Source organism: Euphorbia lathyris, chromosome 5 (assembly GCF_963576675.1).
Source record: "Euphorbia lathyris chromosome 5, ddEupLath1.1, whole genome shotgun sequence".
In the NCBI taxonomy this organism is placed as follows: Eukaryota; Viridiplantae; Streptophyta; class Magnoliopsida; order Malpighiales; family Euphorbiaceae; genus Euphorbia; species Euphorbia lathyris.
In genome coordinates, this window is record NC_088914.1 from 63,275,083 (window position 1) to 63,347,171 (window position 72,089).

At 35.2% G+C, this 72,089-nt stretch overlaps 2 protein-coding genes, 1 non-coding gene and 1 pseudogene across 7 annotated transcripts; 3 read left to right on the forward strand and 1 right to left on the reverse strand.

Annotated features, from left to right (window-relative positions):
* Positions 1–5,316: 5,316 nt before the first annotated feature.
* Positions 5,317–5,398, reverse strand: TRNAS-GCU (transfer RNA serine (anticodon GCU)). Its single transcript has one exon. It is a non-coding gene; the product is annotated as a tRNA-Ser (tRNA).
* Positions 5,399–19,988: 14,590 nt separating this feature from the next.
* LOC136229337 (ubiquitin carboxyl-terminal hydrolase 17-like) lies at positions 19,989–27,071 on the forward strand. 2 transcript variants are annotated; one of them, XM_066018051.1, is made up of 11 exons: positions 19,989–20,480; positions 22,637–23,348; positions 23,433–23,518; positions 24,029–24,114; positions 24,214–24,376; positions 24,480–24,594; positions 24,725–24,882; positions 25,370–25,454; positions 25,565–25,777; positions 26,175–26,236; positions 26,313–27,071. In XM_066018051.1, the coding sequence occupies exons 1-11, from the start codon at positions 20,218–20,220 to the stop codon at positions 26,701–26,703; spliced, it is 2,334 nt and encodes a 777-aa protein (XP_065874123.1). In that variant the 5' UTR covers positions 19,989–20,217; the 3' UTR covers positions 26,704–27,071. The 2 variants fall into 2 exon arrangements, with proteins under 2 accessions (XP_065874123.1, XP_065874124.1); XM_066018052.1 differs by lacking the exon at positions 19,989–20,480 and adding an exon at positions 21,197–21,313.
* Positions 27,072–27,795: 724 nt separating this feature from the next.
* Positions 27,796–32,280, forward strand: LOC136229951 (uncharacterized). Of its 4 annotated transcripts, none has more exons than XM_066018813.1 (8): positions 27,796–28,095; positions 28,192–28,233; positions 28,318–28,433; positions 28,517–28,622; positions 28,722–28,775; positions 29,288–29,547; positions 29,652–29,686; positions 32,050–32,280. In XM_066018813.1, exons 1-6 carry the CDS (start codon positions 27,856–27,858, stop codon positions 29,444–29,446), a joined length of 717 nt encoding a protein of 238 aa, XP_065874885.1. In that variant the 5' UTR covers positions 27,796–27,855; the 3' UTR covers positions 29,447–29,547; positions 29,652–29,686; positions 32,050–32,280. The 4 variants fall into 4 exon arrangements, with proteins under 4 accessions (XP_065874885.1, XP_065874887.1, XP_065874888.1 ...); XM_066018815.1 differs by lacking the exon at positions 32,050–32,280 and adding an exon at positions 30,970–32,043; XM_066018816.1 differs by lacking the exon at positions 29,652–29,686.
* A 29,759-nt stretch (positions 32,281–62,039) lies between these two features.
* On the forward strand, positions 62,040–63,340 carry LOC136229845 (uncharacterized; annotated as a pseudogene).
* Positions 63,341–72,089: the final 8,749 nt, after the last annotated feature.

The following is a 72,089-nucleotide window of genomic DNA, read 5'->3' on the forward strand; positions in this document are numbered from 1 at the left end:
CAAGGATGCAAACTGAATTGACAAAGGTTGTAAGAATGTGTACCTCGATAGCCTAGGGGATCGGGCTATATATAGCTGGGAAGTTGTAACCTTCAGGTAACTAGAAAGTCTCCATTAATGCTTCATTAATGGCGGTTATGAGTTATCCTTAACCTGGCGGTTTTAGCTAATTAATAACTCATTAATGATCTTTTATGGCCGAGTCGACGGCCAGCCGTTATAGAGACGAATGGAGAGATTCGCCTTATAGGTCCGCCAGCGGATCTCATGGAGCTGATCCGTGGAGATCCGCCAGCCAGCTTCCCCTTGGGGATCACTACGTGGCGTACTTTGAGGTGAATATCCCTTTTGGTCCTCAGGATAATATCTCAATGTTATCATTGCGTTTTTAAGTGTGAGGAGGGATAGGGTAGATACCCCTCTATCTTTCAATTTAAATTCTATCTTTCTTTTTGTTTTTGTTTTCTTTTCTTTTGCGACGTCCTTGGAATAGACGTCATTTTAATAACGCGGAGGGCCGTGCAACCCCGCACTCATCGTTTGTTTTGCACTAACAAAAACAAAAATAAATAAAAATCAAATAAACAACAAAATAATTAAACTAATTTATTGATCCCTAAAATTCTTCCGACACACTACTCCCCTCGGAAATCAATTAAATGTTCCGTTATTTGTCATTAAATAAAAAGACGTCGACACAAAGGATCGGTTTTAATAAGAAATTTTAGTCTTAATTTTGAAGTTTTAGAATTTATGCAAAGCCTAGATTCGTACCAAACAAAAGCATTGAGTCCTAACCCACATGTCATCTCCATAATGAAACTTGAAAAGGCAATAAAAACGGGATGTTTGAGAATTTAGCGAAGACTCGATAGTACACAATTTAAAGCCGAATTTTTGTGAGGTATTTTTGAGCCTAAAAGAGTTCGTACGAGAACTCTATTTCTTTCACATCTTTTCGAGAGCTTTGACTTCTCTCGACTCATAGAGTTTGCACCTAATGCCGGGATTAGTACACTTATTTTGGTTTAAATGGCAATAGATGATGAAACGAACTCACTTAGTCTAATTCTTTTCTAAAATTATTTTTCTCGTTTTCATTAACCTCTAGGAAACCCCCTCGAGCCTATTAACCGACTTTTTGTTGTTAATACCCTTTTTAACATTTAACCCTTTTTTCTCTTGTTTAAATACCAACAAGATCAAATCGCACCAAAATTACCCGAAATAAGCCAAAGGCCTTGACAAATAAGCACCAAAAGCTTTCGAAATCGTTTTTGTGCCGTTCTCAAACGAAAAAGAAAAATACAATAAAGAGCAAAAAGGCATTCTCAAGCTCTACCCGAGCAATTTCGAGTTATATCTTATGAACTCGCCAAGGCCAAAATAAAAATACGGTGCGATCATCAAAATGGTATTTAAACGCGAGTTTCTAAAAATTAACCACTAAAAATCCACCCACATTACAACCCCCTCCGGGTTTATTTTTAATATTACCGAGACCATAACATATGAGGAAAAACCCGGATGAAAATACAAACTTAAAGTGACTTCGAGTAAGTGCAAAGAAGAGTGCTAAAACACCGACCCACCAAAATTTGAGCGAAAGAGTGAAATCCCTTGGTGAGGTACTATCGGGTTCTCAAAAGATAATCGACCCCCATTAATATTGCCTATTAACTTTGATCATGGAGATTTCAAACAAGTTTTGGTCACTCGTTTGTTTGCGTAGGTACTTACCGAAAACTTTGCATAAAACTTTAACTTTGAAACCACACACTTGGTAAAACCAACCGACGGTTTGTTTCTTAATAATCTCAATCCCTTGTCTTTCGATTTCTTTTACTTGAGGACAAGTAAAACTTTAAAGTCCGAGGAGGTTTGATAGGGGTATTTTACCCCTATCTTTTAGCGTGATTTACGGGTTAATTTTGGATGAAATAAATAAGTTTAATTACAAAAATAGAGTGTTTTAATAAAATAACAAAATAAAAATAAATTCCGTACTTTCGGTTAATTTTCCTTATGTTTGATTAATATTAGAAAATAAAACGTCAAGCTAACTCGGCTCTCGAGAATTGTATTTCAGGTACGAGCAAGGAGTGGAAATCTACCAAAATACGCGGGGCGTATCACTCCTCACGTGGGGCGTGGAACACTTAGTCAGAAATAATTGCCTTATCCGCAGACTCCACGTGGGATCCAACCACTGATACGCGGGGCGTACCCCAATCTACGCGGGGCGTAGATGCAATGATGAGCCCAATCATAAACGTCAGACTGCATTGTCTCCTAAGTCAACCATCGGTACGTGAGGCGTGTTTTAGGATACGCAAGGCGTAAATGGTGTATTTCAAGCAATAAAACGCCAGGAGCTCAAACACGCGCGACGTATATCACTATACGCGGGGCGTGGTCGAGACAACAAGACCCGAATTAAGTCCACATGCAGGAAATTATTGAAGGAATGGGTCATTATGATCATGTTGCTCCATGCTTTGCTCCATGCTTGTAGGAATGGGAAATATGCACAAAATCATGTTGCTCCATGCTTTGCTCCATGCTTGTACTTTGTAAAATTACAAATCTACCCTAGCTTGATGTGTATAAATAGGAGTGACTAGCACTCATTTCACACACCTCTTTGTATAGACAAGTTTCATATTTTGAAGTTCTTGCTATTTTAGTTTTAGATTTAGATTTTATATAGCAATTCTCTATCACCTTGAGAGCTTGTTCATTGATTCCGGCATTCCGTCGAAGTTCCGTTCCACCTCCGTTCACCAAGCTCGAAAGTTCCACCTCCAAGTCCTAAGAGACGGCCTTAAGTCCGGTTAGCTAGTTCCGAGGGTGAATTCTTCCCTTTTCACTTGCTAATTAGCTTGTACTCTTCCTATGTACTAGGCTTGGTTGTATTTCATATTTACATTCTCCATATTTATAACTTATGATTCATAATCTCTTTCTTTATATTTGTGTTGATGTTTGCTACTTGTTTTGATATTCGTAATTGATTATTGTGTAGGAAGAACGCGATTTCCGACGCCATTCGGGCTATCTTTAGGGATTCATATAGGTGTTGCCTTACCGGAAGTGACGCTCCGGAAACCGTAGGAATTGACAAACCACGGAACTTATGGGCCCTAATTTCTGGTCCCAAGCATTAGACACGCATTGACTAGGAACCACGTAGTCTAAGTACTTCACAGGTCGGTCACACTACACGTAGTCGTCATTGCAAGAGTAAATCATCAACCGTTTATATATTGAGAGTCATTGTTTGTCATATTTATAACTTATCGCCTTCCATATCATTTCGTAGAGTTTTGTTATATAAATTTGTCTCACCCGTAGTTAGGAGTAGTTTGTAGTTGGTTACCACATCAACCCCAAAGTATTCACCGCTTAGATAACGTATAAAACCGAGTCGTTTAATACTTGCAGTTATAAATCCCGTGGATTCGATACCCGGTCTTAACCGGATTATTACTTGATACGACGGGGTACACTTGCCTCTAAGTAGTCGTAGTGTCTAGTGGAGTTAGAACATTTAAAAGATCACATCCATATTCATAGCACATTCACCGCAATACACATTTAGTCGTCATTAGAAAAGCTCTACACTAGACGCCACGTCCATCAGTAATCAGGCTACTGACTGGATGGCGAACTTCGCAGGGTCATTTCCTTTAGGTCATCACGAGTGTGATGTGCCTCCTGTAGGTCTCCATGCTATTCTTTGTGAGGATCGGCTTAGCCGACACTCACATAGAATAGGTCGCTAATTAGTTTTCTTTTTCCTTGTTTTGTTTAAAAAAAATAAAAAAAAATCATCAAATATTTAATATTCAAATTTCTCATTTCTTTTCATTTTATATAGTATGGATTTATTAACTTTTAAGAGATTAAAAAATAGAAATTAATAAATACGTGGCGGATAACAGTACCTTGGCCATATCCCCTACCCATCCAATACTTGTTGGAGGTATTTTTTTTTAAACCTCATCCCCGTCCTGGTTTGAATAGCCTCTATTAAAGTCGGTGATATTGGTACCTTCGAAACCCATTACCATCTGTAGTAATAACATAATCAAGTGTCCCAGTTTATATCTGAGTGTAGAGGCGACTATAATATTAGAAGTCGTACTCCAATTTTTTCACAATCTAAATTTAATAAACATAAAATTTAATTAATTCTTAATCAAGAAAAACCAAAAAATCTCAAATTTTGAGACAATACGAAGCAATTAACAACTATATTATTTGTGAGATAAGGTACAAATTTTAGCTCTATGGTTATTGGGGAAGAACAAATTAGCCTTCATGTATAAAATATTGCAATCTTAAACCTAATTTTTACTAGACGGTTCATTGTTGCCAACCCTCATTAATGAAAGATGAGTTTTTTTTACTGCAATTTCATATTCTGACTAACCTCCAACCTCTACTCTAGCATTCTGACAACTTAATAAGGCTTGAAATTGCAAATATTTTGTTAATGAAAAAAATCATATTCCATTAATGAGGTTAAACTACACTGTTTGGTAAATATTATACTTAAAATTGTATTATTTTATACGTAAAAGTTAAATTCGACGTCCCTCAGTAACCATATGGCTAGATTTGTAATTTATTCCTATTACTATTAAGAGAGAAATTGTGAAATAAATTTTGACGGATAACGGTACCCTGGCTATATTCTCATTCTCGTCCGATACCCCGTTGGGAGTAATTTTTTTAAATCATCAACGTCACAAATTCTTTTGTACAAGGTTGAATAGTCCCCATCAATTCGGGTGATACTTGGTACCCTTAAAACCCGTTACCATCCCTAGTAGTCCTGATCAAGCCTCTGTATTTGATATACGAGTGCAAAAGCGGTTGCAGCATTTTAGAGATTCTAGATAGCTATCGTACCAATTTTGTTTATAAATCTAAATTTAGTAAATATAAAATTTAATTAATTTTTAATTTTATAAAAAAATCAAATAAAGAATTTTTTTGGGACAATTCGAAGAAAACTAATTAGTTAGCTACTATATTTGTGAAATAAGGTATAAATGTTAGCTCTATGGTTATTAGAGAATAATAACCAAAAAATGATTAGGATTTAATGTATCGAAATAAAAAAATTAAAGGTTCAATGAATCAAAAAATAAAAGATTGAGGACCTAATGATACTTTTTGTCAAAAGAAAATGAAAACCGACGGTCTAGATAAAATAATGAAAACCGTGTAACACAACCAATTGAGAATAAACAATTTACAGTTAAAGATTTGAGAATAAAACAAGAACTGAAAATTAAAATTTTAATTCGTCGCCTGAGAGATTCGAACTCTCGCGGGGAAACCCCATGTACTTAGCAGGCACACGCCTTAACCACTCGGCCAAAGCGACGTTATTGATGATATTGGATTTAAAATTCTAATATAGTCAGATAAATACAATAATTTTTACTGTAAATGCGTCAATTAAAATATAACATTTACCCTTAAAAAAATTATAACATGACATTTGATTTTGATTTGATATACATCTTTTCAAATAGGATATGGTCCTTATTATCCCTAAGGATATTCATAAAATTTTAATTTTACCTTTATTATATCAAATAATTCTATTTATTTTTAGGGAATTTTTTTTATATTTTTCAAGAAATTATGTCCACCAATTCTTTTTCTATATTTATGTAAGAGAGATAAACTAATCTCTTCTATTATGAGAATAAAATTAACCAATAGTTTTTTATGAGAGAAATTACACCATTGGATAAGTTTATTTTGTCAAAGTTCATCACCATCCAATGGTGGAAAAAACAAAATAAAATTTATTTTGTTAAAAACAAAGTAAGCATAACCTTATATATTATAGAATATTCGAAAAGTATATAATTTTTTTTTTGTGTTTATATTTGTTTTCGATCGGTACTCTTGTAATTTAAAAATTTACAAACTGGTAACTTGAGGTTAATTCCGTTAAAAATCAAAAGTTAAAGGGAAAAAAGTTAATTTTATCCTTATATTTATTTATTTTATAAATTAACCCCCTTATTATCTAATTATTATAATCAAACCCTAAAATAAAAAATAAAAATCAATTATATCATTTTCTCATCTCTCGTTTTTATTTTTCTTCTTTTTTTCTTTTCTTTTCTCTTTGTTAATTTTTTTCACTCTAAAATCAATTGAACAAACAAACGTCGTATTTAAATATAGAATTAAATATAGAAATGAAAAGGGAATGGTTGATGTTAGGAATTATTTCGTACTCATTCCTCGTTGATTCGAAGTGTAATAAACCTTCTTCTGCAGCTCCTACACTAGAGCATGCTGCAAAAACGGCCATGAAAGTGTTTTCATCATGCGGTAATTCCGATTTCTTCATTTCCTCAAACAACAATAGCCCCTCGTCACCTTGCCAATTCTCTGCGTACCCACTTATAATCAAATGTCAAGAACTCATGTTTCTCTCAGGCATTTTATCAAACAGCCTGCGTGCATCTCTCATACTCTTACATTTCCCAAACATTTCAATCAATTTGTTGTTAATTTCAGTATCAGCAGCAAAATTCAACTGTCTCAAGAATTCATGAGTCCTTTTACCCACATCCAGCGACTTCAAACTGCCACAGGAATCCAATAGAGCAACAAAGACATCAGAATTAGCTCGAGCACCCTGACCTATACAATTCAAAACTTCTTCGACTTTACCCTCTTTGCACAAGCTCTTCAAGTCAACATTTGGGGGGATAATTGCGGAGCTTCCCTGTAATGGGCCTCTGTCATTTTGATTGTCATTATTCTTAAAGTTCCGATCTTTTGATGGGATTTTCTTTATCTGGCAGCGATAATCAATCAGATTGAATAAATATTTATAGTTAGGTTAATTAACAAAACTGTTTTGATTAATTAGTTCTAAAAGATAAATAAGTTTTAATTAATTGTTAATTAAAATAAATTGTGCACATGTTACTAATAATTTTGGTTGATAATCATTATAACAAAATCTATTAGTTTTATGGTTAAATGAATAAAATCAGTTTTATTTATTGTAAAAGATAAAACGGAAAATCTATGATAGTTTTTACTATTTTCTGAATGGTTGGTGAATTATGGGACCTGGATGTCGAGCACCTGCAAAGGTGTTTCAATTTGGTTGAGTATAAAGAAGAAGATGGAGGGTTTTTGAGGGAGTGAGAGATATAAAGGGGTTCCATTGTTGATTAGTCATTAAAGATGCAAAATGGGAAGATGATATCATTGCGAGAGAAAGAAAGAAAAAAAAAAGAAATTAATGAGAGAGAAAAAGATTAAGTATTTGATTTTTACTATTTATTTTGAGGTTTGTTTGTGATAATTAAATAATAAGAGGGATTAATTTATAAAATAAATAAATATAAGTATAAAATTAACTCTTTTTCCTTTGACTTTTGCTTTTTTTTAACACCATTAGTTAATTTGGCACGTGTTTGCTAACAGAATGAATCTCAAGATACTAGTTTGTAAATTTTAAACTACAAGGGTGCCGATAAAAAACAGATATAACTACAAGGTTTATTTTTGTACTTTTCTCTTCATAAAATTATTCAAAATTTCCAAGTAGTAGTAGTGAAACATATACCAACTCCTAAATTAAGAATAACCATTCTATAAAAAATGAATAACCAAAATAAGTTATTTCGATATAAGTGAATTCACTCCTAAATTTTCAAGTTTTTATTCAGTGTCCTGTAGTTTTTTTGTTGTAGATTTTGCAAATAAAGTCTATATAATTTATTTGATTACTCGATACGGGGCTTATGTAGATTCTTTCCTTGTGTTTGGGGCAAACATTCCATTCACTTTACTTGTTCTTATTGCTCATTATCACCATAATCTCCAAAACATAGGAGCGCATGTTGGTGGAGAACTCTTTAATATCTAAATCAATAATCTTTGTGAGGAGAAAGTATGAGTAAAAGCAAGAAAGTAAAAAAAGATTGAAAAGTAAAGATATTCATATATTGAAGCTAATAACATTTCTACTGCAACTAATTTAGTTATGACTTTGCATGATGGAGTTATCACCAACCATTAGAGTACAAGTTACTCTTTTTGGTTTGTTACCAATAAGAGTCACAAACTCATGTCAGGCTACTATAAAGCCAAAAACCAAGGCAAACAAAGAGAACGAGCTCCACCATATAGAGAGAGAGCTCCGCCAAGATAAATAGAGAGGGCGAGCCAAAAACTCACGTATGGTAACAAACTCATGTTACTCTTTTGTGGGGCCAACTTTCGTATAAGTTTTGTTTTTAACCCTTAACAATTGTAAAAGTATATTTCAGTCTAATTTTTTTTAATAAAAGAATATTAAAGTAACATAGGATTCTAATGAGTTGTTATATTTAGGTGTGATTTGGATCCACATGGCAACAAAAGTTGCAATCGCCCACTATTGTTGCTCTAAGAGTCTTATTTATAGTGGAATGTTCATTATTCTTGGTCTCAAAATAGGGTTTTCATCATTTCCCTCTAAAAAATACATTGTCACATCAATATAAAAAAAACTCTCAAACAATGGCCAACCTGATAATCAATCTGAAAACTTACAACTTGATCCAAATATAAGGATCTGACCCCTTTACGTCAAGAACCAGCTTGATCCTTTAGGCTAAATTCACTATCTCAACCTAGAAGATAACATCCGGGTGTTGTCATCTTTCTATTAAAGTTTTCTGCATACATGTTATCGCCGTAATTTATAACATTTTTCATACTTAATTATTATTTATTTCGTATAATTTAACAAGTTTCAATGATGGTTTTCGTATACTTTCATTATTTTATGCATCTAAGTCATTTTTGTGTGTTTTTAGGTATTTTCATAAGGTTTCATCACAAATAACCAAAGTCGAGGCTTAAGACGAGGATTCAAAAGTGAAATGAAGCCATAAATGAAATTTATTCACTTTAGTATTTGGACCTCGTCGAGGTGCATCCCAACCTCATCGAGGTGGGAATAAAGTGAAGTTATTCGCTTTAGTCCCTGCATCTCATCGAGGTGTAAAAGCACCTCATCGAGGTGGGTGCTGTAGGAGGAAAGTCCTTTGTTCACATTGATGGCAAATTTGACACATTTTCGTATTTTAATCGTAACTTCCTCATACAGACTCAGATTGAAGAGATTCAAAATGCTGTGGAAAGCTAAGAGATATATGAAAAAATTACTAATGATAATCATTTTCGAATTCAAAGTGTAACATGCTCAAAATATTATCACAAGTTGATGTATTTGTTGAAGCCTAAGATTGCTTTCCCACCTTCACATATTTTCAACTCTTAAGTTGTCAAAGTTTGGTACCACCCTCTTTAAAACTTAATTTGGAAGATTAGGGTGTTGGGGGGACATAAGAAGACTTGGTTTTTGGGAGCATATGTGACTTTTTACTATAAAAGGAGACATTGAGAGCTATTTGAAGACACACCAAGCTTAGGCTTAATTCTTCCCCCTTTTAATGTTAGTTTGTTGATTCTTCTCTTCAAGAATTACTTGTATTTGTCAAGCAATCGCTTCATGTCATAAAAAATAAATGATCATTAACTTTGTGTTTATATGGAAGATGATCGATTTAAAGAATATCTAACGAGTCTCGAATCGAGAAATCGAAAAAATTATAAAAAAATAAACAATTTAATAAAAAAAATGAAAGATAATGGTGGGTTAATCCTAAAAAAGGAGCTATTTATATAAATTATTACATATAGAAGTATGAGGGTGAGCCTTGGCGCAACGGTAAAACGTTGTTGTTGTGTGACCGAGGTACAACCTTATAGTGGGACACCGGGCTGCCCTTTTTTTTTATTACATATAGATGTATAGTTAAAAGATTATTCTCCACAAAGGGTTGTTTTTAACCATAGTTAAAAATAATTATTAGAAACATAATACAATTATTTTTATATATAAATTTTTTTATTATGATGTATATATTTTTTATAAATAATTATTAACTTTTGTCTAATAAAAATTTACTTTTTTTTAAAAGTTAAAATTAGTTTTTATTTTATTTTAATAAATTATTATGAATTGTGATATTATATATATATATATATGTATATATATATATATATATATTATAGAATTATTATTATTATTTTTTATGATTTTGTTAAAAAAATTTGAATTTTTTTATTCTATTAGGATTTTTATATTTCTTGTGGTTTAAATTTTTAATTTTTATTAAATAAATTGTATTTGTAGTTACTAGTTTTTTTAAGTTTTTTTTGATGAATTTTTTAAGTTATTTTTAAGTTATTTTTACTAGTTAAATAAATATATTCTTATATTAATTTTCTAACCTATGTGATGTACTTTTACTAACTAAATAAAATATTCTAATATATTTTTTATGTAACACATACGATACATGTAGGTATTATGGTTGATATTATCGGCTTATTTTTTGGAATTATTCCTCTCGTCTAATTATCCTAATGGATAAAGGTCTGAAATTGATATCATCCATTTATTTTTTTTGAATTAATCATTGCATCCAATCATCCAAAATTAAATCTTTGGCCAAAAATTAAATTTTTGAACACGAAAAAATAAAAATAAAACTTTAATGTACAAAATAAAACTACATATTTTTCTTCAAAAAATAATAAAAAAAATAAAACTACATAATATACAATAGTGGTGAAAGTGTTTTTATTCAACATCGGTAAAAAAAAAAATGAAAATGAAAAGTTACAGAAAAACGCATAAAGTGTGGAGCCTTATATATGAGATAATTTGCAAGTCAAACTTTTTTATTTCTTGAAATTGTTTCCTAATAGCCACAATAATTTTTTTTGACAGAATGTCTATAATGCACAAACCACAGAATCGTGTTTGCAAGTTTTTAAACCACAGTACTGTGTTTACATACGGTTAAACCTCAGCCTTTTATATATTTTTCTGTAACAATAATATAGTTGCTAACCATTTCATTCTCTGCGAAATTTCCTAAAAGTTTGATCTTAATTTGGTTTTTCTTACTTCGGTTAAAAATTAATTCAGTTAATAAAAAAAACTAGAATGTAAAAGTGATATAGAGCCTCTAAAATACTGGAGCCATCCTTGCTTGCGGATAATGTCAATTCCATACCCTCGTCCTTTAGGGTAATTGAACGGGATGGGGAATTCAAAAAATAAACGGATAATGTCAATTTCATAACCTTACCCGTTAGAGTAATTAGACGAAATGAGTAATTAAAAAAATAGACGGGTAATGTCAATTACATACTGTAGGTACCCTATTTGTTACATACAAGACAAAAACATAAAATGCATAATATATACTAGAAAATTAATATAAAAATATTTTCATATTTAAATTATTTTTATATATAAAAGAAAATTGTATATAATATTTAGGTTAATATCTTTCGAGTCCCTTCAAGTTGTCCCAATACTGCAACTGAACTCCCGAACTTAGACTTGTGACAACTAACCCCCTCAACTTGCTTATTTGGAACAAATAACCTCTCAACTTGCTTAATTTGAACAAATAACTCCTCAAACTGCTTATTTAGAACAAATAACTCCTAAACAAAAAAAAGCATTCAACATAATATTACATCAGAAATAAAAGATTTCAAAATATCAGTTGCTACATTCAACTAATCTACTGATACATTAACTAAAGGGCAAAAAAAAAAACACTCCCGAAATAACCTATTTAAGGGGTTATTTGTTTCAAATAATCAAGTTGAGGGGGTTAGTTATCACAAGTCTAAGTTCGGGGTTAGTTGCAGTATTGAACAACTTGAGGAGGCTTTGGAAGGTATTAAACCTAATATTTATTTATATTCATTATTATCTCCACTGTTTAAAAAGGGAGGAGGGTTGGGGTTAAACACCTAAATGGTGTTAATTGGAGAAATAATTCTCAATCTAAGAAAGATTAAAAATTATTTCTCTATAAGGAGTTGTTTTTAATCCTTAGTTAAAAAACAGTCTCATTATGGTGCGTTGTTCACCGTAATGAGATTTTTTTTTTTGCTTTTACGTGGGCAAACTTATTGTAGGAATCCCTACTTGGCAGTGGAATTGTGAAGTCACTCCAACTGATATTTTTGTAGGAATCCCTACTTAAGCATTTTATATTTTTGTCTTGTATGTAACAAATAGGGTACCTACAGTATGCAATTTATATTACCCGTTTATTTTTTTAATACTCATTTTGTCCAATTACTCTAACAGGTAAGATTATGAAATTGACATTACACGTTAATTTTTTGAATTACTCATTCCGTTCAATTACCCTGAAGGATGAAAGTATGAAATTGATATTATCCACAAGCAGGGATGGCTCTAGTATTTTAGAGGCCCTATCCCACTTTTATATTATATTTTTTTATAAATTAAATTAATTTTTTTCCTGAACCAATAAAAACCAAATAAAGATCAAACTCCAAGGAAAATTCGTAGAGAATAAAATAATTAGCAACTATATTATTGTTAGAGTAAAATACATAAAAGATTGAGGTTTAACCGTTTTATAAATACAGTGCTATGGTTTAAAAACTTGCAAACACTATTTTGTGGTTTATGCAGTTTTAGATATTATCTAAAAAAAAGATATTATTGTGGCTATTAGGAAACAATTTGAAGAAATAAAAAAGTTTAACTTGCAAATTGCTCCACATATAAGGCTTTCATTGGAGTCGGTTTTGTATGCAGATACTTTATGCATTTTTTTGTAACCCTTTCATTTTCATCTTTTTACGGACATTAAAAAAACGCTTTCACCACTACTATATATTATGTAGTTTTTTTTAAAAGTAGTTTTGTTTTGTACATCAAAGTTTTATTTTTTTTGTTCAAAATTTTATATTTTGGCCAAAGATTTAATTTTTGGTAATTCAACGTTGATTAATTCAAATTAATGACAATTTCAAACATTTATCTATTAGGATAATTGTACGAAATGAATAATTCAAAAAAAATAAATCGGTAATATCAACCACAATACCTATAGGTAACCTATACAAGAAAAAAATATTAAAATATATAACATAGGCTATAATATATTTGTTTATCTAGTAAAACTAAACATAATATATTTAATAAAATTAAAAATATGAACCACAATAAATATAAAAATCTTAATAGAATAAAAAATTCAAATTTTTAATAAAATCATAAAAAATAAAAATAAAAATTCTATAATATATTTAACCGCAATTCGTAATAATTTATCAAAATAAAAAACTAATTTTTAATATTTAAAATAAAATTTTAATAAATATTTATGATAAAAAAATATTAATTAATTTAATATAATAAATGTTTTATGTATTAAAAATAATTGTGTTATTTTTTTTAATGATTATTTTTAACTATGGTTAAAAACAACATCTTATGGGGAATACCTTTTTTAAGTATACCTTTTTATATAATAATTTATACAAAGAGCTCCTTTTTAGGATTAATAGAGTTGCAACCGGCTTCATACGAAGAAACTGCCAACATTGGATTCATGCAACAAGTTTACTCAGTACGACGTTTACAACGCTATAATGAGGTATAAGAAAAAAATAATTCTCGTTATGATGGATAAAGCACCGTAATGGAACTGCTTTTTTTTTGTAGGAGAGGAAAGAAAAAAACACAAAACCAAAGCCGCCTAACCCGGAATCAGCCTGGGAAAGCTGACTCCCACCATGTCATCCAGGATAAGAGACGAAAGAAAATCCCGAGGAGAAGAAAAGGTTGAGAGACCCAACATCCTGGCATGACCTTTAGCCGCGAGACGGTCCGCTATCCGATTTTGCTCCCTATAAATATGGCCGAAGCTAAAGGAATCAAAGGAAGAACAAATCCTTCTAATCCCTTTGATTAAATTTTGGCCTTTCAAGCAAATAGCATTATTCTCCGAGATCATTCTGATAGCTTCTAGGTTATCAGATTCCACAAGAATATTCTTCACCCCCATATTTTTAGCTAGCCGAAGGCCAGAAAAAATCTCCCAAAGTTCCGCCGAAAAGGAAGAACCCATGCCCAAATTCTGAGAAAACCCAGAAACCCATCCACCACCATCATTTCTTAGAACCCCTCCAGCAGCAATTTTCCCGTCCTTAAGACAAGAGCCATCAGTGTTTAACTTTACCACGCCTTTATTAGGCCTACACCAGCCTAAGAGATGAACAACTTTCCTCTGAATAGACCTAGCTAAGGAATCCTCTTTGAAGCTATCAAACAAAGTGCAAATCTTTTTAGAAAAGAAGTCAAAAACATTAGGAATAACAACCGTATCTCCTCCAAAAATCTCCTCATTCCTCCATTTCCAAATCTGATGGCAGACAACCACAAATAAGAGAACACCATGTTTTAGATCAGCCAATAGCTTCCCATTAACCCCATCCACAAACCAGTCCAGATTAGAATAGGATAAAAAAAGTAGACAACAACTTAATAGGGAGAACTTTTTCCCACACCTCTTTACTCTTCGCACAGTCTCTGAGAGCATGGCACAAGGTTTCTTCCTGTCCTCTGCATCTACTACAAGCTCCAGAATCCACCAGATGCCTCCTTTTCCTATCAGAATTAGTAAGCAACCCATTTTTAACACCTAGCCACAGGAAGCTCCTAATCCGGTAAGGCACATTTAAGGCCCAAATTGACTTCCACAACTCCGGGTGCGAAGTTTCCAAACCTTGACTGAAAGCCTCAAAAGCAGATTTACAAGAAAAAGCCCCTTTGTTCGTCAAAGACCAACAGTAACTATCCCTGTCTTCCTCCTTGCTACTAATCTTAACTCCTCTAATTTTCAAGAGCGACTCCAGACTGAGGTAAGAATCAAATTTTGACCAAATCCAATCACCCTCAGAATCCACCACATCCGCAATCCTCCAGTTCTGAATGTCTAAAGGCGGTAAAGATACACAAACCTCTAATAAAGGCTTTTTCCCAATCCAGATATCATTCCAGAAGCTAATAGAATTTCCATTACCCACATTCCAACCAATCCCAGAGAAGAACTCTGAAAATACAGCACTAAGGCCTTTCCAAAGAAAAGAACAATTAGCAACTCTCTCCTTAGGACCCCCAAAAACCTTATCCTTCCTATATTTACCGCATAATAATTCAACCCAAAGAGCTGACGGAAGTTGCCACATTCTCTACAAAAGTTTCATTAACAACACTTTATTATTATCTCTGGCTTTCCTGATCCCCAGACCCCCCCATATTCTTAGGTTGACAAACCTCATCCCAAGGCACAAGGTGAATCTTCCTTCCCTCCTCAGCTTTCCCCCCATAGGAAATGACGATTGATTTTGTCAAGATCTTTGAGAACAGGCTCAGGCAGACGACAAGCCTGCATAATATGATTAGGAACCGCACAATTGACCGACTGAATCAAAGTAAGGCGGCCCGCTAGAGAGAGAGTTTTAGCTTTCCAAATGGCACACTTCTTATTGGTTTTATCCAACGTTTCCTTAAAGGAAGCTTTCGAAACTCTCTCACTGTGGAGGGGAATCCCCAGGTACTTACCTAGAGAATTAGTCAGAGGAATACTAGATAAATCACTCAACCTTTTGCAGGCTCTCTGGTTCATATTTTTAGAACACATCATCCTGGACTTATGGATATTAAGCTTCTGACTAGAGACAGAGCAGAAACAGTTAAGGATATCCATAATCACTCTAATCTGCTCCTCATTTCCTTCCACAAAGATCAACACATCATCTGCGAAGAACAAGTGAGTAATCTGGGGACAGAATTTATTGATGGTCACCGGATGGAACTTCCCATTGCCAACAGCTTCTTGGATAAGGTGGGTCAGTTTTTCCATTGCAATAACAAATAAGAAGGGACTCATAGGGTCCCCTTGACGGATACCCCGGGAAGGAGTAAACTCCTCCGATATATCCCCATTAATAAAAACTTGAAAGACAGGAGAAGAGATGCAAACCTCAATTAAACTCCTCCAATTATCAGGAATCTCTGCTCTCTTCAGACTATCAAGAAGGAAACTCCAGTTTATGCGATCATAAGCTTTTTCCAGATCTAACTTCAGAGCCACAATACCCTTCTTCCCCTTTTTGATTTTCATGGAGTGGATCATCTCCTGGGCTATGACCACATTATCCATCATTTGTCTACCCGGAACAAAACTTCCCTGATTCTGGCTGATTATCTCAGGAAGAATACAACAAAGTCTATTGGCCACAACTTTAGTAATAGTTTTATAAAGCACATTACAAAGACTAAAAGGCCTCATTTGTAAGAAAGAAGACGGCTTCTCCACTTTAGGAATCAGAACTAGAAGAGTTCTGTTCACCAGCCTAATATCCTTGGAACCATAAAAAAACTCCTTTAATAAAACTATAAATGCCTTCCTTAACAACCTCCCAGTGCTTATGATAAAAACCCGCAGGCAGACCATCAACCCCAGGAGCTTTAGTAGCCCCAATGCTAAAGATAGCTTGATCAATCTCTTTCAGGGTGATATGATTAAAAGCTTCCTGGATTATATCCTCTCCCAAAATGGGATAAGTAGAAGCAGACTAAGCTTTGTCCAGATCCACAAGGTCCTCCTTAAATAACTCTTTATAGAAATTAAGGGCCAAGTGACGAATATCCTCATCCTCATAAACCCACTCTCCATTTGAGTCTTTAATAGCATCAATCCTATTGTTTTGTCTTCTGATAACAGTAGAGAGATGAAAATACTTGGTATTTCGATCTCCATCTTTAATCCAGGCTTTCCTAGATTTCTGAAACCAAAGTAACTCTTCTTGTCTAAGCACAGCTTCCAACTCCTTCTGAAGAGTTCTAAGAAGACCATCCAAGCTATGATCAAATCTAACCTCCAAAATACGATGAATACCCCCAATTCTCCTCAGTAATTTATTCTTCCTCCTAATAATATGGCCAAAGACGTTCTTATTCCACCCTAGAACATTCTTTCTAAAACCCTCAGCAGCTTGTAAGACATTAGAGTGAGGCTTCCAATTCTCTTAAACAAAGTTTTTAAACTCAAGATGAGATTCCCACGCCACCTGATACCTAAATGGTCTATCCCCTCTAGGCCGATGGCCTCTCACAAGCCTGACTAAGATAGGACAGTGATCCGAGTGTCGGAAGGGGAGATTTAACACAGACACTGCTTTTTAATTAAAGGTTAAAACAACAATTTATAGAGAAATGCTGTAAATTTTAATCATTCTTCCAATTAACATCGTTTAGGTGTTTAACCCGATCAGGGGCGGAGCTAAAGGGGGCAGGGAGGGTCAACCAACCCTCCGACCCTACTGGAAAACCCCAGGGGTGGAGTTTTCCACCCTAGCTCCGCTAGGGACCGCCCTCCAACCATGGCGGTTGAAGAAGAAGACCTATAAGTCTTCTTCTTCGTTCAAATGAAACAGATGGAATGACATTTTAGCCATTTCCATTTGTTTTTTTTAAATAAAACCTGTCCAAAACGACGCCTTTTGGACATGTTCCATTTTAAAAAAGAAACAGACAGAAAGAGTTAAAATGCTATTTCATTCCATCTTGGCCTTTTCTTTCTCTTTTTATCTCTTGTGGCTCAAAGTATAGAGAAAGAAGAGAAGAAGAGACCAAATTGTTATTTTACTTCTAAAAAGGGGAAAATTCTCTAAATTACTATTCAATCATTTTTTTTCACTCCACTTCTAATTTCCAACTTTCAAGTAAGTATTTTGTTTCTAGATTTAGTTTTATGATTTATATAGAGATTGTTAAATTGAAGATTTTTTTTGTATGATTTCTAGTTTATAATTTTATTTGGAGATTATTAATATGTTGTTTTTACTTAGAAATTCTTTAGTAATTCTAATTAATTTAGGATTTTTAATTTAAGGTTTATCTAAAGTTTTGAATTTAGGATATAATTTGGTATTTCTAGTTTACTTTACTTTAACTTATGATTTATTTATTATGTTTGACATTTCTAATTTACTTTAATTTCAGTTATTTGTTTTTATTTTATTTAGGAGGTAGATGTATAATTTTTTTTGAAACGGATATACAATTAGTATAGAATAACGAACAAAATGTGTGTGTTGTATAATGCTGTTTAAAATTGATCCAACTTGATAATGTTAGAGGTAAAATTGCTCTTGTCTGCCAACGTTAGGATTAAAATTTCATCATTTTAAACGTTAGAGGTAAAATTACTCTTGGATGTAAACGTTAGAGTATTTTTACACGAACCCGATAATGGTCTCATAATGTTTTTTGTTTTTTCAATAAACTATAACAAAGTAATGATGATTATAAATACGTAAAGGGAAAATTACAAAACTAGGTCAAATGGGAAGGCCATTTACATATTTAACTCATTTACTCAACCTATTACATATCTAGATTCATTTTGTGTGACTTTCCAAAAATACCCCTGACCTTCCCACTTCCCCCCTATCTCCGCGAATCACCGCTCCCCCCTATCTCCTTGGTTATGCGAAAAGTTGCTCCTGCATTAATGATTTCAAGACTTTTGATCTTCCTTTCTTCCTTTAAATTGCACGAAATCTGCACCATTTCGTCAAAATCACAATGAATTTCTCATTTTTCTCTTTTCATCTCTTGATTCTGCAACTTCCGAACCCTAGAAAATGAAGCCATGGTTTTTCATCTTCATGTTCGTTGCTTGGTTTCTTTCTTCTTGTTACCATCAAAGAAATGGTTTTTCTACGTTATTTCCTTCGTTCTTCCCATGTTATCATATTGTTATTGTCGCTTTTGGGGGTGAAAGGGGCGAAAAATGTAAGTATCTGTTTTTTTTCTGCGTTTTATCATGAATTCACTTCGCAATCGATGGTTTCGCTAAGCTTTGCGAAGAGAATGAGCCTGGAAAGTGATGATCTACTTCGTGTATTGATGATTTCGCGACGTTCTGCGAAGAGAAAGAGTCTGAAACGTATGGATCTACCTCGCGAATTTATTAGTTTGCGAAGTCTGCGAATAGATCCTTACGTTTCAGACCTCGCAGACTTCGCGAAAAAATCGTTATGCGACGTAGATAGTCACATTTCAGACCTCGCAGACTTCGCGAAAAAATCATTATGCGAAGTAAAATCACCTCTTCCCCTGCACATTTACAATCGCATGCTTCGCTAATTTTCATTTCGCGAATCCAAAATCGTCGTTTTTCATAACTAACACGGTTAATTTTTTCTATAGATGGTTGAATACGTAACATCCCTTTCTGGAAGGCGGCGTACTGAGCTGCAGGGAAGATGATTTTCCTTCCTGTATAGGGATGAACTTCCCCAAGATTGACACATTCACTCCTGAAATGATTCGTTAGAAGAGGTTGTGTCAATCTCGGGGTGCACCATGGGACACGTCCATCCCATGGTGCCAATCTTGTTAGTAGATTTTGATAATGTTATGATTTGAATGTCGTTATTGTGGCAATCTTGTTGTAAATTTTGATAATGTTAGTAGAGTTCATTGTGGCAATCTTGTTGTAAATTTTGATAATGTTATGATTTGAATGTCGTTATTGTGGCAATCTTGTTGTAAATTTTGATAATGTTATGATTTTAATGTTAGAATCCGTTGTTGTTTGCCCTTTTTTGTTATATACCACTTCGCGAATTAGCTTCAAAACATATCCAGGCTTCGCATATGCGAACTAAATTCATCAAGCAAACCCAAACATTTACTTCGCAGACTTCGCATAGTATGGAATATGCGAAGTCAGACGGGATGGGGCGAGCCGCGCGTAAATATTGGAGGTATTTTTGGAAAGTCACACAAAATGAATCTAGATATGTAATAGGTTGAGTAAATGGGTTAAATATATAAATGGGCCTCCCATTTAACCTAGTTTTGTAATTTTCCCATACGTAAATGGTAGTAATAACTATTATTGGATGGGGCGTCTTGTCTTGTCTTATTCCTTAAACGACAGAATAGTTGTCGTTTCTGCTATCAGCCAAAACTGCTAACTCTAATCTAATTGCTACCGAAGTTAACGAAAGCTTTCATCTCTCAATCTGCGTAATCCATACTCTCATCTTCAAATGCTCCAATCATTCTTTCACAATCATCACACAGTTTAAAATTCCCATTTCATCCGGTCACCTGAAACTCTACGCGCCGCCTCCGCTACCACCGCCATCCTCGGCCGTTCGAATTCATGTATAACAAATTCACAATTTTAGGGTTTCTCTGCTCTGGTCTTATGCTTGGCACTGGATAGTGGATAGTAAATGCTAATTTTCGGAATTCTTGGGTTACAGACCCTTCTCCTTTTTGTTTCCGTTTTTGTCCTTTGTTTACACCATAAGTGGCGCAATGCGGTGGAAAGGAAGGAGGAGATTAAGAGGCTTGTTGATATGGTATCTAAGGAATCTGCTATGGTCGAGTTCGAGGCTGTTTATGAATATACTTCCTGTTCTAGAGCTCACCAGTGCGCTGTGTGCTTCCGCCCCACCACCACCCGTTGCTCACAATGCAAAGCGGTCCATTACTGGTGTGATTTTGCTATTTTAACTTTGATGATTCTTCTCATTACTGGTGTTTATTATTTTAATTTTTTAAAAGTCAGAATTGTTATTGCAACTAATATAATACATGGAGATATTTTTTCTTTTTTCTTCTAGCTTGTTGTTGTTGGGTGTGTGATTATTTTTTCTCTTTCCATTGGTTATACTTGTTTATTTGCCAATGAAGCTCCTTGCTTTTAGCCTTTTTTGTTTGATTGAGGCAATACAAAAGGCTAAAAGATAGTACAGGTGCTGAAATGAACGAAGCATTACTTATTTCTAATTAGCAAGTGGAAGGGCATATGTCTTATTGATAACTAGTGTATTGGGTTTTATAGATTTCTGCAGAATGGTAATATTATTGTTAGTTGTCATGGAGGTGGTTTGCAGTCATGTTCTTTTGAAACTGATTTCTGAATTTGGATAACCTGTATTTGTGAATGAATTTAATAAAATTTCTGAGATAACTCGCATGCTTTGTAATAATGTTAAAATAATTGACGTGGAATGTGACTGTGACGATGTGAAATTTACCTTCATTAGTTGTCTGATTGGTAAAAAAGTTTTACCTTCTCAATCACAGTCCATGTCTAAATCTAAGATTCTATATTACCTTAAAATCTGGTAAATCCATGTGCTTAATCCTGCAGGAGTTGCCAGTACCATTGGATAGATGAAGGCAGCCTGCAGCTGAATTAGATTTTGAGATGGGTTAAAGATTGTCCATTGTTCTTCGCATTATTGGATTCTTTTTTACAAATGTAATCCTGTAGAGATACAATGCCTTCATGAGCAACAGAAGATTGAGGATTTAGATGAGGTTTACTTGTAGATCACAATATATTGATGCAAACCAATTTTCAAGTAAAAACAAACTAATAAATCAGGCCAAAATTTCCAATATTAGCATAAAGTAGATGGAACTAAATGATGATTAACCATTTTCTACTACCTTATTACCCTGAGAGATGGAGCTGGTAGGAGATAGTGATAACAATTTTCTTCTGAAACTTCTAATTGGAATTGCTAAATTCTACAGTGTTACCCCTGAATGGGAAATTAGTTGGGCTATGCCAGAATCCCCATGGATCCTCGATATAGTGATAACAGACAATTGAACTAAATATAATGTAGGACAATTACATCTGCAAAAATGAAGCAACGGTGCCTTGAGATAAGTCTGCGCAAATGCTTTATGAATGAGCTGCAAACTTGTTTCAAATAATGAGCGCATGAGTGTTTGGGAAGCCAAAGTACCTTTCGTACTTTAACACTTCAATGTCATCTGCATTTGCCTTTCTGTTAATGTTTTCTGCCAAAATAGAAACTATCAAAATATACTTATACACAAGATTTTTTCGGAATGCATATTTGTTGACTACTAGAATGTGTGGGCTATCCATTTGAGGCCATAATATTTGCAAAAGTAGTTTGGAAATTCTCCAGTCCGTGTCGTGTTTGAAGTTTGATAAATTTTGATTATAGATTCAGATTTCTTGTTTTTTTCTTCTTTTTCCTTTTATGAAGATCACTCTATATGTGTTTCTCATCAAAGCTTTAAACATGTGAGAATAAATTATAAATGTCAACAACTGTTTTTACATGATGTTCTCATTACTATGTTTTCTATTTTTGGCGGCCGATGGGAGGGTAAGAGTGGTGTTTATTCACTGGTGCAAGCAAGGAAGGTACAAGGCATATGATGTTTGTTTGTTTTTTCTTTTTTGTCTTTTGCTTTATTTCTCTAAGCATCCACCTGATATCTTTTGATGAGTCCTTTGAAAACATTACTCTGGTAAGCATGATTACCTTAGCTACCTGATTCAGTTATTCCTATTTAAGGTGGAGGATGCACCATGTTAGCCTTATATTAGTCATGTGTAACTTCAAGTAATGAAAACTACAATACAACTTATGTTGGAGATAAGTGTCTTTCAGAAAATACAGTTGCATTTTTTTTTTCTCACTGAGGCTTGTTGTGGGACCCCTCCCCGGACCCTCGCTCAGCGGGGACGCGTAATGCGACCGGGCCGCCCTTTTTTTTTTTTTTTACTGAGGCTTGTTGTATTTGCATTTGAATGTACATGAAAGAAGTCACATGTTTTTACCTGTTATATTGACCATTAAGTTTGTCTCGTTGCAGTTCTGGAAAGTGTCAAATAATTCATTGGAGGCAAGGTCACAAGGATGAATGTGGACTCCTTACTACTGGCATGCATTTAAAGCGGGGAAGCGATTTTTCTGAAAGATCTTCAGAAAAGCAATCCGAACCAAATTTTGCTAATGAGTCAATAGCTCATGGTTCTCCCAATAAAGAACTTGGTTGCAGTAGTACAGGCAGATCAGAAAGACCCTCTGAAAATATTGCTTCTGATTTGCTCACTACTCGGGCTGGTTTGGAGGAAATGAAAGAATTTAAAGTGCCTCCTTCCAAGTCTACCAAGTCGGTCACTAGTGTAAATGTAGTTTCTCCTGGCACCAAATTAAGCAAGACAAGAACTAGTTGCACCAATGAAGTGGTTGATTGCCATTCTCATCTTCCAAATGGAAATTTGGCTTCTGGTGATGTCATGTCAGCAAGATTGAGCCATAAGAAGTCTATTAGAAGAGTTGCGTCATCAGAAATGCTAGTTACAGATGCTTCTAAACGTCGGAATTCAACGTCCTCAAGTAGTTCAAGGTTGGAGTCTGTAACTGCTGATAAGGAAGATGATTCAAGGCTACTTAAGGGTAAAGAAGCCAGATCCTCTTCCTTTAATGCTTCTGCTCATTCACAAGATCATTCCAATGACTTGAAAAATTCTGTGTGGAGGAAAGTTCAGCATTTGAGATCGAAGCAATCTCGCAATGATGAGGTTAGTATATATATGTGATTTGTCTGAAATTATTCAATTCAATGTGTTTATAGCATCATCAATAATTGTGATTATTTTTGGCAGACAATCTTTTCATATGAGCTGTTCGTGAAACTTTACTCTTGTGATGAAGAGCTGAGACCATTTGGGCTAAAAAATTGTGGGAATAGGTAAGAAGTTTTAATTTAGAGCTTGTGCTGCGCTGTGTTTAAACTGCAAGTCTTTTGCATTTAAAGTGCAAGCTAAAGCTATTTATTAGACTTGTTTGTGGATTTTCTACCAAAAAAGAAAAAAGTAAGGGTTTGTGCTGTGTTTAACTGTGAGGCTTTTGCATTTGAAGTGCAAGCTAAAGCTATTTATTAAACTAGTATGTGGATTTTCTAGCAAAAAAAGAAAAAAAAAAGAAAAAGAAAAAGAATAAAAACTGGTTTGTGGGTTTTCTACCAAACAAAAAGTCATGTGGGGCTTTTGTATTCTTTTTGTTACTTTGAGCCTTAAGTTAAAGCAAGTCATTGCTTCAGTTTGGTGAACCTTGATGCTATCATTTTCAAATTTGTTTTTAGGATATTAGAAGGATTCTTTACCTGGTTTGATTTTATTGGATAACAATGTGTGTGTATGCTATTGATTGACATATGTAGTTTGTTCTTTGAAGGTAACATAATTTGAAATTTGTGCAGTTGTTATGCTAACACAGTGCTCCAGTGCCTGGCATTTACTCGGCCTCTCACTTCCTATTTTGTTCGAGGGCTCCATTCAAATGCATGCAAGTTTCCTTTCTTTTCTCCTTTGAGAATTCGTGATTTTTTTGTTGGGTATTGTGAGCATCAAAGTTCCCTCACTGAATGGCATTTGCCTTTACCAGGTCAAAAGCGGGATTGGTGTTTCATTTGTGAATTTGAATTTTTGATCCTAAAGGCAAGGGAAGGGCAGTCCTCTTTGTCACCAATTAGGATTTTGTCCAAAATACAGAACATCGGAAGTCATCTTGGTAATTTTAGAGAAGAAGATGCTCATGAGTTCTTGAGGTGAAGAGATCATAGTTTTGCTTTCCCATGGATTATTTGGATATTGAAATTACTATTTTCTGAAATCTGCATGAGTATGATCATGTTAGTTCTGACATAGCAGGTATGCAGTTGATACGATGCAGTCTGTATGCCTTGGGGAAGCTAGAGCTCAGGGCCCATGTGGAGAAGATACAACCCTAGTAGGGCTGACGTTCGGGGGTTACCTTCGATCTAAGGTTGTTTATGTCTATGAGTGTACTCCAATTCTCTCATTCTGTTTTAACTGATAACCTATCCATTCAAAAGAAACCTGTCCTCTGTATCCTTCATTTGCAATATAATAGTAATTCATGATTGGATTCTCAGATAACATGCATGAGGTGCCTCGGAAAATCTGAGAGATTTGAACGGATAATGGATTTAACTGTTGAGATAGGTGGCAACATTGAAACTCTTGAAGAAGCTCTTGCACAATTCACCGCTGATGAAACGTTAGATGGAGAGAATGAGTACTGTTGCAGCAGGTTGGTTCATTAGCATGCTTCATAGTTAAAGTTATGGAAGTGTATCTAGTCAATTGCTTCACCTGCCCCTTTCTGGGGTCCATCTAGTTAGCTTGTTCCTTCCTGTCCTCTCCTCTACTGCAGACTCTTCTTGCTACCCTGAAAGTAAAAGGCCAAAGGCAGTTAAAAAAATCAACAAGAAGCATTTGGTTAGATATACAAAAAAAACCACACGTGATACATAATAGTTGATCTTTTTGTGAAAACCAAAAATTAATTCCTTCTTCTCATGTGAAGCAAATCTTTAAATGTGTCCACAATTTTTTTTTCTGTTGCTTCTACATTTGCTCAAAAGGAAAGCTGTAGAATGTACTTCGCAAATAAAAAATCAATCAAGCCCAATGGAACCTCAGTTTTCACCTGTTTCCTGTTTTACATGCATGCACATATTGAGTTCTTAGAATCTTATTGTTCTTTCTTTAGAGCAAATTTGTTGTTTTCCAAACAGATGCAAGTCTTATGTGAAAGCTAAAAAGAAGCTGACAGTATTAGAGGCACCCAATATCCTTACAATTGTATTAAAGCGATTCCAGGTAAGTCTTTGACTTTAATTTTGTGTATGAGAAACAAGTTATTAATTAATAAGGAGCAACTTAAACTCTATCTGATTTTAAAAATATTATGTTCTACAATTTATCTGCAGTCTCGTAATTTTGGCAAGCTAAATAAGTCAGTTCGGTTTCCAGAGATCCTCAACATGGCACCTTATATGTGTGGAAGAAGTGATAGATCTGCTCAGTATGGTCTTTATGCTGTGGTTGTTCACAGGAATAGGATGAATGATGCTTCTGCAGGTCATTATGTTTGTTACATAAAGACTTCTCGTGGCCAATGGTTTGGGATCAATGACAGCGTAGTATGTGACTCCTTGCTATCTTGCATGCATAAATTGCTATCAGAATTGGTGCCTTCTCGTTTGGTCTTCTTTTTTAACTTCTTGCTTATAAGCTCCTCTCCTTTACCCAATTGTGATAAACCAATACTGCACACATGACACATCAAAAGGAAAAGAGCAGTTGCATCCAAATTCTTCATTAGCTTTAGGTTTAGAGTTAGAAGCAATTTTAATCTTGTATTTCGTTTATTGATACTGTAATGAGATGAAGATAATTTGTTCAAGTAAAGTTTTTGCTTGCACACGGTAACTATGATCAATACAATGTTGAGGAATGCATTAGCCAGGCTAATGAGTTTCACTATCTTTTACTTGGAATATTGGATTTGTTTCTGATTGCTGTTCGATTTCCTGGTAGGTAATGCCCGTAGAGTTGGAGAGAGTCCTATTGGAAGAGGCGTACATGCTGCTTTATGCAAGGTAAACTGCCTTTCCGTATCTGTTTAATGCTATATTCTAACTTCTGTGTTTGCTTAGATTTTGGTTCTTATTTTAGGAATTGTCCAAGAGCCCCTACTGTCCCCGGGAGCAGTGAAGAAACTCATGGTGCAAAACCCAAGAGAAGAAGCTTGGAAGCTGTCCCTTCCAGCCTTAATACTTCAAAGGCAAGATCTAATATTCAGTCTTCAAGTAACGATCCTCCGAAGACACAACAGAAGAATGGCAAATACCCATATTGGATCACTCCAAACGATTGGAGGAGCAACAAGCTGCAAGATACTGATGATTGGAGACGCCATCTTGTGGATTCATCAAGTGAGAGTTCATCTCTATTTAGCTGGTCTGATGCAAGTTCTTGCAGCACTGCCAGCACCAAGGACTCGGTGAAGAGCGAAGACTTTTCAGATTTCTTATTTGGAGAAGCAGGAGCTAGTTGGTATAAGTAATTCTGGGATTTCAGAAGATGCTATAGCACCTACCTTGTATAGGAATTGGGATGCAGACTTGTATAAGAGAAAGGATACCCGGCCGAGATAGGATTTCGGATTCGATTGGAAAAAAACCCCTGGATTCTTTGTGTAGTGATACAAGAGCTGACCCCCTCAATTTTGGTAGCAGAGCAGAGCAGCAGCAGTAGGAAAACTGACATAGTGTAGAGTGTAGATCCATCCATCCATCCCTTGAGAAAATGGTGGTAGAATGCAAGAGAAGTGAGGTCAAAGTCAAGGTGGGATCTCATCTCATCAACTCAAACGTTTTATTGAGGTTTGGGTTGACATTGATTTTATAAAATCATATTTTATTTAATCGTCAATTCTTTTTTTACTTTGTAGTTTTTCTTCCTGTTGTCTTCAGGTGTGTTTGTTCCTTGTATCACTGTAAAAATCTAATCGGAAATCTGATAAATAAATTTACTCCAAAAATTAAATTAGTCACTTCTCTTATTCATGTATAGTATAGGGTAATGTTTTTAAGAATTGCTGTCAACGTCCAATTAAGTTAAACTATCAGAAATCATTTCACTCAAGCTAGCCTTAAGCCTTTAGTAAAAGAAAATATTAATTACTATAATATGGTTTTAGATACTATTAGATCTGATTGAAATTAAAAAAATCTAATTAAGGGTTAAAATGATTTCTAGAGTTAGCCGGCAGGATCAATCCAACTCAGTAAATTTTGACAAATTAACCAAATTTTAAATATTAAAGCTGATTATGTTTAAATTAATTTATCAAAATTTGTGAAAATAAAGAACTCCATTGATACTTAAAATTAAATTTAAGTTAAATTTATTTATTTATTTTTGTTTGAAAATAAGTTAAATTTATTCTAGTCGTGAACTTTAGTTCTTTTACTTTTATCGAATAACTTTTTCATTTCCTCATCAAGAATCCATTGATACCTAAAATTAAATTTAAGTTAAATTTGTTTTAGTCACGAACTTTATTTTCTCGAATAATTTATTAATTTATTCGGCAAGAAGTGGAAGACATTAGAGAGGAATGCCATACGACGTCGTATATTAATCGTAAGAATTCTCTTTGCAAGACTACACGACCAAAGACCTCTGAAATCCTGAAAGAACCGAATCGAATCAAATGCCTGTGCCAATAGCACACTGCCAAAAGCTAACCCATCATCTCCCTTTCTTGGTGGCCGCTATTTCCTCTATCAACAACAGAGCCATGGTCTCCGGCAGCAGCAGTAGCCGCAACGCCGGTGCCTACACCACTATCAAGGAGAGAGTAACTTTTGAGAAAGAAATCAAAAAGAGCAAATTCATAGCCATTGCTGGCCCTATCTCTGACGAACAATCCGCTTTCTCCTTCCTTTCTCAGGTATTTCATTCACATAATTCATTCGTGAATCTTGACCACGGCTGCCTTCAACTATTGCAAAGGAGACCTAAGCGTTTCATTCGCTTGATTCTCTAGGTTAAGGAATCCCGTGCCACTCATAATTGCTGGGCCTATAAGGTATTTTTCAGTTCTTACGTTTTCTTTTGCTTTAGCTTCAACAAGGATGTAATTAACCTTTTCTGGACCTAATTTGTCCTATAGGTTGGAGATCAGTTTCGTTCTAATGATGATGGGGAACCATCGGGTACAGCTGGTAAACCAATACTATCTGCTATTGAATCTTCTGGGATAGATAGAGTGATGGTTGTGGTGATAAGGTAAGTTCTTTATTTATTGATTTGTCATTAATTATATTCCTTTGGTTTATTTTCTTTTATTGGCAATGGAATGAATTTCATAGGTACTTTGGAGGTATCAAGTTAGGTACTGGAGGATTGGTCAGGGCTTATGGAGGAGTTGCATCAGAATGCTTGAGAAATGCTCCAACTTGTCTTATAAAATCCAAGGTACTTGGATCTTTTCTTGGGTGTTTCATGTGTAATTGGGAAAAATTTACTCATTATTAACATCTATGGGTGGAAATAATCTTGTATTGGATTTTGAAGATCCCAATGGGAGTGGAGGTTCCCTTTGATCTTATTGGAGTTCTACATCATCAGGTGAGGATCATGTACTTCTAGTGATTTTTCTTTTCTTGCTTTATTTGTACACAGAGTTCTTCCATGGTTAGGTTATCTAATGGTTGAATCAGCACCTCCCAATGATAGTTCTATTCCTCCAGTAACTTAATGTGTTTCGGCATTTAATCTCTTGGTCCCTACATGGTGCTTGGCTCTGTTTCTTGCTGCTCTTAATAATCTTGCTGAACCTTAGTGATCAAATATGAAATTTGAGGTTTATTGGAAGGAGGGAATTAGGGATTTACATGACTTTGTGAATTCTGCAATCAAATTTTTTATAATAATTTCTCACTCTTATGGATTTATTGTCAAATTACTTCCTCATACATGTGGAAGTAAAATAGTCTGTTAATTCCTCAAACACCTATTCTTTTGACACTCGATTTAGTCTTTCTTCTGGTGTTTTAGTAGTGTACCTTAGTATTTTTGGCTTAGCAACTTTGATGTTTCAGTCATTTACAGTGTTCTTTTCTTGTGCTTGGCTGATTCAGCTACAATCTTTCCAAGCCGAGAACATTAAGCAGGATTATGAGACTGGTAAAGATGGCATTGTGATGGTTTCTTTTCAAGTTGATTATGACCAGGCTGAAGAATTGGAGGATGCTATCAGATCAAACTGTAGTCGAGAGCTTGTATTTTATAAGCGGTGAGACGGATTCAGATATTATTCCTACACATGTTCAATAATTCGGAGAAGGATGGTCACATCATGCATCGAATATATCTTCCTCAAAAACTATGAGGAAATCATGTAAGTTCAACTTGATGTGCATCTTGTTCCAGGCATTAGTTTTGTACAATTAGTGGTGATAATTCTTGAACTAAACCTAATTATGCTTTTACCACCTCTGTTAGGTGGTAGGTGGTAGGTGGTAGAGACATCACTAGAGGTGAGTAAAGAACTATGTCGTTAATGGATTTTAATTATACACAAATTAAAGGTAAATATAATATTACGTCTTTTAATGAGTTTGATGAAATTTGTTATGAATTGGGGGCTCCCGCTAATATTAGTGTTATGCACTTAACGCATTGGGCGCGAGGGGGGCGTGTTAAACACCCCACATTGCTAAATGAGGAAGCTATATGACTCCTTAAATATGTGAGTTAATCCTCACCATTTGAGGTACCTTTTGGTATCAGAGCAAAAAGTTTTTACTCTCTCACCTCTATTAAAGATTTGCTATCTTTAGTGGATGTATCTTGTAATTTTATCTCTCTACACTATTATAATGATACATTCCTCTATGCAACCTTTTTCTTTTTCTTTTCTTCCACATATCACGCATATTGAAAACAAGCATCTTGAAAACTGGTACATTGGAAATTGATTTTTCCTTTATCTACACTCCTGAGAACACAACAATTAATTTTAAATCAGAGAAACTGATTTTTATTCGATCTCTACATGATGATTTCTTTTTTCTTCTCTGAAAATTACAAACGGTGTTCCTGTTCTTATTTCTAAAATTTCGATTGGCAGTTTTTCTCTCTTCTGTTCGTTTTTCCATTCGATCGACTTACCTGTCATGGTTTCATCGATCCTGATTTCATTGATTTTGAGGTAGACGAGCTCTTGTCGGATTCCTCACCGTTGCCGTCTGAAATCGCACAGTCGCTTGCACCTGCGTTGGAGTTACAATTAACTGAGCTTTCTTTTCAGCACCGATCTCCTACTCCACAACGTTTGTCTTCCTCTTCACATCCTCAACCTCCTTTGTCGGAGAAACTTCATTCTTATGGTTCTGAAAGGCACCTTTCTAGTGGTCATGTTAAAACCACAAATATATCATCTATTCTCAAGGAGAAAGATAAAACTTTTTTTCCCGGCGAGTCCTCTAAACTTAAATCAGTTCGACATCCCTTACATGCGTCTTTTGTGCAAGGCGATTATTCTCAATCTCTTCAGCTTACTACGACTGCTAATCTAGGGATTTGCCTTGTTACGACTCCTTTAACTGGTACAAACTATATTACCTGGAGTAGAGCAATGCTGCTTGCACTCTCCATTAAAGAGAAAGTTAACTTTGTTCTCAATAATAATTTTACTCTTGCTAGAAACTCACCTGAGTACCCACAATGGAAAATAACAGATTTTATGGTTATTTTGTGGATTTTTAATTCAATTTTCTTGATACTTGGTGGATGGTTTTGTGTTGACATCTTGTGCTAGAGCTCTTTGGAAGGAGCTTGAACAACGATATGGAGGTTCTAACAGACCTCTCATTTATCAATTGAAACGCGAAATCAATGATTTTCTCCAGGGAAGTCTTTCTGTTGCAATTTATTTTACTAAGCTGGAATGGTTGTGGGATGAATTAGCATATATGTGCCATCTTTCTATCTGTATCTATGAAGCTTCTCAAATGTGTGTTTGTCTTTCTGCTAAGAAAGCAAGACTCTGGTAATGCTGACCTTTTAGTTCAGTTTCTCATGGGTCTTCGGGATGAGTATTCACATGTGAGATATCAGATTCTCCTTTTGGATCCATTGCCTAACATCCACAAATCATAATCTATGATTCAAAATGTTGAAAAACAGAAAGAGGTATATTATGATGTTTCTCAGTTAGAGATTGCTGCTCATACTTCTAGTAACAAGTTTGCTGTGATTCCATCCTCAACTTCAAACTTCATGGTTACGCGGAGTGGTTTTAGGATTTTAAGAAAAGGAAAGCTAAATCCTCCAAACCAAAGGCTAATTGTGTTTCTTATTCTACTGATATACCTATGGATTTTTCAGAATTAGAAGTTTATGAGAATAAGGAAAACAATAATTCTGCAAATCTTTCTATGCCTCTTGGTTTTGCACAACTTGTTCAAAATGAAGTTCAAAAGGTTATAAAAAGCAAAGGGAAAATGACATATGGTGATGATGGTCCTTCTTCACCCCTACGCATTTTTCCTCTCATTCTACTTTTAATGCAATCACTAATACTAGCTCTTTTACTTCATCAGCGTTTATCTCTGATTTTCCTCTTTGGAATGTTGATACGAGAGCTACTTCCCACATGAGTAAACGTCCTACTCGATTTACTTAGTACAAATCTGTTAATTCCAATAACTTGGTACATTTGCCTAACGGCTCTAAAAGTGTTATTGAACATGTTGGTTCAGTTAATATTGGACCTAATTTTACACTACTGAATGTGCTTCACATTCCTACTTTTACACATAATTTGTTATCTGTTGGCATATTAATACATGATTTTAAATTGGTGATTAAGTTTCTCTCTATTGTTTGCTTATTTCAGGACCCACTTACTAATCGCTTTCTTGTGGTTGGTTTTTTCAATGGAGGGCTTTACTATCTCACATCACATTCCTTTACTCATACTATTTTAGATCAATTTTCTAGCAATATTACAGCTAATGTTGTAACTCAGTCACCTATTGCCAATTTATGGCACCAACGTTTAGGACATGCTTCAGTTTCAAAATTACAACATATTTCTACTATATCAGATACTTTGTCTTGTTCTGTATGCCCTTTGGCAACAACATTGTATTTCATTTTCTCGTATCCATATTTCTATTACTGATTCATTTGAGCTGTTACATATTGATCTATGATGACCATATAAATTGGCTTCTCTCACTAGTGCGAAATATATTCTTACTATTGTTGATAATTTTGCACGTGCCACGTGGACAATTTTAATTGGTACTAAAGATCAAGTTTCTTTTGCTATTAAGGGGGCGTTTGGTTCGGGGTCTTTAGGAATGGGAATGGGAATGTGAGGGTTTCATTCCCTTTGTTCTTGTTTGTTTAACAAAAAAAATTCATTCCCTTTATCCATTTTAGATTATAGGATTACCCCACTTTAGGTTAACCCATTATCCCAAATCTTGTAGGGAATTGGATTCCCTTTCCCAATTTTTTTGTTCTTTTTATTTTATCGAACCACAAATCTCTAAAATTTATGAAATTCTAGGATTTCTGAATTTCTGAAATTTCTGGAATTTCAGAATTTTAAAAATTTTAAAATTTTCGAAATTCCAGAATTTCTGGATTCTGGAATTCTAGAATTTCTGGATTCTAGAATTTCTGAAATTCTAGAATTTTCAAAATTCCAGAATTTTTGAACTTCCAAAATTTCTAGAATTTCAGAATATCTGGAATTTCAGCATTTCTAAAATTCAAGAATTTTTGAAATTCCAGAAATTCTAGATTCTGGAATTTCAGAATTTCCGGATTTTGGAATTTTAAAAATTCCAGAATTTCAAAAAATTTAAATTCAAGTTCCAAAATTTCGAGAATTTAATAATTTTTGAAGTTCAAGAATTTTTTAAAATTCTAGAAATCTGAAAGTTCAAAAATTTAAGAGGTTTGAAATTGCATTCTCTTTCCTAAACATAACCAAACACATAGGGGAATAAATGCTTATTCTTTTCCTTTCCTTTGGTTTCCCTTTCTTCATTCCTTTTCCCTTACCTCATGTGAACCAAACGTCCCTTAAGTCTTTTGTCTTCTTAATTGAAAATCAAACAAATGCGCACTAATCATGTCACCTAATTTCTTAATCAAACTTGTTTCGAATTTTTTTTAATTCAAAAGGCATTTTCCATCAAAAATCGTGCGTTTAAACGCCTTAATAAAATGACATTGTTGAACGAAAACATAAACATTTGTTTGAAATTACTCTGGCACTTTTTTCCATGCTTCTTTACCTAAGCAATTTTGGGGCGAGACCCTGTTGACAGCCACATATCTCGTAAAACTGTCTTAACTACTCCTTTGTTAAAATGACAATCACCATAAGGAAAATTACATAATAAGATTCCAGATTATAATTTCGTAAAAGTTTTTGGATGTCAATGTTATTTTTGCAATTTTGGGGCAAGCCCTTAATTCATCCCACAACCGTTTCAACTTAGTAAAAATAAATTGCAACAGAAAGACTTCCCTAGTGAAAATTATTGATTTCGGGTTTCAGTTGATAAATGAGAGGTCCGTTAGAACCTCCAAATCGATGTTCAAGCTCCTTCCAAAGAGTTCTAGCATAAGATGTAAACACAAAACCATCCACCAAGTCTTGAGAAATTGAATTAAAAATCCACAAAATAACCATCGAATCTGCTCTTTTCCATTGTGGATACTCAGGTGAGTTTCTAGCAGGAGTAAAATTATCATTGAGAACAAAGTTAAGTTTCTCTTTAGTGGATAGTGCAAGCATCATTGCTCTACTCCAGGTAATATAGTTTGTACCAGTTAACGGAGCTGTAACAAGACAAATCCCTGGATTATCAGCCGTAGTAAGCCGAGGAGATTGAGAATAATTGTCTAGTACAAAAGACGCATGTAAGGGATGTCGAACTGATTTAAGTTTAGAGGACTCACCAAGAAAAGAAGTTTTATCTTTCTCCTTGAGAACATATGATATATTTGCGGTTTTAACATGATCACCAGAAAGGTGCCTCTCAGAACCATCAGAATGAAGGTTCTCCGACAAAGGAGGTTGAGGATGTGAAGAGGAAGACCGACGTTGTGGAGTAGGAGATCAGTGAGGAAAAGAGAGCTCAGTTAATCGTAACTCCGGTGCAGGTGCGGGCGACTGTGCGATTTCAGACGGCAATGGTGAGGAATCTGCCGATCGAAATTTCAGAAATAAAAACAGGAAAACCGTCTGTAACTTTTAGGGAAGAAAAAAGAAATCGCCAATCGCGATCACAGAGAAACAAAAAAAAGCCATTGATCGAGACACAGAAAACGGAGAAGATGAACCGTGCGTTATCAGATACACAAAAAATGGAGAAGATGAACCGTCCGTTTGAATTTAGAGAATGAATAGAAATCAGTTTCTATGATTTGAAATTAATTGATGTGTTCCCAACGTGTAGATAAATGAAAAATCAGTTTCCAATGCACCAGTTTTCAAGATTCTTGGTTTCAATAAGCGTGATATATGGATGAAAAGGAAAAGGTTGTATAGAGGAATGTAGGGTAAATTACGTACGTGTATATAACATTTACCCCAAATCACATTTTAGTGTACAACCAATTTTTTTGTCACACTAAACCATATGAACTTCGGATGACCTCCCACTAAAGTGTAAAGCAATGTTATCAGAACCGGACCAGACATCAAATTGGATTTATAATTGGGTCACGGGTCACTTGGTCGGATCGGATGGCTCGGACCGGATGACATAATAAATAAAAAATATATATTAATTTTATATAATTAATTTAAAATTATAAATATAAATAAATATTGATTTAGTTAAACTATATTTAATTATAAATATAAACTTACAATAAATGTGCTTTCAAAAAAACTTACAACAAATATAATTAATGAAATTATGATAATAAATTAAAACTACAAAATAATTGATAAATGACTTATGGGATGAGGTGTAATAGTAATAATAATAATTGAATACAATAATCACTTAATAAAGAAAGGAGCCGCAGCAGTGTTGAGGATAAAAAGTCCCACATCGCTTGTATGATGAGAAGGAGGTATGTTTTGTAATTATAAATAGAGGTGATTATGAATTAACCTTTAAGCGTGAATAAGTGATCCACTATGGGCCTAGTGCAATTAATTTGATTGATGGGCCTAGTGTAATGAATTTTATTCATTTAAGATATATATGTTGTGTAAGTTTTAAGTTTCTATTTTTAAATATAAAAGAACCGAGGTTGCACCGGTTTCCGGCCTGACCGCCGGGTTTCGATTTAACTCCGGTTCTCACCGGTTTTTTGTACATAAAAAAACCCAATGTAACTCAGACAGGAAATCTAGCTGGTTCCCGGTTCGACCGGTCGAATCGGTCGGTTCGGTCCGAGTTTTATAACACAGGTGTAAAGCAGGTTTTTATGACCGGTCAACGTTGGTCAATCATGCCACGTCACACTATTAACCCTTTTGAATTAAAAAACGTTTCCCATTATTGATGCCTTGACCTTTATACCCTTGCTTAGTTTCCCGTAAAACTTACATTGGGAACCGTTATCTCTCCCCCCTAAAAAACGATAAGTATTCATATCTTCTACTTACTCGATCATTTGGTATTCTTTCAGTTCATCTTCTTTCTTTCTTTTCTCGATAGTGTTTCTCTGAAAAACCCTAGAAGGCATTTAGAAACATTTCGATCCTTTCGGTAAAGCTGTTCAGAAATTCATCGTCGTTGTATCTTCATCGTCAAGTGGAACCGGTACTTCGTGCATGTAAGTGAATTCTTCATCGCCGTTTTTATTTTGTCTTCATCTTCGTCTGCAAGTGCGTTTTGTCTTCCTTTCGTCTGCGATTTATGTTATGTCTTCCGTTTTTTCTCTTTTTGTATTCTTTATATACGAACCCACTAGTGTTAAATAAGTCGTGTGTTTTTTGTTAGGTTTTGGGATGCGTAGGACAAAGAATCTGCCTTTTTTTGTGGTCCAACATAAAGAAATCGTGCAATGTCTGCAATAGACAGACCATGTAAGTATAATATTTTTTTTTTGTATTTAATATATAAGTCAGAGGGTATTATTTAATATTTGTATCATATGTAAAGAAATCATGCGATGTTTGGTGAATTTAATAATGGGTTTTGTTTGTTTGTATGTTTGGTGAATTTATTAATGAGTTTTGTTTGTTTGTTTGGTGAATGTATTAATTGCATTGTACATAAAGAAATGTTTATTTATTTTAATGCAGATCCTGAAGATGGATACATTTATATCATTTTACATTATAATGGCAGAATGTATAGGAATGGGTATGTTGGGGGTGATATGTTCATATGGGCTGACTGTCACTAAGATACACTCTCTCTGGTGGGAATAGTTGCTAAAGTTGTTAGTTTAGAATGGACTGGCACGTTCTAATATTACTGGAAGCAATATGACGAGCACATTAGCAATAGTTTGAAACATCTAGGCAATGACGATGATGTATATGAAATGGCACTAGCGGGTGTTGAATGCGGTGAGGTAGATGTATATGTGAAGCCATTGACTGAAGAGGATATTTTCATAGAGGAAGATGAATTCGTGCATAGCGGAGTTGTGATAGAAGAAATTGATGAAGCAACAGACCTCAACTCTCTTGTTGGAACGCAGGCTAAAGGTAAGAAGAAAGTGGCAAAGGGTGTTTTATGCCTTGAGTATGGAGAATCTAGTGGTGCGGGTATTGCTAGTATAGGAGAATCTAATGGGGCAGGGATTGGTAATATGGGAGTGAGTGAAGGTGTAAGGACTGATAAGATAGGAGAAGGGGGTCTTAGGATTGATAACAAAGCAGAAGAGAGTTTTCGGATTGAGACCATGACAGAAGGAGGTGTGACTGAAGTTGGTGTTGATCATAATGTAGGGGATAATGTTGGGTATATGGGAGGTAGTGAAGCAGAAGATAGTGGTGTACATATGGGAGAAGATGAAGCTGATTATGTTGATAATGTTATACCAGAAGATGAAGCAGAAGTTAGTGGTGGATATATGGGTGGGGCTGAAGATGAAGGTGGGCATGGTGGTGATAGGGAAGAAGCTGAAGGTGGGCATGGTGGTGATAGGGATGAAGTTGAAGGTGAACCTGTTGGTGGTAATATGGAAGAACCAAATACAAATCAAGCAAGCACTTCACAAGCAAACCATCTAGTAGAAGAGCCATATTTTGTTGATCCAGACTATGTGCTTGAAGACGATGATGTAGACTTGGTGGATGGGGTTGAGAATTCTAGGGGTGGTAGACCAAGAACTCGAGCTGAAGTTAGGAGCAGTACTGTTGATCCAACCACAAACTTCGAACTTCAGGACAATTCATCTGAGTATGGAGACTCAGATGCATTGTATTCTGATCGAGACTCTGAAAATGAAGACATACGTCCTAGGTACCCAGAATTCAATGTAGATCAGGATATGGCAGATCCGACTTTTCAGAATGGGATGCTTTTTAACAATGGAGAGGAGTTCAATGAAGCTTGTGGGCAGCATGGCATCAAGAATAGGTTTCAACCATGGTTTCCCCTAAATACCCCAATCAAGATTGAAACTGTGTGTAAATCAATGGTGGGTGGGAAAGGCAAGTGCCCATGGAGAGCATATGCTTCTAGGGTTGACAGGAGAGATGCAACAAACAAGACAATGCAATTAAAGAGTGGGTTCTTCAAACATCAATGCAGCAAAGTGCATAAATTTTTTCATATGACCTACAAATGGATAAGGAAGAAGTATTTAGAGAGTTTTAGAAGTGATGCTGATTGGAAAGTTGATGCTATGATTGATGATATATCAAGAGTGATGTCTCTAACAGTTGGTAGGATGACAGCATATAAAGCTAAGTGATATGCTTTGAAGATTATACATGGTCATGAAAGGAGCCAATATGACAATATTTACAGGTATTGATCACTTACTACTCTATATTGTATTATTTAGTCAACATTATAACATGTTTTGATCATTACCTGTTTTAACTTGTATTGTTTTTTTAATAAGAGATATAGAGCAGAGATTCTCAGATCAAACCCGGGCAGCACAGTGATGTGGAGATGGAAGGATGAGAAGTTTGTGGGGATGTATGTTTGTTTGAATGCTCTCAAGTCAGCATTCAAAGCAGGATGCAGAAAACTAATTTCATTGGATGGCTGCTGGTTGAAGGGGCTATATAGAGGACAACTTCTATCTGCTGTTGGCATTGATCCAAATGATTGCATATTCCCTGTAGCATATGCAATGGTTGAGACCGAAAGTAGAGAAACATGGAATTGGTTCCTGGAACTGCTAGCGGATGATTTGGAAATTAACAACAACAGTCAGTGGACATTCATGTCTGACAGACAAAAGGTAATTAACATACCTCTATGATGTGTAGCTAAAGGTAAATACCATATTTAACATGTTTGGTACTTTGCCAAGGACTGATTGGGGCAGTTGAGATGCTGTTCCCAGATGCAGAACATAGGCTGTGTGTACGTCATATGTACATAAATTTCAGGACAAAGTTCAAGGGGAAGGAGCTAAAGGATTTGTTGTGGCATGCTGCAAGGGCACCATACTTAGCCAAACACGTTGAATGGCTGAATAAGATAGAAGAAATCTCACCTGATGCAAGGGTATGGGCAGGTGAGATTTCTTCTATCTTATTCAGCCATTCAACGTGTTTGGCTAAGTATGGTGCCCTTGCAGCATGCCACAACAAATCCTTTAGCTCCTTCCCCTTGAATTTTGTCATGAAATTGGTGTACATATGACGTATATATGCATAATTATAAAATAAGGCAAGATGAAATTTAAAGAGGGGAGCATCAAATAATGTATGTTCAAACATACTGACAGTTGGAGAATAAGGCGAGTTAAAGTTTAAAGAGCAGAGCAGCAAATTTTCAATTGCAATATTAATGGAATGACGTTAATTATTAATTAGTATGTTCCTAGTAGTACAGAAACATGCTGACAGTAAGTAAATCATATCCGAAATGCAGCAGCAAGTTTCAGCAGGATTGATAATTGCAGCAGCAGTTTTATAAAAGATAACTTCGAAATAGACCAGTAAAAACCAATGAGAAACAACATGTGTATTTGTTAATTTAATTTGAAGAGAAATGGCTAAATGAGAATATTAGCCTAGCAGCTAACCCATTCAATCAAACATTCGTCACTTTGAGGCACTGGTTTTCTACAAAACAACCTCATAAGCACAACACCGAAGGAAAATATGCTGCTTTTATTAGCACCATTGATCCCTACTTTAAACAATTCTCGATTTCTCATTTTGTTATTTGCTTGGTTATTAATTTAGTTAGATCAGTACTAATCCTTTGGGTTCGACCTTTACTTACCCTTGTGCAAGCCTGTTATTAAGGGATGTGAAGTATTAATTATTTTTTGTGGTTTCGACACCTGTCAATTGCCAATTCACAATCTTGCAACTTCTTTTGAAAATTCGGATCAGAACAACCAAGTGGTGTCAAAATAATTAAGAGGTGTCAAAATGTTATCGTGTCATATTAGTTTTATGTGTATCATGTGATATATATGTATATAATTAAAATGATACAAAAATAATAATCATATTAAATGAGTTATATTTGTAAACCGTGTCATAAGTTGACAAACAAATATACACTAGTATTAAGATTCCTATCAAAGTTAGAATTTGGCTAATTTTTTTACAGCTCAGTGTTGAATAAAATCATAATAAATTTAATATGTGGAATACAAAATTAGACATGCAAATGCAAGAATAAAAAAGTTACATGATTCGGTTAATTTTGCCTACATCCGTGGACGAGGAGGACATAATTCTTTAGTAATCATCAAGTTGGTACAACAGTAAGGAAATATCATTTTTTATCCGAGTTGCTAACTCTCAAATCCCATAAAATTCTGTTACATTCAAAGCTCAAACATATGCATATTTGAAGTCTGAAGGGCACAAGTTTCAAGTCTTAGCACAAATAAATAAATAAACAATATTTTCTTATATAGGTATAAAAATATAATATGTTTACTAATATAATTCATCTAAAAGCATCTCCAATTGTTATACTACTTAATCACTCAATAGATATGCTACATCACCCATTTAATAAACTTTATTTCATTATAATATCATACTCTAATGGTTAAACTCTATAATCACGCAATCAAAACTTTTTTTTATCAATTTTTAATAGGGTAAATAATTTATTAGTCTTTACACGTTTACTTAACTCACTATTTGTCCTCTTATTTTAATAATACACTATATTATTAATTTAATAATTATTAATTTTCTAACAAAATAATTATTTTATACAATTAATAATAAATTGGATTTAGGAAAAAATGAATGTAATTGTTTTATAAGAAAAACTTTGGGTATTCATATAGTAAGAAAAAAAGTCTCAGATTTGATGTTTTCATCTATATAAAATTAATATTAAAAAAAGTGGATCTCCCACAGTAGTGTTACTGTTGGAGCAAACTTTTTTAGGATTAAACCTCTACTTGGTGTCAATTTGGGAGATAATTAGGGGGTGGGAGCAGTTAGAAATTATTTACATAGGAGGGCTGTTTCTTAACTAGGGTTAAGAGGGTGTTAGCATTCCGGCGCAATAGGCGCCGGATTGGATATCCACAGTGCAAGTCAAATTTGCGCTGTGGATACTGTTTGGAATTGTACCATTCCGACGCCACAGGCGCCGGAATGGTACAAGATTCCTGCGCTTGCGTAAAGCGCACAAAGCCTAATATAGGCTTTGCTCATACTTGTACCCATTCCGGCGTACCAGACGCCGGAATGGGTACAAGACATTATATTCAATCAGTCTCTTCACGGGTCAGACCCGTGAACCCGTGAAGAGACTTAATATTCCTCCTTCTCCCCTTCCTTTAAAGAGAAGGGAGAAGGTTGGAGGCAGATTGCAATATTTGCAATCTGCCATTGAAGAGAAAAGATAAGAAGAGGTTAGTAGTTTTTTATTTTTTTTTTGTTAAAATTATATAGTTGATTTGAATGTAGTTTTTAAATTTTTTTGTTGTTAAAATTTTATAGTTGATTTGAATGTAAGTAAATTAAAATTTAGTAAACCATTTTAATCAATATTGCCTAAAAAATGTTAAATGTAATGTATATATTTATATAAATTATAAATGGTTTAAGGAAATCTTTTAATATTTTTTAGTATTATGTTTATAAACTCAAAAAATATATATAGTTTTGTTAAGAATTTAGTAATTAAATTTAACAAAATTGTTAAATGTAATGTAGTTATTAATATAAACTTTAAATTGTTTAAGAAAATCTAATAATATTAACCATAATTATACTTATAAACTCTATTAATTTTATGAAAATGTATATAGCTTTGTTCAGAGTTTAGTAATTAATTTTTATGATATTGTTAAATTTAGTATATTTATTAATATAAACTCTAAATAGTTAAAGAAAATCTCTTAATATTTTTAGAATTATGCTTATAAACTCTAATAATTTTATAAATGTATATAGCTTTATTAAGAATTTAGTAGTTTTTTTTTGTTAAGAATTTAGTAGTTAATTTAAACAATATTGTTAAATGTAATGTTGTTCGTTAACATAAACTTAACTTGTTAGGAAATCGCTTATATTTCTTAGAAGTATTGTTATAAACTCTAAAAATGTTATAAAAATACTTTCATAAAAAATAGAAATGTTATAAATTTATATAATATTTAGAATTATTTTTTTTTGGTAAACTGTAAAAATATTTATAAATTGTATGTATTAAAAATGATAATGAAATTTTGATGGTATAATTTATAAAAGTAATGTGGATTGTGATTTATTGTCAATATTGTTTATAAATGTGCCTATGAACTCTAATAATGGTATACAAATGTTAGTTAAACAAAATTATAGTAACCAATATCTTAAAATGGTATAATAATGTTAGAAAATGGTAGATGTAAAATTATTGATATTTTATGCTTTATACATATAATTAGAATTGTCATATTATAATTTATAAAATGATGCGTGTTGTGATTTTGTGCAGTTTCTAACATTACATATTATAAATTTCGGCGCCAGTTGAGGTTAGTTAATTCTGTGAAGTAGATATTATAATTTTAATATTATTTATTTTATTATTAATATTATATTTATTGTTAATATTACTGTTAAATTTTGTCTATAAACTTTAATAATGATATACAAATGTTAGTTAAACAAAATTATAGTAACTAATATTTAAAATGGTATAAAAACGTTAGAAATAAGTATATGTAAGGTTATTAGATTTATTGTTAATTTGGGAGGTACAATACAAATGTTAGGTAAAAAAATTTGCACCAAATAATGTGTGTTGTGATGATTGATATTAGAAATGTTTGAAATTAGTATAGGTAAAGTTAATAATATTTTAATATAGGTAAAGTTAATGATATTTTAAAATGGTTTAAAAATGTTTGAAATTAGTATAGGTAAATTGATGTAGATATTATAGTTTGAAAGGTTTTCCAATTTATTATTGATATGAAGTTTATATTTGAACTGTGTAATTATATATTATTGATAAATATATATAGGTACAAGATAATGTCTGATTATATCTCCTACATAATTCATTGGGGTGGAAAGTTAGATCTTTCTACCACTAGTTTGCAATACGATGCTTCATATAGTACGGCAAGGAACAAACGTTTGAAATTTCATAATAGGCCGACATATGATGCACTGGTGTCCAGAATATCAAGAGCAATAGGATTGGACGAAGATGAAAAGTTGACCCTCATTGTATATAAGTCACCTGGGTGTGGAGGATCATTAATGACCTTTTCATATTTTATCATATGTGCTGACGATGACATTGAAGTAATTTACGATAACTTGAGTTATATTCAAGGTTATCACAATGTCGAGCTGTATGTTGAGTTTGAGCGGGTTGCAGTTGGGAATAATGACAGATTAGGGGTCACCATGACGAACACAATTGCTGATGAGAATCATATTCAGATGACTTCTAATTGGGATGGTCAGGGTCCATCAAATGTTGGTGGCATATATGATAATCCAAATGATATGTCAAATGATTTCCTCCATTATGCAATGAATAGTCCATTTGAGGTTGGTCCGAGTGTTCCAAGTGGAGTCGGACAAAGTAGGTTAAACAATGTTCAGATATATGGCGCAAGCAGTAGTGGACATCAAACATATGGTGGAAGCAGTAGCGGACAAATGGCGATGATTGAAGAAGTCGATTTGGAAGAAGATGTTGATTTGGGTTGTATATCACCCGATGAACTTGGACCTGAAGATGATGATTTTGATCATGCTGAATACAATGATGATGAGGTCAATGATGATGAGGTCAATGATGCACATGATGGGGATGGTAGAAGCATCCAACCTGGGGTAGTTAATGTGACAATGGGAATGCTTGATTTGAATGTAGGAGTCCCTGAGGTGCCCTATTTTCATGGCGCACCAACAATACCCCCATTATCAGAATTTGTGTTTCCAGCTTCTCATTATATGAATCTTGCAGATTCAGACATTGGGTTGGGAAAACCGAGCCAAATTGATGGTATGACAATATGGGATGGAGTATCTGAGCTGAAGGTGGGCATGGTATTTGTTGGGAAGCAAGATGTCCAAGCGGCAGTTAAGAGATATTCCATTAAAAGGAATGTCACTTTTGCTACATTAGAATCAAAACCCCAGAAGTATGCTGTGAAATGTATCGATGGAACCTGTAGTTGGAGGATGAGGGCGATTCTAAAAGAAAAACTAGGGTATTGGTGTATCACTAAGTATAGGGATCCGCATACTTGTATCGCATCTCTTCTCACACAGGATCACAATAAGCTCGATTCTAGCATAATAATGGGTTGTATATTGGAGATGCTTCGTGAGTCACCATCATTGCGAGTGAGTGCTATAATTGGGAATATAAGAACTCAATATCAATACATGATTTCTTATAAGAAAGCTTGGTTTGCCAAGAGCAAGGCATTATTGGCGATTTATGGAAATTGGGATGAATCATACAATAAATTGCCTCGCTACATGAACGCATTGAGTCATTACAATCCTGGTAGTGTCAGCGTGTTGATCGTGAATGAAGTGTCGGATTATCGTGTTCGCGTCTTCAAAAGAATTTTTTGGAGTTTCAGGCCATGTATTGAGGGGTTTAGGCATTGTCGTCCAGTTATAATGGTTGATGGTACTTTTTTGTATGGAAAGTATCGACACACATTATTGATCGCAACCGCATTCGATGGGAATCGACATATTCTCCCAATTGCTTTTGCACTAGTTGAGAGTGAGAATCAAGATAGTTGGGGATGGTTCATGCAATGCATACGTGAACATATCACGCAACGAGAAGGTCTATGAGTTATTTCCGATCGACATGCTGGAATTTTGTATGCAATGAATAGTGAAAACCATGGTTGGAGAGAACCATTGGCATACCATCGATATTGCCTTCGCCACTTCATGAGCAATTACAACTCAAAATTTCACAATGTGACAATTAAAAATCTGATATAGACCGCTGGTACGTTGTCTTTCCATTAATATGTTGATATTTAGAAGCCATTTATTTCAGTAGTTAATTTAAGCCATTTTTCACATAGGGTCTGAACCACAACCGCGGAAATTCACGAAGATAATGGATCGTATTAAGGTAATGGACAAGGAGTCATATAAGTGGATCATGGAAAAACCGCTTGATCGATGGACTGTAGCATTTGATAACGGCGCAAGATATGGAGAACACACCACCAATATAGCAGAATGTGTTAATGGTGTTTTGAAAGGGGTGCGTCAAATGCCCGTTAAAAGCATCGTGGAGCACACATTTATGAAGATGGTGTATTACTTTGACCTGCGACGCAAAATGTTTCATAAGTTACTTGGTCAAGGAGAGCAGGTGGGACCTAAGTGCAAGAAGTTCTTGGTTAATAATGTGAAAAAGGCAAGTGGGCATAAAGTGACCAACTATGACAGCCGCACTGGGCTTTGCCATGTCCAAACGGGGTATGATCCATTAACAAAAAAGGGGAACAACACACAAAATGTTAACTTGCACAAGAAGGAGTGTACATGCATGAAATTCCAAATGTTCCGGTACCCATGTTCTCATGCCATTGCATGTTGCTTGAATCTCCATATTGATTGGTGGAAGTACGTTGATAAAGCGTACTTATTAGAGGAGAATTTAAAAGTGTACCACCATTCATTTCAACCTATGTCACACGAAGATTATTGGCCAGAGTTTCCATCTGCAAAGCTTATTGCGAATCCAAATACTAAACGAAAGAAAGGAAGGCCAAAGTCAAGCAGAATAAGAAATGAAATGGATGTGAGGGAGAAAGGAACAACTTCGTATTCATGTAGTATATGTGGAAAAGACGGACACAACAAAAAGACATGTGTTGCAAGGGCTACCACTTCTACTTTGCATAATTGATAGTCAAAGTTGTAATTGCATAATTTGTAGTTCGCCTTACAATATTTTGTGTAAATGAAGCACTTTTAATGTTTGTGTATTAACTCCTAATTAAGCACTTTTGGTATATTCATCATTTTGGTATTTTCATCATAGGTAATGGCTAATAGGCAATACAATCATTTCAATCACGGAGAAATAATCGATAAGTACGTTGATCCCACATGTGAAACATGGTACGGTCGAAAAAGACTATTTTCTACGGTCCGAAGTTCATATTGGATGGGGCCCACCAATGCGGGACATATTTTTGAAGGATATCACAGTACAGATGTTCCTGCAAATTGCATTGTTGATGAGTATACACCACCTGGGTGGATGCGATTATGGGAAGTTAGATGTGAGCTTGAAGCATATTGTATATGTCACAGTTTACCTAGACCTAAAGTCATATCATCAACATTGCCGAGGCGAACAGTTCAAGACATTGAAATTGTGAAAGAACAGTTGCAATGTGAAATTGATATTATGGAGATTCGCCTAGATAAATTACATGGTGAAGAAGTCACAACTCTTGAACCGTCAATTATAACATCAGATTTATCTTCTGACAGCAACGAAGACTTTCGAGGCTACTTACCATCTTGTTTGCCTCGTTGTTGTTACCACACGTTTCGTCTTTAGGATATGGTGAACATGTTTGTGTCATATCTTATTTGCTTCTGTGATATTTTATAATTGAAAGACTTATATTTTATGAATAATGAAAGATAATATATTGTAATTGTTCTTATTTAAATTAGAAAGTAATCTCTTTATGTAGGTTTATTGAATATGCCGATAACATATACTCCTGGTGATATATATCGTTGGATGGGACGAAAGTAGGCACTTGATGATGATTTTGTGTATCCTCTAGATCCGAGACAACATAACGCGGAAAATGTCATGCGTATAATGCAAGAAGAGTGGGAGTATCGAGTCAATGAGGCAGATGTTTTACGTGGAGATGCAACAACTTGGGGGGTTCGCAAGCCTTGTTTTAAGTCCATTAACATGCCTCGCACGACCAGTAATGAACTCCACTTAGCTCTTCATAGAATACGAGAAGAAAATAACCGTATTAAGATCAGACTAAATCGATTTGAAATGAGAAAACTAGCACGTGAATATGCTGAAGATGGTGACATAAATGAAGCACGTATATTCATGAGTTATGCCACAAGTCCAAATAATAGATCTGATATAGAAATGTCAGATGAGGAAATATGAAAAAATACAAGCTTGTTTGTTAATTAACTATTTTCTATCATCAATTGACTATTTTGTTTGGTGTGGTTCTATTATGCAATTATGTGTATGATTTAGTTTGACTATGTTAGTTTGCATATATTCTAACATTATATAAATATTGAAGGTTGTTTAGGTGGAGGGCGATGACAACTAGAACTATTAACTGGTTGTTGGCGCCATTCAATGATGACTACCAAAATTGTCGTATAAGTGATCCACGCGAGTATTATTGTGGTTTGAGACGTGAATGGCCATACATGTTTGCGGAATCAGAAATGCTAGCCAATGACTTACGTTCCTTGGGTGTTCAGCTTGTACACCGTAGGTCTTTAAATATGCCAAGACGAAATGTCCGTGACTATGAAATGGCTATGAAACGAATTCGGAATGAGAATAATAAAATGTTATTGAGGCGAACACAATATTATATGTTAAAATTGGCCAAAGAGCATGCGATAGCTAATGGGAGAGAGTTGTCTTCTGTGCATGAATAAAGAATTTTATCAATTCGGCGCTACCAATCTGATGAGGAAATATCAGACGAAGAGTGAGTAGTTATTTGTACTATAACTAATATATTTCAATTATGATAACTTTTTATAAATGTGAAATTAAGTTTAATTATGTGGAGTACTCAAAGACCACATTTAAATGTGAAATTAAGTTACACTAGTTAGTCCCTCTTTTTTTAAAAGGTGAAATTAAGTTAAATTTAAGTTGTACCAAATAAGTTACTATTCTCACTACTCAATTTAAGCTATAAGAATGAAATAAGTTACTATTCTCACTACTCAATTTAAGTTGTATCAAATAAATTACATTTAAATTACTACTCTCACTACTCAATAATGTCCCCCAGTTCCACAATGAGTGTTATACCGAATTCTATTACTTACTCTACGGCCTTGTACGGCTGTTGGCCTTTGTATTTCTTCTGGGCAACTTCTTCTTCGTTCGCTATATTAACCACCCCTTAATTTTACCAATAAAAAAATTAATTGTATTAGTATAAATCATTGTAAATGAATTATTTAAATTTTGACTAGATCACAAATTTATTACCTGAATTTAACTCACTTTGCCTTTGGTCAAATCCAAAAAGTCCAGGACCACCAAAAAATTGTTGATCGCTAGACCTAATGTTTGAAGGACCTCCATGATCATGTATGTTATAATCAAATTGGCTTGATGATGCAGCACTTGCATATGCTGCAAATGCATTTGAACCAGATGCATATGCTGCAAAGGCACTTGAACCAGATGCATGTGTCCTAAATGCGGGTACCATATGATCATGAGGTGTGTTGGTATACCCCTCATTATTATGCTGGGAATAATCAATTGGATTAAATTGTGGATTTGGGTACGTCATCATTGGATTTTGTGGATTTGGATAAGCCATTGGTGGTGTTGGGGTTGGTGTACTTTGGTATACTTGTTCAGAACTAGTTTGACCATACATCGGAAACAACATTGGGGGATCAATTTGTTGGATACCGATGGGCAACGGAAGATTAGGAATTGGTTCAACACGATCCTGAAAAGTACGCCGCCTACGTCTACCTTCACGTGTAGGCTCGAGAACTCTTGGAAAATTTATAGTTGGGGGAGCACGTTGGGGAATATATGTATCAGCTAAGTTATGCTCTTGATTTAGAGCTCCAATCAAACTAGCTGCTCGTCCCCTAATAGCCTCTCTATTTACTTGTTGCTCAGGCAAATGATACATTGCCTGAAGATCATATCCCTGTAAATTGAAACATAAGAACACACATTACGAATATATACATAAATTAAATCATTCAATATTTTATACATATACGTACCATTGCACCCCTGACACCTCCAGTAGGACTTATCCATCTTCTAGTCCGCAAAACATACCATTGCATGTATTCAGATTGAGGACCAAGTGGTCCTCTTAGTCTCTGTGTGGTTGCTATAGAATTGTGTTGATCATTCCATTTCTCAATGAATACCCGATGCCGAACATCCCAATCTACCTCGGTATTATTGCGTAACTCAATAGTATGGAGCGACTGCACCTGCAGCAGAATCCCTGGAATGGGCTGATCCATACCAAATTGTCGAAGACATCTATCAGGTTGATGATATTCGACAATTTGAAAACAAATTAATGGTACAACAGAACGCCACACTGATTGTCCAGCAACGCAATATTGTGGCAAATGATCGAGCACATTCTTGTATGGCTCCCAGCACATCTACAACATAACACAAAATTGTCGTCAACATATTTATGAATATGATATATGTAATTTAGATTGATTTACAAAATCCAAACCTCATCTTGTTGTTGTTCATCCAAGGCCCTTCGAAATTCTTTCAAATTATGTGCCAACGCCGGATATTTCCTATCTGGTCCTTTCCACCTACAATTTAAACAAATACACATATAACGATTTAACCAACTACACATATAACAACTTTTAGTTAAATATTTACCTAAAAGAGTATGGCTTATCCATTGCAAAATGATTTTCTACACGAGGTGCAGTCCTAGGAATTCTTTCACATGCCCACACTTGTAATAACTGTAAGCATCCACTGATTTGTGCAGTCTCGGGTTTTGTTGCTTTACAAATTTCTCTGTACAAGTGAGCTAGAGCAGCTGCACCCCATGCATATTCACCTGCCTCATCAAAATCATGTAGTAATGCCAACCACATAAAATGCACATAGCCACTATTCTTCCCTCCAAATAATAAACCACCAATGACACGTAACAAGAATGCTCTTGCATAATATTCAACCGTATCATCATTAGCATTAGGTTCCAAGATTTCAAAATGTTCAGCTAACCATGATAATTTTATGGAGTTTCCCTTCATAACACGTGGGGGAGGTACAACTCCTAAGTACAATTAACAAGTTAGTGGAAAGTCGAGGTTTGCAGTACCAGTTACTGCATTGCCATCTACACGTAAACCTGTTAGTACCTCAACATCTTGTAAAATAATGGTGGCTTCACCCACTGTTAGATGAAAAGTGTGTGTTTCTGGTCTCCACCGTTCAACCAAGGCAGTTATTAAGCTATAATCAACGCTTATTCCACCGACCTTTACAATACCCTCAAAGCCGGCCCGACGTATACAATTAACAATTCTCGGGTCTACATTTGTATACATTTCATTGTTTGTTCCAACTTGACATCGCAATACTTTCACTCCATCCTGACCACAGTAGAACATGTCATCATATCAAGTTAAATATATCATACTTAATTTTGAAATAATTATTATTGGTTAATTTTCCATTTCATTGATTACCTCATTTTGCCATATAAGTTGGGATCTATGAATACTTTGCATGTGTAAAACATCATCTTGAATTGGTCCCGGTTGCATTATTTGTGCTGCTCTCCTTGCATTTGCCATTTTAATATATGATACGCCTATATGATAAATAATGATAAAGTACAAAATCATTTATTAAACTAAATATAATCAAATTAATAAGAAAGTACAAACTAATTTATTACACATAATATAATAAGATTACATTACACTATTAATAAGTAGACTTAAAGTTCTCCCTATTACAATAATCGCGTTGCGATAATGGGATTGATTGTCTAACTCTACACATCATTTCTCTATATAATAAATTTTGTCTTGGGTTATCATTCTTGCAAACATATTCCAAATAAACTAAATTTAACGCCACCATTTTATAGTTTCTTACATTTATTGCTTCTATTATTTCATTATATGTTTTTTTGTATCTCCATGATAAACCTTCATACAAAATCTTTAACTTCCATTTCTCACGACCAACAGGATAACCGATATTTATAATATCTTGGATTTCACTATTAATACTCGTAATAAATTCCACTAGACTTCTACCACGTTGCATTTTCATCTCCTTCATTTTTTTTTATTTTTTGTCTAGCCTTTTCCTTTGCAAAACGAGATACACATGCACGTGGAACCAGATATGATTTAGCCATCTATAAAACAAATAAATCATACAATGTAAGTTCATCATACCTTTTTACTTAATATTTTTAAATAAAACATAGAGTTAATTATAAATTAATATTTTAAAAAATTGATATTTTTGAATAAAACATAGAGTTAATTACTTAATAAGTCAATTGTAATTATAAATATTATAAACTTATGAGATTTTCTAAGCATGAACTAATATTTCTAAGCATACTTATAAACTAAGAGATTTGTTAAGCATGCATTGACATTTCTAAGCATAGTTATAAATTAATATATTTTTTAAACATTAATTAAATTTCTAACCATAATTAATAAACTAAGAGATATTCTAAGCATAAATGAAATTTTCATAAATTAATATTTCTAAGCATAGTTATACATTAAGATATTTTTTAAATATAAATTAAAATTTCTAACCATAATTATAAACTAAAAGATATTTTAAGTATTATTTTATTTTGACATATTTCTAACCATAATTTTATAAACTAAGAAATATTCTAACCATCATTATACATTTTGAGATATTCTAAGCATAAATTTTATTTGCTAAGCATAATTATAGATAGAGAGATTTTCTAAACATAATTATAAATCAAGAGATTTTCCACATATAAATTAATATTTCTAAAACTACTTATAATGTAAGAGATTTTCTAACCACAAATTAATATTTCTAACCATAATTATAAATTAGAGATTTTCTAAGCATCAATTAATTTTTCTAAACATGCATATAATATTTCTATGTATAAGTTATAAATTAAGAGATTTTATTAGCATAAATTAATATTTATTAGCATAAGAACACATATATTAAGAGAATTTCTAAGCATAACAACACATAAATTAAGAGATTTTTTAAACATAAATTATAATTTACAAACATTAAACACATAAATTAAGATATCTAACTATAAGTATAAGTTTTTCTTAATTAAATATAATTAACAAAATTAAAAAACATACCTGAAAATGAAGAATTAAAAATTAGAAGGATTGCAAGTGATTTTTTTTGTAAGAAAAGGAGGAGGAAATTTGCAATATGTTTTTTGCTGAAGGCAGATTTTAAATCTGCCTTCTGGTTCTTCCTCCTTCTCCCTTTAAAGGAGAAGGAGGAAGAATAATTTTATTCACGAGTCAAATGACCCGTGAATACATAGCACTGCGCAAAGCTCAGCTTTGCGCAGTGCACAGTATCCATCACGGCGTGCAGAGCGCCGTGATGGATACCCCTGCCAAAAGCTGCGCCTAGTGCGCAGCTTTGGTCAGGAATATTGTACCATTCCGGCGCCACATGCGTCGGAATGGTAACTGTTCCTATTAGGAACCACTGCGCAATTCTGACTTGCGCAGTGGATACCCAATCCGGCGCCTAGTGCGCCGGAATGGGTACACACTCCTAACCACGGTCCAAAAACAGCCCCTCCTATGTAAATAAATTTTAACTACTCCCACCCCCCTATTTATCTCCCAAAATGACACCAAGCAGAGGTTTAATCCACTTTTTTATTAAAAGAAAAGGTTTACTTTTTGCTGACATTTAACAGCAAAATTTAGAGTATTAACTAGTTATACTCTCTCTAAGAGAAAGTATGTGGTATGATGGTTCATTATACACTTAGAGATGCTTTAATATATAAAGTTCTCAATTCTTATTCCACTTAAAAAAACAAACTAAATAGAATTAGAATTGTAGAATAAATCTGAACAAGAAATCCAAAATCCTCATTCTCAAAGAACCAATGTAATCAATTTACAAAAGCAAAAAGAGACAAATTCATTAGATTTAGTGTCAAAATTATAACTTTACAAAGTTCAACAACTTGAATTGAATTAATAAAACATAAGAGTTTCACAATCTTGCAACTTTTTTGAAACCTCAAAATTAGAACAACCAACCCAAAATTAGAGTACTACAATAATTTTATTTCATCTCATAAAAATTATAAAAATTCACATTTCTTTATAGCTAATAATTAATCATTATACTGTGTAACCATTTTGAGGATGGCGATAAGCTGCGATAAGCTCCGCCGCTTTCACGTCCGACTTCGCCGCCTGCTCCTGCCGCAGGCGCCCCCTACTCCTCGATTTTGCGATGGATACCTTGAGTCCCCAAGAGGATTTCGTTGGTCTTGGAGTTCTCTTCAATCCAAAACTGAGATTTGCAGATGTAGTGCAGCCGCCGCCTCCGCCCCCGAAGTCGTACTCGGCGATTCTGAAAAAAGCAATCCCGGAAGTTGTCCCGTCTTCCGCCAAGGTTAGTAATCTCGGTGGTATCCCCTCTATTAGGATATCTCAGGAAGCATATAATAGAAGAATTGAATTATGCAAGTTCTCTCTACTTGGTAGATTGGTTTTGGCTAAGGGTGATTCCCCTTGGAAGGTTAATGAATTGAAACAGAAACTCACTACTGTATGGGCATTACATCCCCGTGGCGATTGATCTCAATTGGTAAAGGCTATTTTCATGTGTTCTTAACTTCTCAAGCTGCTAAGGATTTGGTACTAAGCAAGGGTATTATAGCAGTGAAGCCGGGCTCCTTCCGTCTCCAGGCTTGGGTTCCGGACTTTGATCCGTATGCGAAAAAAGCAACAACAGCTCAGGTTTGGGTGCGTCTGTATTTCCTCCCCTGGGAATATTGGGATACACAGATACTGTCGGACATTGCACAAGGCATTGGACATCTGATGTGGTTTGATAACGTTACCTTAGAAGGAGAATTTGGCCATTTTGCGCGGATGTTAATAGAGGTTGACCTGGCATCGGAACTCCCGGTTCAGTTGGGAATCGAGAGAGATGGGAAACAACTGTGGATTAAGGTTCAGTATGAGAAGCTTCCCAGTTTTTGCAAGGTGTGCTCGTGCATCGGACATATGGCCTATGATTGTAAAAGAAACAGGAAACCGCCAGGTCCTAAGGAGGTGAAGAAGAAAGATCCCGTAAAACCTATGCAGGAACACATCATTGAGGCCCCTGTTCCTGCCCCTGCACAGGCTGCCCCGCTTATTGCCGAAGGTTCGGTAGCGGCACCTACTGATATCCAGGTTATGGTAACAGTTGAAATTGAAGATTTGAATGAGGATGGCGTTGAACGTCCTGGCCCCGAGAATGAGATTGAGGATTTGAATGTTGATGGCGTTCAATGTCCTGCCCCTGGGAATGACAAAGAATTGAACACCGAGGAAGCTTTACGGGCTACGTCACCAGGTAATACAAACATTATATCCCCTATTAGTGCTTGTTCCTCTCCTGGTCAAAGTGGACAGCATCTCTCATGGGCTGATCAAGCAGATTTGGAAGGGAATTCTTGGCAAACGGTAACCCGGCAACCGAGGAAAGCTAAATCGGCTAATGACACCACTGGAATTAAAGCAGCTCGGTCCAAACGAGTTAGTAAACCCCCTAATCGTTTTAAATGAGTGTGCTCTTCTAGAATTGTAGGGGAATCCATAATTTGGAAACCCAGAGATACCTATACAGTCTGTGTCAGAAACACAAGCCTGATTTTTTATGCATTGCTGAACCAATGGTGGATCGATATACAATTTTTGACTCCTTTTGGGGGAGCCTTGGAATGAATTTTATGGCAGCTAATCTAAGGGAGCGGGAAACTTTATGGGTTTTCAAATCCTTAAATTCTACCTCTTCCATTATATTTACGCATGATCAGTTCGTCTTGATTGAGAGCTCGCTTCGGGATAATAAGCAATACCTCTGTTTCGTTTATGCCAGTATCTGGGCAAATAGAAGGGTTAGTATGTTTGATGAAATCTCGTCTCTCAGAAATAGATACCAGGGGCACTGGGCTGTGATCGGAGATTTTAACGCCATCACTGGTGCGTATGAGAAAACTGGTAGACCTCCGGCTTCTAGACCGTGTAGGGAGTTCCTGTTGGAAATTAAGGCTAAGGTATAGCAGCGGAAATATAAAATTTTTAGCCTATTTCCTTTTAACCATAGGATCCGTTAATCGTTATTTCATATAAAGAGGGATAAGAAGGAATACCTTTTGATGAACAATCTACCGTTGTTAAAGAAGCGCCCACAATTCTTCTCCGAGATTCCAACCACAAAGTATAACACGGTGAGGTTAAGATGGAATCAACCCTTATGAGATGCAACCAAATTAGATTGTCTCTAATTAACCAACACAAGATCAAAGAGAAAAGGAGATGAATGAGATTAATCAATTGACGGAAGCCGTATGAATTCTTGTCCACGAACTAGGGGATGTGAATTCACTTTTTCTCTCTTAATGTAGGTTTCGAAAATCACAATAAGGGGAGGGGATTAGCTTGGTCGAAATTCTCATAAGGAGGGGGGTATATATAGTCACTTGTATCTAAACCCTAGTTAGATAGGAATAGGTTACTTAATAGGAATTCCATTCGGAATAGGATTCCTAATTATTATCTTATAATATATCAAATACATTTAGGATAATAATAAATAACCTAATTGGATAATAATAGGAGTATATTAATCTAATTAAAACTCCTAACTTAATTATCTCTTAATTAATTTAATTCACAAACCTAATCAAATTAGGATTAATGGAATTAAAATAATTCCTTATTTACTATATATAAATTTCGGTCCCCCTCTATATAAATGGGTCTTACTGGGCTCATTTGGGCTTCCATCTATTAATGACATCCATCTCTCTTTTGGTTCCAAGTCTTATGTGTGATCCATTAGGTTCTTACTACTTCTGGCCGTATGCAACTATTAAATTAATTTCTTCAAGAATTATATTTAATCCTTGCATAACGGAATGATGTACTGAGTATGTTATAGGCAAGTCTGTAATCATTCCCCCAGAGTCCGTTAAGAAGACAGGTTGATTCTGTCGTTAACCCTTCCGTATTAGTTACAGTATAATTCGATCCTTTATCAACTACATCCTTGAACTGAATCTTATGACTATGGGTGATGTCAAGTCACATATAGCGAGACGTTCATTTTACTTGTACAGGCCGAGTCAACTCAAATAGATAGGTTAAGTGAAATCTGTATTTCTACTCTTAAGCTATTACCTTGCAAGGATTTAGAGTCGAGTCTTCCACAAGCGATCCTTGGATGTATCTCCCATTAATCGGGAGTGATAAATGTTCAATCCAATGTATAACTACCCTGACATTACCTCCTGTGACACCCAACCTTTGCAGTTCACACCCCAGAGTCATCTCTGTTAAGGATCGTGGGACCACAAGATCAAAGTCTCACATTCAGTAATCCAGGATGACCAATTAACATTCCTTTGAGTATGAGGATTAGTTATACCTATTAATACCAATGAGATGAACAGGTGACAAGGAAGAATCTACCCATCCTGTTATCTCAAATCGGATCCCCAATCCTAATGAACGACGTTTCATCGGATCTATGTAACTGTCCAGATATCTATATATATGAAGCTTGTGAGATCAGCTTTCTGTCGGACAGAAGACATTGTTACATACAAGTCTCAACAATGATATATCAATCCTAAACATATCACTTGACTTGGGGTGGTTTTAAGTTTATTAGTTTATTATAAAGTTTTGTCTCACTTCATGCTTGTATGAACACTTTATAATCACTTTAAACAAACTTACGGATTTCCTTTTATTAGACTTTATTTAGTGCTTAAAAGAGATTGCCTTTATATAGTTATAAAACATATATCTCATTAAAACAAATGATATAAAGAACAATTCATTTACATTAAGTTTGTATCCTGCAACAATTGTCTATAGGACACTAAACCCCAACAGTTCCGGTCCTTTATTGAAAGAGATCTTTGGGTGGATGTTGAGGTCGCTGGCCCGAGGTTCACTTGGTGCAATGGCCGACAGGGTGGAGCCAGAGTTTGTAGTAGGCTTGACAGGGTGTTGGTTTCAGAATCTTTGGGGGAAAACTAGAGCTGCCGTAGCACTATTTTATCCAGGATGCATTCGGATCATCATCATGTCCTTTTCTCTTTTGGTCAGTTTGCTGTAAGGGCCTCACACTTTCGCTTTCAGAAAATGTGGACTCTTCATTCTGAGTTTTAGTCGTTGATTCGGGACTACTGGAGGGGCCCGCACCCAAGTCTGAGCCCCATGCACTTGGTAAGTCATAAGTTGAAAGGCCTTCGGCCTATTCTTAGAGAATGGAACCGTTCTATTTTTGGCAATTTGGACCGTAACATCAAGGGGAACGAGCTCGCTCTTCACCAAATCCAAGTTGATATCGCTTGCATACACTGATGAGCTTCGGGACAGGGAGATTTAAGCGCAGGCGCAGCTTGTGCATCATTTAGTGCAAAAGGAAGTTTATCTTAAAGAGAAAAGCCGGATCCGCTGGCTGGAGGCTGGAGATAGAAACAGTTCCTTTTTTCATCGTGTGGCTACTGTAAGGAAAAGTATGCGAGGAATTTCAACATTAGAGGTAGACGGTGCTTTGACTACTGATCCTGAGGTAATTGTTCTCATGTAACCTCTTACTTTGAAAACATTTTTAGGAATCCGTTGGGTCCGGTTGATCTTTCTAGCATTTCTGATCTTGTTCACCCTACGATAACGGCTGAGGAGAATGACTCGCTATTGCGCAAGCCGGAGCCGGTTGAGATTTATCAAACAGTTATGGGCATGGATCCGTCAAGTGCGCCGGGTCCAGATGGATTTACAGGTCAGTTCTTTCAATCCTGCTGGGAGATTGTTGGGCTTGATATTTGCAACATGATTAATTGGTTCTTTGATAATGGCCTGGTTACAACCGGGTTGAATTCTAGCATTATGAGGTTGATTCCTAAAGTGGAGGGTGCCCTCCATATTGGTCAGTATAGACCGATTATAATGAGTAATTTCTGCTACAAGCTAATTGCTAAGATTATTGCTGATAGACTTGCTCCTGTGGCTAGCTGTATCGTCTCGCATAATCAATTTGGGTTTGTTAAGGGTCAGAATATTCATCACTGTATTGCCCTTGCCTCAGAGGGGGTTAATTGTATTAACAAAAAGTGTTTCGGAGGAAACATGGCGTTAAAAATTGATATAAAGAAAGCTTTCGATACGTTGGATTGGAACTTTCTTTTTCAGGTGCTAGACTCTTTTGGCTTCTCTCTAAAATTTAGGGATTACCTTTTAAACATGTTCTCCTCGGCCCGGCTATCTATTTTGACACCTAAGGGTACTTCTGGATACTTCTCCTGTTCTAGAGGGGTTAGATAAGGAGACCCTCTCTCCCCGATTCTGTTTGGTATTGCAGAGGACTACCTTAGCAGGCTCCTATCTCAGGCGGCTTCCAATGGTTCTCTCTCTCCTATGAGGTACACTAGCTTTCGAGATTTCCCGATGCATCTTTTGTATGCAGATGATGTTATTGTCTTCTGTAAAGCTTCAATCTCTAATGCAGCAGCGATTAAGAACATCTTCACGCAATACGGGTTGATTTCGGGTCAATTTGTCAACTGGGATAAATCAGAATCTTATTTTAGGGACTCAGTTTCTGCGGTCAGAAGGGCCCGCCTCACTAGCATCACCGGGGTTCGGTTTGGAAGTATTCCTTTTAACTATCTGGGAGTTCCTCTTTTCAAAGGTATGCCTAACAAGAGATATCTGGGGGGTGTTTGTGATAAAATATCAGGAAAATTTGATAGATGGAAAGGTTCGTCACTGTCAATGGCGGGTCGATTGGCTCTTGTTAACTCAGTAATCACGAGTTCACTATCGCACTCCTTTTCAGTTTATAAATGGCCCAAAAGCTTGTTAAACCGCCTGAGATCCCATATAAGAATTTCATATGGAACTGTAATGTTTTTGAAAAGAAGTTGGTAACAGTCTCTTGGACTACCTGCTTAAAGCCGGTTTCTAGAGGGGGTCTTGGCATTAGAGACTTGAGCAGATTCAATCTAGCGCTCTGTGGCAAATTAGCTTGGGGAATTCTGACCGGGGATTCAGTTTGGCTCGCCTTGCTGCGCTCCCGCTACCTAGACCGTGCTGGCCTCCCGAGAGTGCATCTTCCCAACTCCTCAGTTTGGAATTCTATCAGACCTGCTTACCTTTTGCTGCAGCAGAACAGTCATTGGTTCTTGGGAGAAAACTCCAACTTGAATTTCTGGTCGACGAATTGGATTAGGCCTTCGGTGGCGGAGCGTCTGGGTTTAGCATTGTCGGATCAGCGCAAGCGCTTTGAGAAAGTGAGCGATTTCAGGTTGGATGGCAAGTGGTCTCTGCCGCCATTGCCGAAAGATATTGCACAGGCAATCCATGACACCAAGATAGAAGAAGAGGCTACAGACGTGTGTGTTTGGATGCCAGCGATCAACGGTAATTTCTCCTCTAACCTCTTCTATCACTGGATGGGTTCAGATTCTGCACCGGAGAGGGTTTTCAAGTTCCTATGGCGGAATTACATTCCTCCGGCTCACTCGTTTGTGTGTTGGAGAACTTACTACGGGGCGCTCCCGACTCACTTGAATCTCATGAACTGTGGCATTTGCATTGTCTCTAGATGTTGCTTGTGTCAGAAAAATACGGAGTGCCTTGATCATCTAATGATTCATTGTAGCTTTGCTAAGGAAATCTGGTCTAGTATCTCTTATTTATTCGGAAGACGTCTACCGGATAGTGATAACATTAAGGATCGGCTGTGCTGGGCAGCCTATCAACGGTTCAGCTCTCAAATTTACGCCTTATGGAACAGTGCAATTCTTCACGCGATTTGGTCTATCTGGCTCATTCGGAATGACTGCATTTTCAATGACAAACCCCTGGACATACACCGTGCGCTTTGGCTGATTTGGCTTCACATTAGGCGGATTGATCACTTCAAATTGGGTAACATCTGGAATTCAGAAACGGAGCGGACTATCCTGGCTAACTTGGGCCTTACCCCTCGTCTCTCCAACTCGCTTAGAATCTTACCGATCAAATGGATTCCTCCGCCTTCTGGCTGGGTTAAGGCGAACACTGACGCCTCGATCAGAAACGGCTTAACAGGGTGTGGTGGAGTCTTTCGCAACAACAATGGTATCTGCATCGGTGCTTTCTCCTTTCCAACAACCGACCGTCTAGTTCATGTCGCGGAGCTGAGAGCCGCTCTCTTTGCCATCAATCAAGCTCATAGTAGAGGATGGGATTCCATTTGGCTTGAGTCGGACTCAACCTATGTAGTAGCCTGCTTACGAAACACCGGTATCGCTATTCCCTGGACTCTTCGCTCGGACTGGACGGAATGTCAACATAACATGCTCATGATGAGGATCGTGGTCACCCATCTTTTCCGGGAAGGTAACCAGGTTGCAGACGCCCTAGCCAATTACGCTCGTTCCGCTATGGGTAACACTTGGTGGGATTTACCTCCACCCTTTTGTAATAGCCTTCTAGCTTTTAACTTCTCAGGTCAAGCGACTTATCGTTTTACCTGATGGATCCTCTGCTGTATTAACTTTATTTTTTATTTTTTATTCATTTATTCAATTCGGGCTCTGTAGGGGGTCCTTCAGGGGTGCCAACATAGTTGGGATGTCTGAACCCTCCTCCAGTCCTCCGCTTTTAATTAAAAAAAATCATTATACTGTGTATCTTATAAATTATTGCATATAATATATTCAGAGCACATAATAATATTTTTTTTGAAATGAATATAATCTTTATTATAAACGAATGTCAATTTCCCTGATCAGGATGCCTTCAATGAACACATAAATAGAAAACTAAATGAAAGAATTAGCATAGGAACATGCGTTTCATGCCATAACATGGACCGCATCGCTCGCTAACCTTGAAACAAAAGCCACTAAACAACAAAGGTGGTTACTAAGAAGAACTTGAATGTCCTCAACAACACTACCAAATTCCATAAGATCCCTGCAATTTGTCAAACCACTGTTTACCACCACTTTTGAATCCGAATCAGAGAGGACATTTCGGTATCCTAAAGTCAAAACCCACTCCATACTTTCCTTTAGTGCTATAGCTTCTGCCATTTTAAACGTAACAACACCTTCCATATATGTACAAAACAAAAACTACAGTCGAAAATTTTAATATATATAACATATAACATAAATAGTAAAATATTATACTAACAAATGAGTCTTATTTAAACAATAATTTATATTTTTTATCATTACTTTCTTTACACTTTTCCTCTGATTGAACAGGACATGGACGAACTGTCCGCTTGTCCTAAAGAAATAGATAGCTACCCTTGATTAGTGGGAGTCATTAAAATATTTCCACGATTCAAGAACGACCTTCCAAATCTGCTCCGATTTTTCCTGATTAGTTCCTTTAGACTCCTAGATGATTTTTAGCCGTCTAGACTCCGCCTAGCGCCGCCAAAGCGACGATGAATAAAAGCATTTTTTATTTTATTTTTATTCTCGCTTTATTATAATTCATTTTTAAGTTGTTTTAATAATATTGTTGTTGAAATGTTAATTTCGTACCTTTTAAAAGATATATGTTATAAATAAAAGTGTTTTCTATATTAAATAATTCTATATTATTATTTTTAGATGATATAATATATTTTTTAATTGAATTTATTGATTAACAAATAAAAAATATTAAAATACAAAGCAAATTAATCTTCTTGAAGCCCTATCACCTGACTAATGTCATAAAACTTGTTTAAAATGTTAGATTGAAGGCAACAAAGTTTATGGTTTCATAGGAACTTTAATGGCATTGTTTAGGAGATGAGTTTAGGTGCTGCAGATTCTTAAAGAAGTTTCAGAACCTTATTACGGAGAAAGCAGAAATTCTCTGGCCAGCTGAGCTTAGCCACTGGACTGAAAGCTGCATTTCCGTCTGCCACCGGCGGTTGCATTTCTCTATTCAATTAGCCGCTGATGTGAATCCAAACTAGGCATATTTAATGAAATCAAAATAAAAAATTATGGAGGGAAGAAGAGAGTGCTTCTAAATGAAATCCGATTGGATGTTTTCTTGATCTAATCAATTCATTAAAAATGGGTGGGATTTCAGAGGCATGCATCTCTATATCATACGTGATCGTAATCATTCTCTTCGAAAGACTAAACGAACAAAGACCTTTCAAATTCTGAAAATAATATATAAACCCCCAAATCGAAACACACTGCCAAAATATAACACATCATTTCTCATTCCCTCTGGTCGACAGCAGAAGAATGGCCTCCTACACAACTATCACAGAGATGGTAAGTTTCGAGAAAGAAGTAAAAAAGAGCAAATCTCCGATGAACAATCGGCTTTCTCATTCCTTGCTGAGGTACTTTGTTCACATAAATCATTCATGAATCTTGCAAAGGAAAGGATACCTAAGCGTAATTCATTTACTTGATTCTCTAGGTTAAGGATCCGCGTGCCACTCAGAATTGCTGGGCCTATAAGGTTGGAGAAGAGTATCGATGTAATGATGATGGGGAACCACCTTCCACCGCCGGGAAGCCAATACTGTCTGCTATTGAATCTTCTGGGATAGATGGAGTCATGGTTGTCGTCATAAGGTAACATTTCTTTTTCTTTTTATCAGTGCATAATCCACCGAGGTTTGGTCTGTAATGTCAATTTCTTAATTAGGCACTTCGGAGGTATCAAATTAGGTATGGGTGGATTGGTGAGGGCTTATGGAGGAGTTGCCTCCGATTGCCTCCGAAATGCTCCTACGCGTCTTATCAAATCTAAGGTATTCGGATTCTTTGTTTGGCTAAATTCCATCAATAGTTTTTGGAGTTTTTTTAAACTTTCATTTTCTTTTCTTTTCATTATTGATAACAGTTGACTCATAATATCTCTATCTCTAGTTGTTGAAAATAATATTTGTATTGGATTTTGTAGATCCCAATGAGAATGGAGGTTCCCCTTAACCTTATTCGAGCTCTACACCATCAGGTGATGAGGATCATGTTCTAGTGATTCTTTTTGTTGTTTTGTTTGTATAAAGAGTTATGCCATGATTATCTAATAGCATTTCCAATACTTTTATAACCCCAAATCATTCAATAAACATGTCACATCGATTTGGCTTGGTTGAGTTGTACATAGGGTGGGTTTTTCGATACCAAAATCAATAATAAATAAAGTTGAGAGAGATTAAACAATGTTGTACCTTAGAAAAAGGGTAACCCTTAACATTTGATAGGTTCTAGTTGTCCAAAGACCATTTTACCTTTAATAAAGCAGTGAGACGGTTTTGCTTGTGAGCTTCTTTATGTAAATGCTTGGGGTCAAAGAGCATTAGTAGTATATTTTGAATTTTTGGCTTAGATACTTGTTTTTCAATCATTTATGTTGTGGTTGGGTGATACAGCTACAACCTTTCCAATTGGAGAATATTGAGGAGGATTATGAGACCGGAAAAGATGGCATTGTGATGGTTTCTTTTAAAGTTGATCATGACAAGGCTGAACAATTGGAGGTTGCTATCAAATCAAACTGCAGCCGAGACCTTGTATTTTATAAGCAGTGAGACAGATTCAAATTCAAGAGTTTGGAAAAGGATGATCATGGCATGCATCAAATAGTATGAGGACTGGAGTGATATATATGTTAATGTAATATCTTGTTCCCTTGCAGTACTTTTGTACAATTACTTTTGAAGTAAAATCAATAGTGGTGGTTATTACTAAATTTGCAGTCTAAGCATTTATAGTCATAACCACCATTAATAACATCTCATTTTAATGGTAACGTATGTAATTTTTTTTGGATAATTTATAGATTTATTTATCATAATATCTTAAAATCCTAATTATTTTTTATAGCTTTTTATTTAACAAACAATTAAGTGAATATTTACTATCAATTGATTGAAAATCATTAAACATATAAAAATATTAATTGAATAAAAAAATTAGGGAACAATTATTATTAATTAATTATATATATATTAAAAAGATCACTAAAATCTTAAGGTTGACTAAAAATTATTATTATTATTATTATATATTTTGCATTGTATGAGTTTATCAACACAATTCTGTCCATTTTCTATATGTATCCAAATAATATTAATATTCATCCCAAAAAAATATATTAATATATAACATATAATTGAATAGATAAATTGGAAATGGTGATAATATTATTAAAAGTTAGTTACTGAAGAGGTATTTATTGAGATTTTGATAAATCTCTGTGACTATAAACAAAGAATCTGAAGATGTGACAAAAATTAATTGTTTTCCAGAAGATGTAACATATTCAAAATCATGTTTTCAGCTAGATTTCTTGCTCCCCATGATGAGAATGACGTTTCAAAATTTTTGGAGAAGTGAATTGTAATCTTTCAACAACAAAAACGTTGAAAAGACAGGATTTCCGCACCCCAACACAACAAATCTTTAACCAAAAACTCTTCCAACATCCATTCTAAGCTCTCTCCTCTAAAATTCCTAGGCCTATTTCTCTCTTTTATGCTCAAGATTTGCATACTTCTTTTCAAGATTCTCAGTGGTTCTAATTATAACAACTTTTGATCTTCTAGTTTATTTGTTTACTGTATATGAGGCAAGTTTATGTTCATGGCTTCATTGCAAAACTCCTGAATATTGTTGTAATTTTTGCCCATTTTCACCCATTCCTATTTGCACAACACAATCACTAACATAAAATACCAAAGACTCTTTAACTTGATATAGGTATCATGAACCTGTAAACGAAGTAAAATCGTTGAATAACAGTAAACAAAAGTTACAACAATATTCAGGAGTGTTGCATTGAAGCCATGAACATGAACTTGCCTCCTATAAAGAGAGGTAAACGTTCAATAATTGAAATTAGTCCCATTATGTTGCCTCCCAAATCAGATTCATAAGATGCATATTGTAATGTAACAAGGAAGATTTGCATATATCAACTTTAATAAATCATATCCCAGCTACATAAACAGTATCTTCAACTCCAAGATCCTGAAATCTTAACTATTTTATACTTGCACATCAGCTACAATTTATATCTAATTTTCATTAAGCAAGACATTTCATGATGATCAACACTAAAAGACCAGAAAAAGTGATTCTGCAAGTATAACTAGGGGCAGAAAAGAAAATTAGCATTAATCTTAAGGATAATGAAACATCTTACTCTACATCAATGCGTAGAACTTATGAAGTTTAAGCTTCCTGTGAACAGACAGTAGAGACAAATAATGCAGTTGAAAGCAAAGTTACAAACTTGGAGTTGCATCATAGAATTATGAAGATAAAAGGGTTTCTTCAACATAAGATACATGAAATCACAGTGTTTAACAATCAGAACATCCTGTGGTTTACATAGCATTCAATTTTAACATGGTTAGAATGTACTTTATTGTGGTTTACAGAGCTGTAGAATTTAGATTCTTGAGTGAATAATTCCTTCCAACACCATTGTACACTAGATTATCAAAGAGCGTTTCAGGATGTTAATCTAATCAAGCATGACATATCAACAATTTACACAGAGATGAGATAAAAAATCTAAGTTAAGAACAATTGTAGAAAATACTTTATCTTTTCATATAAAAGTAGACAATACCATACCATAATACTATTATATGCAGCCAAAAACGGTCTAATCTAGTGTTAAACCTATTCTAAGACAAAAGGGATAAATTCCCAATCAAACTCCAAAAAGCCCTTCCTTACCTTTGCCTTTTCAGTTTTCCCCTAAGAGATACTCTCAATACCAAGATCAACATAGGTACTCTCAAGAGCAGCATAGTCCAAATAATCCTCAAAAATTCCCTTCTCCTCCTCACTTTCAATTCTGCCTGTATTTTCTGGCTCCGAAACTCCCTCCTCCTCACTTTCAGTTCTGCCTGCCTGAGATTCTTCTCTAACTTGTTTGAATTCAGCATCTACGGTTGTATAGCTAATCCCTCTCCCCATCTTCTTCTTGGTGTTCTTTGCCACTACCTTAACATTCATCTTCCTCTTCCTCTTCATTCTAATCTCATCATCAGTTCCCAAACTCCTCTGCAATACATCATCCTCATTCTCTCCTCCTGTCTCTGTCTCCTTCTCCACATTGCTGTTTTTTTCTTTCTTGCATTCATCTTTTCCCCCAATTTCATAATCACCATCACAATCATCATCAGAAATTAGCACAACATCCTCCAACTCAGTTTTTAAATTACCTTTCTTTTCACTCAAGGAAGAAGCCCTAACCCCCACATTTTCCCCTTTCATGTAATTCGAGGAAGTTCCGAAATCGTAATTCATCCCATACCGTAAATAATAGGGATCCTCCCCTTCAACCAAACAACCCGGAGGCGGCGGCACCACAGCCACGCCGTGAAAGGGTTTCCTGCAGTTTTGACACGTCAAACAATAGTTGACATAAATCAGTTCATACTCATACAAGTAGTAACAGAAAGGACACAGAGTCCAAAAAACGCCAACTTGTTTTCCATTGTCTTCAACATAGCCAGGAATTTTCTCTCGTGAAGCATTCATCTTGAAATAAAAGAGCCCACCTTTAGAGAAGATGAATCGAAACAAAAGCAGAATAAAAACGGGGCAGAGAAGAAAAAGAGCCCAGCTTTAGAGGAGATGGTAGAAAAGAGCCAAAGGAATATATTTATGTTAGCAGCTGGGAGGAGTACGTTGTTAACCGGGCGGCGTCATTCATTCGTACTCCTATTTGGATTAGAAAACAAATTTCTGTCCTAGTTACCGTACATATATCTCCTTGAAATTTCACTCTAATATTTTCGCAAAAACCAAATGCTATAAATTTAGTTCGAGTTAAGGTGCAAAAATACCTATAACGTTTTGAATTAGGAGCAATTTTATCTCTAACGTCTAAAATTGTGCAATTTTATCCCTAACGTTGGAAGCCAATAGCAATTTTATCCTAACGTTGATAAATTGGGTCAATTTCAGACACTATTATAAAACACAGATATTTTCGTTCCTTATTCTGCACCAATTGCATAACAATTCGTTCTAAAAAAAGGATTTCATGTTTTTTATAATTTAATAATAGAATTTAAGATTAATATTGATAAATTCGGTAAATTTTTTGATTTTTTTTGTCTTATTCGTACAAAAGACAGTATATTTTTTTATTATTATTATTTTCACATCTCAACGTATGTTTGTGATTTGTTACTGATAAAATCACACACTGTGAAATATAGATGACAAGATTCATGACCGAGAAGACAATTTGATGAATTATTTCTCAAATTGACCCAATTTATGAACGTTGAGGGTAAAATTGCTCTTGACTTCCAACGTTAGGGGTAAAATTGCACCATTTTAGACGTTAGGGGATAAAATTGCTCCTGGCCCAAAACGTTAGAGGTATTTTTGCACCTTAACCCATTTACCTCTAATTATTATGAGAAAATAACACGTTAAAATGTTAATAATTAAGTGTATCACGTAAATTAATCACAATTTCTTTTATCAAACCAATTCGTTGGAATGTATCAAATTAATTGGTATCATCACCAATTTTGAAAAAAAATTAGATTAATTTTTAAAATAGTATAGAGAAATTCATTTCTAGATTAGTCTACTGTAATATTTAGATTTTTTAAGTCTTCTTTAGTTGATTTTTTTTTGTTTCCTCAACTACCTAATTTGTGGTCCAAAATCAGTTTAACATACTATAAATAGGGTGTTTAGGAGTGTGCAAAAATTAAAAAGGTCAAGTAATGAGCAAAAGAGTTATAAGCGAGTGAGGAAAAAAGCAAAGTGTGTAAATGAGAAAGAGTACAACAATAAAAAAAATATCTTGTTGTTCTTGTAAAATTTTACTTCCAATTTAATAAAATAAAAGTTGTTCATTTTAAGTCTTCAATATTCAACAAGTGGTATCAGAGCGGACGGTTAGGGACCAGTACATGGTCGAGTACGAGTAGACAGTTACGGGGTGTTTGTTAGAAGGGATATAGAAAGTGGGATATAGGGATAAAAAAACACGAGATAAGTTATCCCGTGTTTGTTTGAGAGATATAAGAGTGAGACAGATGAGGGATAAGCCTCTTATCCTTGAAATCCTATACCCAAGAGGGGGGGGGGGTATAAGGAGGAGAGATAAGCTCCTGCGATTTTAATAGGATGGAAAAGTCCATCAAATCCCTCAAATTAATGTTATGTAGTTTAAATAAGGTTAAAATAGTAAAATGTATTATTTTATCCCTATCCCTATCCCACATACCAAACATTGAATAATAATTCTCGATTATCATATTTTTATCCTTATCCCTACCAGTTATCCTTATCCTTATCCTAATCTTTATCCTTATCCATATCCCAATAGAATACCAAACGCCCCGTTAGGGACCAGTTACTGAGTGATAGAAGTTCGCGATCTGGGATCGTGGTGGTATGAGGTACTTTTAGCGCGTAGTGTGGGACTTTGGAAATTATTGATCAATGACCAAACTTACTTGGTTGATTAAAGGAGATAACCAAGTCATCATGGCAAACATGTCTACCTCGGTAAGCACTCTGAAAAACTCAATAATAATAATAATAATAGTACTTGGAGTACTCGTATGCAATTTTATTTGCTCAACCAAGATTTATGGGAGACTGTTGGAGGTAATGAAACAATCCTCTGACGGAACAAAAGTTCAAGTGTAGTAAAGCAATGTATGCTTTATCAATTTCGATAGAGGACGATTTGCTGCAACGCATCAGGGATGCCAAAGCCCCCAAAGACGCATGAGACATTCTTGTCAGAGTATTTGCAAGAACAAACGATGCCAATCTCCTACAACTTGAAAACAAGTTACTATCGGTCTCACAAAACGACACGGCGGTGAGTCAATACTGTACTAAAGTTAAAACTTTATGTAAAGAAATTTTGAAATTGGATCAAAAAAATAAAATTACTGAAACGAGAATGAGAAGAATTATAGCCCATGAGTTGCATTCTGAATTTAACGCTTTTGTCGCAACAATCTGTGGATGTAAAGAGCCAAATTTAAATGAATTGGAAAATACCTTGGCTAATCAAGAAGCTCTAGACAAACATATGTCTAAAGTCTTAGTCAAGGATAAAGATAAAGCTCTTTTTAGCAATAAAAAGAGCAAGGATCCAAAATCAGCGAGATTGAAAGAAATGGCGGAAGATTCAAACTGGGATGGCAGAAAATGCAACAAGGTCAATGAGGGAGTTGGAAACAAGAAGGAGGTCACCACAACCATAATCAACCAAACGAGAAGGCACAACGTGACAAGAATAATCAATGCTCGAGATTGTCAATACAAGAAAGCAGAAGGAAACACTACAACATCCACACATGCTCAAGATGAAAGAGAGAAAGATTAGGACTTCGAGACTTCATGTGCAATTATAGAGCCAATGACATATGATACAATCATGCTCTCCAAAGCAGATGCACAAGATGAGCTAGCACTTACCCCTTTAAGTAAGAAATTTATCAATTATAATGATGATTGGACAGTGGACTCTGGATACTCTAACCATATGACTGGAGACAAAGAAAAATTATCAAGCATGACAGAGTATAAAAGGGAGCAAGTTGGTATCATCGCGAACAACTCAAAACCATCAATCACACATGTTGGAAAGACGATGGTCGTGCCTCGATACAACTCTAAGGAAGTCCAATTGGAGAATGTATTCCATGTACTCGGGAAGACAAAGAAGTTGATATTAGTGTCACAACTGACATCCTTGGGAAACTACATGGTATTTGGTCCGAACGATGTTAAGGTCCACCAAAGTTTGAGGCTCACGAGCACACCATTTATTAAAGGGAGAAAAATTGAGCCTGTTTACATAATGTTAGCACAATCAGCCTACGTAGACAAAGCTAGAAAGAACAAGACATCCGATATGTGGCATGCACACTTGGGACACACGAGCTATCATAAGTTGGAGGTGATGATGAAGAAGTGGATGCTTAATGGGTTTCCACAACTTGATGTTTGAGAAGGCATTGTATATATTGGATGCTAGTTTGAGAAAACACACTAGTTGCCGTATGAAGATCCTTAATATCGAGCAAAGGAGCCTCCTGAGTTGGTGCACTCTGATGTATTTAGTCATGTAAAGCAGGAAGCAGTCAATGGTCATCAATATATGATAAATTTTATTGATGATTTCTCAAGGTACGTGTGGGTGTATTTTATGGAAAACAAATAAAAAGCATTTAGCAAGTTCCAAGAGTTCAAAGAGAAGGTTAAGAAGGAACTTGATTGAAAGACCCAATGCCTTCACACTAGCAATGGATGAGAGTGTACTTCGCATGAGTTATCAAGATAATTGCAAGACTGCAAGATTCGACGCCAGCTGACTTGTCCTAATACTCCAGAATAAAATGGTGTAGTAGAAAGGAAGAACAGAGACATTGCAGAGATATGTAGAAGCATGTTACGTGCGAAGAATGTTCCAGCTCGGTTTTGGGCAGAATGTATGAAGGCAGTTGTAGATGTTATCAACAGACTACCACAAGCACCACTTAGATTCATTTCACCCTTTGAGAAGCTATGAAAGATCAAACCCACTATAAGTCACGTTCGAGTGTTGGGTTGCGTATGTTATGTTTTTGTTCCTGATCATTTATGTAGCAAGTTTGATAAGAAAGCTATAAGATGCATCTTCGTGGGTTATGTAGCAATGTTGTGATCCAACAACAGGGAGGTGTTATACTTCAAGAAATGTGGTGTTTGGCGAAGTTTCATCCTGATATATAGTTGTTCTCCCTGATTCAAGAAAAACTTGAAAGAGAATAGGCGAGGAAATCACCCAGGAGGTGGACAAAGTAGAAGAAAACATTGGGAGCAAGTCACATGAGAAGATCCAATCTCCATTGCATATATGAGTACATTATCAAACACCTGAAGAAGAATGACCAAGTTAGCTTAAGGAGGTCGTTGGTGTTGATAAAACAACAAAAGAACAATAATCACCAGTACGAAGGTCAACACGAAAACTAAGACCAAATCCTAAGTATGCAAATGTGGCAGTGATTGAAGAAGCAGTAAAGGAGCCTGCGACGTATGAAGAAGCATCCTTAAGTAAGGAGTGGAGAAAGGTTATGCAAAAAAAAAGATGGCTTGAAACAGCACGAGACTTGGGATTTAGTTCCCAAACCTAAAGATGTGAAGCCTATTTCATGCAAATGGGTTTCTAAAGTAAAGCAGCGCCCTGATGGATCAATTGAAAGGTAGAAAGCTCGATTGGTGGCTCGAGGATTCTCATAGAAGTATGGTTTGCACTTGCAGCTAGTAAATATTGGAAGCTATGGCAGATGGATGTGAAGAATGCTTTCTTAGATGGCAAATTGGATCGAGAGATATACATGGACCAACCTCAAGGGTTCGAGAGTAAGGCTTAACCAAACTATGTATACAAGCTGAAGAAGGAGTTGTATGGATTGAAGTAAGCACCAAGAGCATGATATGGGAAGATAGCAAAGTTCCTGATTCAAAGTGGCTACATGATGGCACAGCTGATTCGAGTTTGTTCGTGAAAGTCCAAGGTGAGAAGTTGGCTATAATATTAGTTTATGTTGATGATCTTATCATCAAAAGTGATGACGTTGCTAAGATAAATCAAGTGAGAGCCAACTTAGCAATACATTTCCAAATGAAGTCCTTGGGAGAGTTAAATAACTTTCTTGGTCTTAAAGTTGAGTGCATAAAGGATGGACTCTTCTTGTGTCAACACAAGTATGCTAAAGATATTTTAGAAAAGTTTAGGATGCTAGAGTGCAAGCCAATTACAACTCCAGTAGAGGTACATGACGCGGCCTCACGCGGTTGTGGAGCGAGGCCGATCTTAGGGATAAGTGTACCCCGTCGTTATCAAGTAATAAATTTCTGGAAAAGTCCAGGTATCGTCCACAGGATTTATTTCTGCAAGTATCGGGTTACTTAGTTTCAGGTGTTATCTAGGCTTAGGGGGTTTTGAGTTGGTTTTTCTTAAGTTAATCTACTCCTAGGTTGGATTATACTACTCCTAGCTAAGTTATCCGATTCTAACTAAGTTATTCTACGCCTAATTAAGTTACTCTACCCCTAATTAAGTTAAACTACTCCTAAGTGATCTTTTACCAATGCAATTATCCGAAGGAACATGAAGGGATACGATGATAATGAAAATAGATTGTTTAAGCAATTGAATTAAAACCTAAGTCACTTGTGTCCGAGGCGATTAACCCGACCTATCCTCCTAAAGTCCCTAGTTCGTGATTCCCTTGTAAGGCCGAAACTAGATCTAAGGCTCAGCAATTTGGGCTTAATCTTCTA

What these genes read in the sequence shown, in the direction of transcription:
- LOC136229337 (XM_066018051.1), top strand. Translation starts at nt 20,218, where the DNA reads ATGCTAATTTTCGGAATTCTTGGGTTACAGACCCTTCTCCTTTTTGTT. An exon ending in AGGGCTCCATTCAAATGCAT is followed by an intron (nt 24,115 to 24,213) that starts GCAAGTTTCCTT and finishes TGCCTTTACCAG; the next exon opens with GTCAAAAGCGGGATTGGTGT. An exon ending in TTGGGATCAATGACAGCGTA is followed by an intron (nt 25,778 to 26,174) that starts GTATGTGACTCC and finishes ATTTCCTGGTAG; the next exon opens with GTAATGCCCGTAGAGTTGGA.
- LOC136229951 (XM_066018813.1), top strand. Translation starts at nt 27,856, where the DNA reads ATGCCTGTGCCAATAGCACACTGCCAAAAGCTAACCCATCATCTCCCT. An exon ending in CTTTCTCCTTCCTTTCTCAG is followed by an intron (nt 28,096 to 28,191) that starts GTATTTCATTCA and finishes TTGATTCTCTAG; the next exon opens with GTTAAGGAATCCCGTGCCAC. An exon ending in CTTGTCTTATAAAATCCAAG is followed by an intron (nt 28,623 to 28,721) that starts GTACTTGGATCT and finishes TGGATTTTGAAG; the next exon opens with ATCCCAATGGGAGTGGAGGT.